At 37.5% G+C, this 69,811-nt stretch overlaps 8 protein-coding genes across 28 annotated transcripts; 4 read left to right on the forward strand and 4 right to left on the reverse strand.

Moving 5' to 3' along the window:
* Positions 1-8,747: 8,747 nt before the first annotated feature.
* LOC112733525 (uncharacterized) lies at positions 8,748-18,135 on the forward strand. 15 transcript variants are annotated; one of them, XM_072212591.1, is made up of 12 exons: positions 8,752-9,298; positions 10,747-10,827; positions 11,179-13,350; positions 13,443-13,506; positions 13,608-14,314; positions 14,658-14,882; positions 14,997-15,385; positions 16,134-16,260; positions 16,401-16,685; positions 16,773-16,880; positions 17,377-17,521; positions 17,626-18,135. In XM_072212591.1, exons 7-9 carry the CDS (start codon positions 15,000-15,002, stop codon positions 16,581-16,583), a joined length of 696 nt encoding a protein of 231 aa, XP_072068692.1. In that variant the 5' UTR covers positions 8,752-9,298; positions 10,747-10,827; positions 11,179-13,350; positions 13,443-13,506; positions 13,608-14,314; positions 14,658-14,882; positions 14,997-14,999; the 3' UTR covers positions 16,584-16,685; positions 16,773-16,880; positions 17,377-17,521; positions 17,626-18,135. The 15 variants fall into 15 exon arrangements, with proteins under 15 accessions (XP_072068691.1, XP_072068693.1, XP_072068696.1 ...); XM_072212588.1 differs by having other exon boundaries at positions 11,179-12,772; positions 12,856-13,350; positions 17,377-18,135; XM_072212586.1 differs by having other exon boundaries at positions 11,179-11,249; positions 12,366-13,350; positions 17,377-18,135.
* Positions 18,136-23,988: 5,853 nt separating this feature from the next.
* On the reverse strand, positions 23,989-24,794 carry LOC112733528 (17.3 kDa class I heat shock protein). Its single transcript, XM_025782510.3, has one exon. It carries the CDS (start codon positions 24,558-24,560, stop codon positions 24,105-24,107), a length of 456 nt encoding a protein of 151 aa, XP_025638295.1. The 5' UTR covers positions 24,561-24,794; the 3' UTR covers positions 23,989-24,104.
* A 777-nt stretch (positions 24,795-25,571) lies between these two features.
* On the forward strand, positions 25,572-26,703 carry LOC112733527 (17.3 kDa class I heat shock protein). The gene has a single exon (XM_025782509.3). It carries the CDS (start codon positions 26,011-26,013, stop codon positions 26,473-26,475), a length of 465 nt encoding a protein of 154 aa, XP_025638294.1. The 5' UTR covers positions 25,572-26,010; the 3' UTR covers positions 26,476-26,703.
* Positions 26,704-26,886: 183 nt separating this feature from the next.
* Positions 26,887-27,294, forward strand: LOC112733529 (18.5 kDa class I heat shock protein-like). Its single transcript, XM_025782511.2, has one exon. The coding sequence runs from the start codon at positions 26,887-26,889 to the stop codon at positions 27,292-27,294; it is 408 nt and encodes a 135-aa protein (XP_025638296.1).
* Positions 27,295-27,997: 703 nt separating this feature from the next.
* On the reverse strand, positions 27,998-30,791 carry LOC112733526 (protein DEHYDRATION-INDUCED 19). 2 transcript variants are annotated; one of them, XM_025782507.2, is made up of 5 exons: positions 30,297-30,791; positions 30,049-30,188; positions 28,914-28,991; positions 28,515-28,804; positions 27,998-28,392 (listed from the first exon to the last, which is right to left on the reverse strand). In XM_025782507.2, the coding sequence occupies exons 1-5, from the start codon at positions 30,373-30,375 to the stop codon at positions 28,284-28,286; spliced, it is 696 nt and encodes a 231-aa protein (XP_025638292.1). In that variant the 5' UTR covers positions 30,376-30,791; the 3' UTR covers positions 27,998-28,283. The 2 variants fall into 2 exon arrangements, with proteins under 2 accessions (XP_025638292.1, XP_025638293.1); XM_025782508.2 differs by lacking the exon at positions 28,914-28,991 and having other exon boundaries at positions 28,515-28,798; positions 30,297-30,735.
* A 28,995-nt stretch (positions 30,792-59,786) lies between these two features.
* LOC112733531 (uncharacterized protein At4g28440) lies at positions 59,787-61,502 on the forward strand. Its single transcript, XM_025782513.3, has 2 exons — positions 59,787-60,282; positions 61,046-61,502. The coding sequence occupies exons 1-2, from the start codon at positions 60,036-60,038 to the stop codon at positions 61,234-61,236; spliced, it is 438 nt and encodes a 145-aa protein (XP_025638298.1). The 5' UTR covers positions 59,787-60,035; the 3' UTR covers positions 61,237-61,502.
* A 442-nt stretch (positions 61,503-61,944) lies between these two features.
* On the reverse strand, positions 61,945-64,645 carry LOC112733532 (protein NUCLEAR FUSION DEFECTIVE 6, mitochondrial). 5 transcript variants are annotated; one of them, XR_003168248.3, is made up of 5 exons: positions 64,404-64,645; positions 64,184-64,308; positions 63,146-63,215; positions 62,391-62,435; positions 61,945-62,247 (listed from the first exon to the last, which is right to left on the reverse strand). XR_003168248.3 is itself a non-coding variant. In XM_025782515.3 (4 exons), exons 1-3 carry the CDS (start codon positions 64,541-64,543, stop codon positions 62,428-62,430), a joined length of 273 nt encoding a protein of 90 aa, XP_025638300.1. In that variant the 5' UTR covers positions 64,544-64,645; the 3' UTR covers positions 61,945-62,247; positions 62,391-62,427. The 5 variants fall into 5 exon arrangements, 3 of the variants coding, with proteins under 3 accessions (XP_025638300.1, XP_025638301.1, XP_025638299.1); XR_003168246.3 differs by lacking the exon at positions 62,391-62,435; XM_025782515.3 differs by lacking the exon at positions 63,146-63,215.
* Positions 64,646-65,570: 925 nt separating this feature from the next.
* On the reverse strand, positions 65,571-68,667 carry LOC112733533 (uncharacterized). 2 transcript variants are annotated; one of them, XM_025782518.3, is made up of 3 exons: positions 67,993-68,667; positions 66,164-66,325; positions 65,571-66,008 (listed from the first exon to the last, which is right to left on the reverse strand). In XM_025782518.3, exons 1-3 carry the CDS (start codon positions 68,014-68,016, stop codon positions 65,742-65,744), a joined length of 453 nt encoding a protein of 150 aa, XP_025638303.1. In that variant the 5' UTR covers positions 68,017-68,667; the 3' UTR covers positions 65,571-65,741. The 2 variants fall into 2 exon arrangements, with proteins under 2 accessions (XP_025638303.1, XP_025638302.1); XM_025782517.3 differs by having other exon boundaries at positions 65,571-66,011; positions 67,993-68,656.
* Positions 68,668-69,811: the final 1,144 nt, after the last annotated feature.

Here is a 69,811-nt window from a genome sequence, read left to right on the forward strand (position 1 = left end):
CCATTGCCGAGTTGCTCCCACCCAACTTCACCCCGATTCTTGGGGTTTTATGAAGATTTACCAGCTTGTTAGTTGAGAGCTGGATTTTCCGATGTCTTTGAGAATCTTTTTCTATCTCTTCCATATGACCAAGCCCTTCAGTGGGCAAAATAATAAGCAACAGTGGATCTCTTTCCGGGCCATTCAAGGTCGTAAAATTTTTTCCATCTTTGATGAATCTTTTCACGATTTTAAGAACTTCTTTTTTAAAGTCCTAGCAGTGAAGGGTCACCATCCCTTCTTTCTTGATGAAAATTCTTCTCCCCACTTTCCTCTATACTGGTTGGAGGCCTCTCCTGTAGAGAAATACGACCTGGATGACTTGGATGAGGTGGAGGAGGCTGTTGTGGGGTTCTTCCGAGAAGTTTGGAGAAGAGCCCCTTATTTGGATACAAGAAGGTTTCTTCAGGGGTTTCCGAGTTTTGTGCAGACCCAATTAGGTAGCTTTATTGTTGCTTTTTAATAAATTCCGACTTGTAATCTTTCGATTAGTTGTTTTCGACTTGTGGTAATCTAACTTTTTGTTTTCTTCTTTCCAGAGATGGTGAAGAAAGGTTCCAGTGCTTCTTACCAGAAGGTTCAGGATGCTAAAAGAAGGTCACGGGCACGGGTTGATGCCGCGAGGGCTGCCGGCACTCTTCCCCCTCCTCCTCCTCCTCCCCCTCGTGATTTGGGGACCTCTTCTCACCCAATTATGGTAACTTCTACTTCTGCTTCTTCTCTTCCTTCTCCTACCCTTCCTGCCCAAGCTTCCCCTGAACCTGAGAGGAAGAAGCGCAAGACTTCGGGGTCAGATGCTTCTTCCAGGGATTTTGATGGTCCCCAATTCGTTCGGAATTACATCTTTTCCCATACTCATATTAATATGGACGATGCTTCCGTTCGAAACCATCTTAATATCCTGGTTCAGGGGAGTGTTCGGGCTGATGGGGTATGCACGAAACTTCTTGATATTTTTTAGAATACTCCCCTTACCTCTTTGGGTTCTACCCAAAAAGTTGAAGAGCTGGAGGGGAGGATTTTCCTTTATCAAGAGGAAGAGAAGAGGCTTTTGGAGGAAGTTGCTGGCTTGAATGAGGAGAGGTCCCGACTTCAGGAAAGGGAGAAGAAGTTGATGGCCCAGTTTGCCATGGAGGAGGGCCCGAAGAAAAAGGAGGAGCAGAATTACATTAGGATCTTTACCGACAGCATTGATCTTCAGCAAGAGATGGAGAAAGGTCGGGAGGCTTATCAGGATCTGGAGGACTCCGTAGCGGAGAGCTCGAAGGAGGCCTGGAGGATCTTTAAGGAACAGATCGGAGTTATTGCACCTGGCTTGGACCTTTCTCCTCTGGATCCTGATAAGATTGTGGTGAATGGTGCTATTGTTTCTCCTCCCCGCCCTGAGACAGATTCTAAGCTGAAGACCCGTGGTTAGAGGATTGTAGAATCTCCTCCTCGTGAGGATCAACAAGAGGGATCTCAGCCGACGTCTTCAGGCGTTCCGACTCCCACCGCTGAAGAGACTGCTCTGTCCTCCCCTGCTGCTGACCCGACCTCCCTACCTTCTGGTGATACCGATCCTTCTTCTACTTGATTTGAGCTATTTGAGGCCTGGCTTTTAGGCCCCTTTGTATAATTTTTATCTTTTTATTGTTTCTGTGGTAATTGCACTTGACTTTTCTTGGCCTTTTATGGCCGTTAACAAAAAATGTTTTAATTCCTGCCCCCCTTTTTGGATAAGGGGTTTATGACTACTTGTCTTGTGCATACTTTCTATGATTATTCCTTTGTTAGGTTTTTTATGAAAAACCCTTTTTATCTTTTTTTGGAAAAAACTTTTTATCTGGGCAGGCTGCGCTTTGTTTGAATTGTCTTTAGGTTTTCCAAAGACTTTGAGCCAGCTTCTGCTTTTGATTTTTGATGAATTTCCTTTTTCCTCTTTTTGTGTTCCTTATGAATTCAAATTTTTCCATCTGAATTGTTCACAACTTAGGTTATTTTTGCGATACATTTCAAGTTTTCTCAGCTTTTTTGACTTGTCAGTCGTAATCCTTCCGAGTTATCATGATCTGCTTTTATAACCTCTTTACGCCAACTTGTACCTCGTCGTTTTATCATGCTGACCACGTAGGTCGGGCATGGGATTTTTACGTTTTGTCGAGCTTAAGTCGGCGCGTTTCGTAGAAAAAATAATAGCAACTTAATGGAATTTACAAAGAGATGTAGAAAAAGATCTTTATTTATTGACGAAGGTACTTTTTGCTACTAAGGGGTTGAAAAATTGTTGCCCCTTAGCCTCCACTTTGATGCCTCGTTAAAATCTCCTTCAGGAACAACCTTCTTTTTGGGAAAAACCATGAAGTCGGGAAAAAGAGTACATCAGGGAGTGGAGTTCACTTTTAACTTTAGTACCTTTTCATATTACAAGCATGCCACGACATAGGTAGTTCGGTACCGCTCAAGTCGGTTACTTTGTAGTATCCCTTTCCTAAGACTTTACTTATCTTATATGGCCCTTTCCAATTAGCAGCAAGCTTTCTTTCCCCCAACTTGTTGACTCTGATGTCATTTCTGATCAAGATCAGGTTGTTTGAGGCAAAGCTTCTTCGAATGACTTTCTTGTTGTATCTGTTTGTCATCCTTTGCTTTAGCGCTGCTTCTCTTATCTGGGCTTGTTCTCGGACTTCGGAGAGTAGCTCGAGTTCTTCTTTGTGCCCCTGTACGTTGCCAACCTCGTCGTAGAAGCTTACTCTTGGACTTTGCTCAATGATTTCAACTGGTATCATGGCTTCTATGCCACAAGCAAGTCGGAAGGGTGTTTCTCCTATAGTAGACTGGTGTAGTCCGATAGGCCCATAGTACTTGAGGGAGTTCCTCAGCCCATGCTCCCTTTGCATCTTGCAACCTTTTTTTCAGCTCTATCAGTATGACTTTATTGTCTGCCTCGACTTGTCCATTTGCTTGTGGGTGCTCTACCGAGGTGAACTGGTGCTTGATCTTCATACTGGCTACCAGGTTCCTGAAGGTAGAGTTGGTGAACTGAGTGCCATTATCGGTGGTGATGGAGTGGGGGACTCTATACCTTGTGATAATGTTCTTGTAGAGGAACTTCCGACTTCTCTGGGCTGTAATGGTGGCTAGTGATTCTGCTTCTATCCACTTCGTGAAGTAGTCTACTCCCACTATTAGGTACTTGGGAAAAGGGTCCCAATAGGTCCAATCCCCATTTTGCAAAAGGCCATGGAGAAGTTATGCTAATGAGCTCCTCGGGGGGAGCGACGTGGAAGTTTGCATGCATTTGGCATGGTTGACACTTCTTTACGAACTCGATGGCGTCTTTTTGTAAGGTCAGCTAGTAGAACCCGGCTCGTATGACTTTCCTAGCCAAAGACCTCACTCCAAGATGATTTCCGGAGATACTATTATGGACCTCTTCTAAGACTTCAGTTGTCCTTGAGGTCCGGACGCACTTTAACAATGGTGTAGATATCTCTCTTTTATAAAGTATATCTTTTACCAAAGTGTAGTTTTGTGCTTCCCCCAGTATTTTCTTGGCCTCTTTTTTCTCTTTGGGTAGGATGTTGAATTTCATATATTCGATTAGTGGGTCCATCCATCCGAGGTCCAATCCGGATACTTCAAGGACGTCTTGCCTGCCCTCTGTTTTTGTAACTGAGGGTTCTTGGAGAGTTTCTTGGATCAGGCTTCTATTATTCCCTCCTGGCTTGGTACTTGCTAGTTTGGAGAGTGCGTCTGCTCTACTGTTGAGATCCCGAGTTATGTGTTTGACCTCGGTCTCTGCAAAACGCCTAAGATACTCCAAGGTTTTGTCTAAGTACCTCCTCATGTTGGGGTCTTTAACCTGATACTCTCCATTTATTTGGGAGGTCACCACCTGAGAGTCGCTGAACACGACTACTTTGGTCGCACCGACTTCTTCTGCCAGCTTTAATCCTGCAATCAAGGCTTCATATTCTGCCTGATTGTTAGAAGCTGGAAATTCAAATTTGAGGGATACTTCTATTTGAGTATCCTCTTGGTTGGCTAGTATTATGCCTGCACCACTCTTGATCTCCTGCATACTCTGCCACGAAGTCGGTAAGGCATTGGGGTTTGATTGCCGTTCGAGTTTCGTACTTGAGGTCAAACTCGGATAGTTCTATAGCCCATTGAACCATTCTACCCGTGATATCCATCTTCTGAAGGATTTGATTCATGGGCTGGTTCATTCGAACTCTTATTGTGTGAGCTTGGAAATAAGGTCGTAACCTTCGAGAGGCTACTATTAAGGCATATGCACACTTCTCGAGTTTTTGATACCTTAACTCAGGGCCTTGTAGAACTTTGCTGGTGAAGTATACAGGATGTTGTCCGACCTCGTCTTCCCGTATTAGAGCTGATGCTACAGCTTTGTCGGCTACGGACAAATACAGGACGAGTTCTTCCCTAACTTCAGGTTGGATTAGGATGGGAGGTTGGCTTAAAAACCTTTTGAATTCTTGGAATGCTTCTTCACACTCAGGAGTCCATTCGAACTGGCATCCTTTTCTTAGTAGAGAGAAGAGTGGTAGAGATTTTAATGCTGATCTTGCGAAGAACCTGGAGAGAGCTGCAAGTCGGCCATTCAACTGTTGGACCTCCCTTAAACAAGTCGGACTTTTCATTTCTAGGACTGCTCTGCATTTGTCGAGGTTGGCTTCAATCCCCCTTTGTGTAAGTATAAATCCTAGAAATTTTCCTGCCTCCACCGCGAAGGTGCATTTTGTGGGATTCAATCTCATCCCATGCTCCTAATGGTGTTGAAGACTTGCGAAAGATCGGTCAAGAGGTCACCCTCATCCTTTATTTTTACCAGCATGTCGTCTACATAGACTTCCATTAAACTCCCAAGGTGAAGGGCAAACACCTTATTCATCAGCCTTTGATATGTGGCTCCTGCATTTTTCAATCTGAAAGGCATGGCCACATAGCAATAGTTTGCTCTTGACGTGATGAAAGATGTCTTTTCTTGATCCGGCTTGTACATCAGAATTTGATTGTATCCCAAGTACGTGTCCATAAACGACAAGTATTGATACCCCAAGCTGGAGTCTACTAAGGTATCAATGTTAGGAAGTGGATATGGGTCTTTAGGACACGCCTTGTTCAGGTCAGTGTAATCGACGCACATCCTCCACTTGCCGTTTTGCTTTTTGACCAGCACCACATTCGCAAGCCATGCTGGATACTTGACTTCTTTGATGAAGTTGGCTTCTAGGAGGGCTTTTACTTGCTCTTCTACTACTTGAGCTCGTTCAGGCCCGAGCTTCCGCCTTCTTTGCTGAATAGGTCGCGATCCAGGGTATACCGATAGTCTATGTGACATGAGTTCGGGATCTATCCGTGGCATGTCGGAGGCTTTCCACACGAAGAGGTCGGAATTCTCTCGTAGGAGCCTTATAAGCTTCTGCTTCAAATCTTCTTTCAGGTTGGCTCCTATGTTGGTGTTTTTCCCTTCCTCTTCTCCAACCTGTACCTCCTCAGTTTTTTCCCCGGGTTGTGGTCCCAATTCTTCTTTAGCTTTGATTCTTCCGAGCTCAATGGTGTGCACCTCCTTACCCTTTCCTCTCGAGTTCAGGCTTTCATTGTAGCATTTCTTGCCAATTTCTGTTCTCCCCTAATGGTTGCAATTCCCTCTGGTGTTGGAAATTTGATACAAAGGTAAGGGGTGAACACCACTGCTCCGAGCCGATTTAGGGTTGTTCTGCCTATTAGGGCATTGTAGGCTGAACCCACATCAACGATTATAAAGTCGATGCTCAGAGTTTTGGACTTTGCCCCTTTTCCAAAAGTTGTGTGTAGGGGTATGAATCCTAGTGGCTTTATTGGCGTATCCCCCAACCCATATAAGGTGTCAGAGTAAGCTCTCAATTCCTTTTCATCCAACCCCAGCTTATCAAACGCTGGTTTGAACAGGATGTCGGCCGAGCTCCCCTGATATACCAGGGTTCTGTATAGATGGGCATTGGCAAGGATCATGGTTATCACCACTGGATCGTCGTGTCCAGGAATGATGCCTTGCCCGTCTTCTTTAGCGAAAGAGATGGTTGGAAGGTCGGGAGCTGCACCTCCAACCTGGTAGACTTTTTTCATGTATCTTTTTCATGATGACTTTGTGAGACCACCTCCAGCAAACCCTCCTGAGATCATGTGTATATGTCTTTCTGGGGTCTGCGGTGGTGGATCTCTTCGGTCCTCTTCGTCTCGCTTCCTCTTGTCATGATGTTCTGACCTTTCCATGAGATATCTGTCCAGCTGACCTTCTCTGGCCAGTTTTTCTATCACATTTTTAAGGTCGTAACAATCATTTGTTGAGTGACCATATAGCTTACGGTACTCACAGTAGTCACCATGACTCCCTCCCTTTTTATTTTTTATGGGCCTAGGGGGAGGTAGTCTTTCAGTATGGCAAATTTCCCTGTATACGTCAACTAGGAAAACTCGTAGAGGAGTATAGGAGTGATATCTCCTAGGCCTTTCAGGGCCGACTTCCTCTTTCTTTTTGGGCTCTTTTTCTCTCTCATTTGATGAGTGAGAGTGCCCAGGTCGCCAGCTTGTCTCTCGAAGTCTGGCATTTTCTTCTATATTGATGTACTTCTCAGCTCTCTCCTGTACATCACTCAGGGATGTTGGGTGCCTTTTCGAGATGGACTGGGAGAAGGGGCCTTCTCGGAGTCCATTTACTAGGCCCATAATTATTGCCTCCGTGGGCAGGTCTTGAATCTCCAAACACGCTTTGTTGAACCTTTTTATGTAGTCCCTTAAAGGTTCTCCGACCTCCTGTTTTACTCCTAGGAGGCTCGGTGCGTGCTTTACCTTATCCTTTTGGATTGAGAATCGTATGAGGAACTTCCGCGAGAGGTCATCAAAACTACTGACTGACCTCGGGGGGAGACTACCGAACCACTTCATCGCTGCTTTAGTCAGGGTTGTCGGGAAAGCCTTGCAACGAGTAGCATCAAAAGCATCGGCTAGGTACATCCAACTTTTAAAATTGCTTAAATGATGCTTTGGATCCGTGGTTCCATCATAAAGGTCCATATCAGGGCTTTTAAAGTTTTTTGGCACTTTTGCCCTCATAATGTCCTCACTGAATGGATCTTCTCCTCCCAAGGGAGAGTTTTCTCGGTCACTGCGAGAGTTTTGACCTTTGAGAGAGGATTCTAGCCTTCGGAGTTTTTCCTCAAGCTCCTTTCGTCGCTCAATCACATTCCTCAAATTTCTCTCATCCTCTCGCTGTCGTTCTAGCTCTTGCTCCAACTGCTCCAGGCACCCCTGGTGGCCATGGAACAATCCCATCAAATCAGTTGAATGGGGTTGTCATTCTTTGCCTGATTCATGTCCCTCAGAGGAGTTCCCTTTCAGGTCCTTTACCCCCGAAGTGCCTTCTTTGTGCTGATTAGTCACCCCTTGGTGAGTGACTATTGCTCTGTCGTTATTATCAGCGTCCTGATTTTCTTGCTCAGAATCGAATGCCGTGTTTCCGTCCTCGTTGAATTCGTCTGCCATCATGGGTTGATCTCCAGGTCCCCAGCAACGGCACCAATGTTACAAGGGTAATATGTAATTAATGGGTTGGGCTTGTAAAACTGGCCCACGCATTGAATGGAGGTAGTCTTCGACTAAACTCGTGTCCGGGAGCAACCGTCCTGCTTGTGTATGTGAAGGAATAGGGGGTGGTACCTGCAAAGACACTTCGATGCCTAAGTTAGCAAAGGGTTTTAGCAGGTTTAGAGAGTATTGGAACTTAGAGATACCTGATGGGTATTAGGGTATTTATAGTGGTGAACCAATAACCACCGTTGGAATAGTTCCACCTTTTTAGGTGGATAACCGTCCCTTTATCTTAGGGAAGTTGAGGAATGGCCCTTGGAAGTGGGTTGAGAGATTTTATGGGCAGTTACTTATTTGAATAAGGGTTATCTGCAAGCTAATCTTCGATCCTAACTTCCTCAGGGCAAGTCTGTGTTGGATCCGACTTCTTGTGAGAAGGTCGGTGTCGCGTGAAGACTAATCTTTGGATTGGGCCCTTTATTTAGACCTGAGCCTTAATGTTGGGCCAAGGTATGAACAAGTACCATAGGTAATAATTCTTAAATTGATGAAAGAAATATAAAAAAATTAAAAAAAATGAAAAATGAAAAATATTAGCTTATATTGTTATATTTTGTGTTCAAAGTAAAAAAAAATTAAAATCTTTAAGATTGTGCTCTAAGTAGTACAACAAATATTGTATTCAATCTTTTTTTTAAAAATTTAAATTAACATATTGTTTTTTTATTACTACTATTTCAATTCTCTTAAATTTAACTTCAGTCCACTTACGTCCAAGTATGCAGCAGCAGAATTAATAATAGAGCGTTTGATTTATTTTAGTAGTGGACTATCATAAACTAATTTTTTGTTTCCCTTTTGGATAGAAAATCACATTCATTATTATCTTCACCGAAATATATATTCATATTTGTTTTTTTTAGAGCAAAAAATGTTAATAAGCCATGGTGAAGATTACAGAGATCATCAAGAAACTTTGGTTCATATATCAACCAAATCACATTTATATGTAGTTCGAATCACCTAAACTCGAACTGTATTTACATATAATTCGAATCATGCTGATTCGAATTATATAATAACTCACATGCACATATAATTCGAACTCACCTCACTACTAGAAAATTAGTTATTACAGACGGATATTTCCGACAGATTTTATCCCATTGAAATACATACAGAATTTCAGAGGGATTTTTTTGTCAGAAAACAAAAAAAAATAGATTAGCATAAATTACAGACGGAAAAGAGAATCCGTCTATAATTCCGTCGGAAAAATTAATTTTTTTTCCGTAGAATAGTTACAGACGGAAAATCCGTCTGTAATTTAAATGAAATCTGTCAGAAATATTGAAAACTCTAGTTGAAGATTAACTCCATTCACTCGCCATTCACACCTAGTTACTCGCCATTCACTCCATTCACTCGCCATTCACTTCGCCCTGCACCCCGCTGCCCACAGCCACCGCAGTCTTTGCCGCCACTGCAGCCACGCAGCCCCGCATCAGCCCTCGCAGCTCCCCGCAACCCCCACAGCCTCGCAGCCCCTCAGCGGCGCAGCCACCGCAGCCCCTACACAGACACAGCCTCCACCGCCACCGTAGAAGATCCGTCGCCGTCGGATTCCGAGCTTCTTTTCATTCCAGATCAGCGCTTTCTTTGTCAGATTCCCTTCGCGCAGCTGGTAGATCGCAAACCCTAACTTTTCTATTCGTTCGTATTTTGTATTTTTCTTCAACTGACGCTTCTTTTGCTTGTTACTCTCTCACGAAATCAGTTGTTTCGTTTTTCTTATATGCATAATCGGACAAATTTGCAACATGACTCTCTTTCAATATTTAATTTGCATGTGACAATCATAGCTGCTAAAAGATATAAAGCATTTAATTAGGCAACACACCCATAGAGGTTGTTATCACCAGCTTAGCTGGTATCTAATAATTAGTCCTGATTTCTTTCCACATTTCCTGTGTCTGAATCAATGAAAATGATCAAATTGAGTTGTAGCTTCTAAGTTGAGTAAATAGTGTTGTGATTGTTATTGATGTGTCAAAGACTTCACTATTTGAAGATGCTTTATTTACTCTCTGAATTAGGATAAAGTTGATTAGTTTACTGCATTGTCAATTGGTTTTTATTTACTTAAAACTTGGTTGGATTTAAGCATTGAGCATATATGATCTGTGATCATGTATGTAGCACTTTTAGGAGGCAAGTGGTGAAGCTGTCCGTAATATTTGCTATTTAGGTGTATATTTGCATTGCTACCTAGTTTGTAACTTACTTTAAAAATGGGGGTTTGCTAAATAAGCAAATAATATGATTTTGGTTGTTGAAGTTGTATTTGTATTTATTTACATGATTACTAATTTGTATTTTTCGTTTTTCAAATCAAGTTAACTCCTTGGGGAATTTCTGTATTGAACATTTTATCTCCTTCAACTTATTCACTTTTAGAAACACTATATTTTTTTTGGATACTTGTTTCTTTTCAGCATTTAGCTACAGCCAATCCTAACATTGTAGCCAAATGAGAAATTAAACAGTGTATGGAGCTAAATGAGTTTAGAAGATTTGTGATTATCTTATGTTCCGAGTCTTTTTGACTTTGTCTTATTGTTTGGATTTAGAATTTTGTCATTACTTAGTTGCCATTTTCTAGTTTTATGATCAATAATGCCTTTTACTTGCTATAAAACAAGTAAAAATGATTTATTTGGTGAATCATGTTCATTCATCCAGCTACCTCTGTTTTCTTAGGTGAAACTCCTTAATTTGTTGTTAAGATGAGCGCACATTTATGTAAAATGATGTCTTTGTTTTTTGTTTGCAACATTGTTCTGTCAATGTCCTTTATGCAATTATTTATTAGCAAAAGGTGATTTGCAACTAACAAAAAAAATGGGGTGTGTAGATAGAGTTTTAAAAGGGCTAAAGTCATAAATAGAACTAAGGATTTTGTGAACCTTGGTCAGCACCCCTGTATGTATGTTTTCCACTTCAGAATTATTAGACTGGTGGTTGGTGCTAATTGCAATGAGACAGATACCAAGTTTTCTTGCCATAATGCCATTGATCTAAATGTCAATTCATTGATCATTTTAAATTTTAATGTTTATTTGTATGAACCAGGAGCTCAAACTGGAAGCCTCCACAGGCAGCTGTCATACCCAATTTGCATCTCCCAATGCGCAGCTTTGAGGTGAAAAATAGGTGTGTTTGACTAATGAATTGTCAATGTGCTGTTCCAAATAGAATCATTCTCTTGTTAAATTCTATACTTAACATTGGGTTTTCACTTGCAGGTTATTTTATTTATGTATTATGTGTACAATTTGTAGATTAAGTAGAAATTTGTTTATTTTGAATCTTGCCTTGGTAGAATTTTAAAAGGCTGCTGGACTTGATATTTTTAATCTAATTGTTTCCACTTTGCCGAAGTTTCATTGCTCTTATGTGCCTTACCGTACAAAGTTGGCAACACATGAATACATACTTACATACATATATATATACATTCATTTATTAATTATAATTGTTCTACTTCATTGAATAATTTTACAGTGCCAAAGAAGAATGTAGATAGAGAAATGGACCAGAGTTGTTGAAAAATTTGTGTTGGGTGCCGAAGATATGTATGATCATACTACTTTTTATTTTCAATGAAGTCCATGCTTAATATTACTATGAACGTGTAAATATTTACATAATATTATATTCTTCATCTTATGAGAGTTCATAAATGTTTTTAGTGGAATATGTCTTGTCCTAGTGCCTGTACTGCTATATAAAAATCACATAAAAGTTATTACGGGCACCACTTATAATAATAATAATAATAATAATAATAATAATAATAATAATAATAATAATTAATCAAATTATAATGATAACAAAAAGTACATTTTCTAATCAAAACCATAAATAGGGAACTAAATGTTAGGTATCAGAGTGAACCTAATGGAATAATACAATTAGAATTTGAGGATGAAAAAAATAAAATTAAAGTGAAAATTGGAAGCAGTGACAGAAGCATTGTTACTTAGGTTTTGCTTTAATACAGGTTATAATTCATTTGGCCTTTTCTTTTCCCTATGAATTTCTAGATGATCCCTATTTTTAGTTGTGTTGTAATTGCCAAGTATTTACTTAGTCCTGTATATTGGCAAGTTTAGTTAGTTTAAATTCGAGTACTAATCATAAAGAAACTTACTAAATTGTGGTTTTTGGGAATTGAAAGCAAAGCAAGCAGCATACTAGCATACTAGCATACCCAATTTAAAACCACTAATGAAAATTCTGGCTTGTTTATTTCTTCATCATGTTGTTTGTATATGGAGATATCAAAGTGTCTACCATGCTTGTGGATTTAAACTTTTAGTTTAGTCTGATTGATAGTTTACAGCTGAAAAATTCCAAAAAGAGGACAGTACTTATGCTAAATTTTGATTATTTAAGTTTTACAGCTAAGATATTTTTTCATATACAAACTTTTCAATCAAATGTCTCAGTTGGCAATGATTAGAAAAAGCAATCTAATTTTTCATGCCAGTTTTTGTGTATAGTTTTCACTTTTCAGTATCTGATTAGTGATTATAGCTGGTCTAGCTCAGATTTTATGCATTTACGTATATTTAGTTCTGTAAATGCAATATTATTAGTACAACTTACAAGTTATATGCAATACTTGTGGAATATTGATAGGATGTTGTATGATAGATGAAATGTTGCTTGTGTTGGATGATTTATAGGTACTAAAAATATCGAATTCGTAAGAAATGTCTTGGCACCATCGAGTGTGGATGTATGATAGGTTGAATCCAACAAGAGGGGGTATTAAACCTGAGTTTTATGACAAGGTTGAGGAGTTTATAGAAACAATTAGTAAGTTAGATGTTGTGAAGTCGGAAGGAAAGTGTAGATGCCCATGCGTTAAGTGTAGATGCACAAATTATAAAGAGCTGAACATTATTAAGATGCATTTGTGGGAAAAGGAGTTTATGCCAAATTATTGAATTTGGACAGAACATGGAGAGATTGACGACATAGGGATTAATCAGACGGGATTCAATAATTGTGGGGAAGATGGTTCAGGAAGTGGTGCAAATGTGAAAGAATGTGATATGTATGACATTAGCTGGGAGGACAACTCCAGAAGGTATCATGAAATAGTTTTCGATTCTGTTGGTCCAGAGGATCCTCATGTAGAGGCTAAAAACTTTTTTGATCTTCTTGAGGCAGCTCAAAAGCCTTTGTGGGAAGGTTGTGTGCACTCTCAACTATCGATAGCTGTTAGAATGCTATGCATTAAGGCCGAGGAAAACCAATCACAGGAGTCATTTAAGCAGTGGGCCACCTTAATTAGGGAAATTGCTCCTGAGGGTAGTGCCATACCTAGGGATTACTATGAGGCTAAGAAGTCAGTGCAAAAGTTTGGATTGAAGGCAATCAAAATAGATTGTTGCTCAAATAATTGCATGTTGTATCGAAAAGACGATGCTGCTCTAACTAGTTGCAAGTTTTGTGAAGCACCTAGATTCAAGCCTATTTCCGATGGTGGGTGTAAGTCCAAGAGAGTTCCTGTAAGACGGATGCACTACCTACCCTTAATCCCTAGACTTCGAAGGCTTTATGCGTCAATGGAAAAGCTAAAGATCATTGGTTAGATGAACGAGACAAGGCCGTAGCTCATTTGCATATTCTACTCAATGAAAGCAAAGTTAGCCATTTCTATATGTAAGTGCCCAAATCTTTTATTAAACAGTTAATTACACTTGTTCTACTAACGAATCCCATAGCTTATAAACTCTAGTCCTACTTTCATCAAGGTTTTGGAAAAAAACTTGTCCTGGAGAAAGCGATGACCGATTTTTCCCTTGGTTTGCATCATATGTAAGTGCATAAATTCGTATCATTTATTGTAAAGGTTTCTAACTAAAGATTTGCATCACATATCACTTCTATTAAATAATTTGTTGCATGTTTCTAACTAGGTTCAAAATCAATGTAATGAAATTTTTGATCCTGGTTTGCAATCACTTTCTTGGGGTCCTTCAAACAAAGCAACAAGTTATCTAATTTATAAAGTAAATGGATATACATTTCATACCCTTGCAAGGTCAAAAGGAAAAAAAAATTGATAACACCGGTGTGTTTGTTAAAGGTGATATAGGCAGTGGGGAAAGTGATTGGTTTGGAGTATTAGAAGATATACTCGAGTTTGAATACACTGGTAGTGACTCTAATCGAGTTGTTTTGTTCAAATGTCAATGGTATGATCCAAGTCGTCCAAATGGAACACGTATTTATAATGACTACAAAATAACTGAAGTCAACCATAGTAAAAGATATCGCCACTATGATCCTTTCATTGTCGTCCAAAAAGCTAAACAAGTTTACTTCTTACCTTATCCTGGAAATTGCAAGTCTATGTGGCATGTTGTTGTAAACACTAAACCAAGAGGTCGAATTGAAATCAATCATGTACATGTAGAGGAGGATGAGGAAGAGAATGATGTAGCTTATCAAGCGGATGAGAGCAATCCTTCTAGGATTTCTGACACCGAGCCTTCTATCAGTCTTAAGTCTCCATTTGGAGAGGACCGCATTGTCGAATTGTCCATCGGCTCTAGTTCTGGGGCTAATAAAAATGAAGATGATGATGTTGCAGACTTTGATGATGATATTGATTTTTAATAGGGTAATCATTTTTAGCTTGTATTGTTTTAGCTTATATATATTGTTCTTTACATATATTCTTCTTAATTTGTATGTCTTAGTTGTCATGTAACTTAATCGTTAACTTAGATATTGTTGTTGAGAAGAAGATCAAGATATTTTAAAGAATGTGATGAAAAAAAAGAAATGGCATACGTAAAAGCATAACTCTGTCCCACACTCATTAAGCTGACATGTCTAAAGCACCATTGGAATTTTTTTCTTGTCCCTTTTCTGAAATTTAGGAAGCTTCATATTCTTTCTTATTGTTTTTAATCTCTTTCTTATAGTTTGGTTTGAAGATTGAATCTCTCTCTTTGTTGCAGTGGCAGTAGTGAAGGAAATTCATTGGGAAGGTAAAGGGTAGCAGTGCACGAATGAGGTGAGCCCCTTCTCTCACTCTCTCACTCTCTCACTCTCTGTGTGCCCCGCGTGCTCTCTGCTGCTTCAACTCCAAATCTGCATCCTTTCTAGTACTACTCCTCCATGCAAACTGACCATTACTCAACTGTTCTGGATTTTCTTCTGTAAAAACAATTTCTTCTGCACTGGTATGAGTTTGTTTTCCTCTCAGAACAGAATTAGATGAAAGTTTATCTTGCTGTCAATTGTATTCTATCAACCTTTTGAGTTTTGTGCATAATAGTCTTTTAATATATATGTAGGTCATGGCTCCTCGGGTCAAGGGTAAAGGTGTCAAGGGTCATAGAAGTTCTCGCACCACTGTCGCAGCCACTATTTCAACCACCTCCACCTCTTCTGGGACTTCGGTTGTGCCAGATTTTCAATCAGGATCACTTAGCCAGCAACCGTATTTGAGGGTACCTAATCCAGGCTACACAGGTCTTCCTCCACCAAGTTGGCCTACTCCAGGATGTATGGATCCCCCTCCTCCACCCCCTCCTCCAATTTCGATTCCTCCTCCGCTTCGCAATTCCAATCTATTAGTTGATTCAGAGACACCTGGAAGCTCTAGTACATCTCCTCCATCAGAGACTGCATCGGTTCCTAATAGTGTCACAAAAGAAAGATTGGTTCCTGATGGAAAAATAAGGTAAAATTTGGATCTCTCCATAATTAAAATAGCAGCTTCTAGTGGATTTTCCATACTGCATTACCTATTTCTCTTATTACTCTTCTACACAATTTTTACATACTGCATTACCTATTCCTCTTATTACTCTTTCAGTAAGCAATACTAATCACTCTTCTTCTTTTACTACTCCTAATACCAATGGTACTTCTAGTGGATTTCCCAAACCTTCAGATCCTAACCTTCAGATCCCAAACGAAAGGAATCACTCTTATTACTCTTCTTCTTTTACTACTCCTAATACTCATTCAGATCCTAACTTTCTTCAAACTGTACCCTCTTTTGCTAAGCAAGCCATTGAACTTCCTCACTAGAAAGCTACAATGCAAGCTGAAATTGATGCCTTGGATAAGAATCACACATGGCAATTGGTTCCTACACCATCTAACTCTCTTGTAATTGGCTTAAAATGGGTGTTTGCTATTAAGCGAAGTATAAATGGTTCTGTCCTCTGATATAAGGCCAGGTTAGTAGCTTTAGGAAACCATCAAATTGAGGGAATAGATTTTACCGAGGTCTTTAGTCCTGTAATTAAACCACCTACAATTCGTCTTATTCTAACCATAGTCTTATCATCTAAATGGCCAATAGTACAATATGACTGCATCTAAATGTGTTTACTACTATATTTTAATTTCAAATTAAAGTCTAATGACTTAAAACTATTTTTTTAGTTTCCTAACTTGTCAATTCTTTATGAAATTATCAGTTGGTTACCTTTCCCTCCTGGTTCTCAGAAGATTACAGATATCATCAAGAAACGATATGATAAACCGTACAAAAAGTTTGGAGATGTCCCTCTTCCGACAAAGAAGCTTTGGTTTAAGGAGTGGAAGGTAAAAGTGTTGGATTATTTATAATGATTGAATAACTTGTTCTTTCTTTTTTAATCATAACTTGTCTTTAATCATAACTTGATTGAATATTGTCCATGTGATTTGAATCTTATAAGTAGCAACTTGATGAGTATGTGTAGAGCCACTTTCTTATTGATGATGATGATGATGAGTTTTTCTGGAGGGCTTTCAAGTATAGGACAAGTAAGCGATTTAGCCAAATGATGTCTGATATCCGTGAGGGTGTGGATACAACCCACGAATGGCTAATTCCTGCTTACAAAAAGGTGTTGGAAAGGTACTGGAAAACAGATGAGAAATGAAAAAATATAAGGAAAAAAGCAAGGGAGAATCGAGCGTCACTCTTAGGTGGTTCTGTCCATTGCGGTGGTTCTATTCCATTGAGCTCAACTATAGAGAGGATGGTAATATAATTTAAGTGAATTTAGATCTTATTTAATAGACATCTATTTATGTAAAATTTTTCTTATTTTGTGTTTTATGTGGAACAGAAGAAGCAGTTGGGCCGTACACCAACCCACGAGGAGGTCTTCAAAGAAACCCACACACTTAAAAGTGACAAGTCTAAATGGGTGGACAAGCGCTCTCAAGACACTCATGTGAGATATAGCATAAATGTTAAATTAATGACTTGCTGCCACTTGAATATTTATATGCCCTTTTGTTTTTCTGGTCATGTTTTCCACGGTTTATACTTCCCTCTCACAATTGCTTAATTTAATTAGGTCACAAAGGAGAAACTAGTTACCTGATTTATACTTACCTGGTTATGTTTTCCTTTCTTTTTATAGTGCCTTTATCTTCTTTCCTTTCTTGTTCCATTTTGCTCTTTCTGTTTATTTAATAATAAGTATGAATTATTAGTCATGTGTATATGGTAAGTACTAACAGTGTACTAGTTAATTAATTAGTAGTATATTGGGTAATAATAATTGCTGCTATGCAGTTTTTGGTTTTTGTTGTCATCATTCAATGTGAGCAAGTAATGTATGCATGATTCATCCATCAGCATATATATATATTTGCTGCACTGTGATATGCATGGCTATTTGTCTTAATAATAATAATATAATTGATATAACTATTGTGCAACAGGAGAAGTTTATAAAAAAGTTAGCAGAAGTTCAGGCCCAACATGCCGAAGCTCAAGCACAAGGAATGAAGCTACAACCAATTGATGAAGATTTGATTTGGGAGGAAGTGTGTGGTGGGCAAAAGAAGAATCGAGTTTACGAAAAAGGTTCATTCTTTTCTAACTCTATCAAGTCTGGAACCACTTTTGTCAATTCTGTATCTGGAAGAGCACCAAGAAATCAAAATTCTATTCCTGATTTGCGAGAACAGATTCATAATCTCAATGAAGAGCTTTTTCAGCGTGTTACTCAACAAACAGATGAGCGTATTAGTAAGTTGTTAGATACACGCTTGGCTCCTTTGGAAAAGACTCAAAAGAAGTTAGAAAAGTTGGAACGGGCAATTGGAAAGGCCAAGAAGGAAAAGCTGAAACAAAATAAATGGAATGAGGCTTATGTTAGCTATTATGAGAAGGTTAGAGCGTCAAATAGTTCTAGTGCAGTTCCACTACCACTGCCACCACCGCCACCCTCAATGTCTTCGAATGAGGACTATGATGATGATGAGGATGAAGATGACACTGAAGACTATAGCTGATAGTTTTAGCATGGTTGAACAATATACTAGGAATTATAGTTGATGATCAATACATTTTGTTTATATTTTGAATTATATTGACTTGCTTGTTTATAGTACTTTTCTTTTAGTTTGATAATACGATGAATTTGTTTATTTTTTGAAATATTATAAATATTCAAATATAAATTAGAAAAAAATTTGTATTAAATTTATATTTATTTTGTATAAAAATAAGTTTATTTTGTAATTAGAAAAAGTAAAAAAATTCTATTTTACCTTACAAACGGATTTACAGACGAATTTTCTGTCTGTAATCATGATTTTCCAAAGTTTAAATTACAGACGGAAAATCTGTCGGAAAATCCGTCTGTAATTACAGACGAAAAATCCGTCTGAAAATCCGTCTGTAATTACAGACGTAAAATCCGTCAGAAAATTCGTCTGAAAATCCGTCTGTAATTACAGACGAAAAATCCGTCTGTAAGTTCGTCGCCTTCAGGAAATGGAGAGAGAATTTACAGAGGAAAAATCCGTCGGTAATTGGTAAAAATCCGTCTGTAATTTTTCGACGGAAAAAAATTCGTCGGTAAATAATTTTCGACGGGGCTTTTACAATGCAAAGGGATAAAATCTGTCGGTAATTTTGTCGGTAACCAAAAATTCGTCTGTAATAAAGACTAAATCTGCCTGTAAATCTGTCTGTATTAATCCATTTGCTAGTTGTGCCTGGTTCGAATTACACACCAACAATAATTCGAACCAGGTTGATTCGATTTACTCAAGAAGATGGCGTTCCATGTAATTCGAAGTAAGTTGGTTCGAATTACATGATGTACAGTTCGAATAATAATAATAATAATAATAATAATAATAATAATAATAATAATAATAATAATAATAATAATAATAATAATAATAATAAGGTTTAAACATACTTTATTATATTAGGTTAGATAGAAATTAAACTATTTAAATAAATAATTCGGTGTTTAGAAGTCAAGTCTTAGTATAATTTTTTAGGAAGTATTTATAATTAATGTAAGTATGTGAAGGATTTATTTTTTAAATTACGTTTTTAAATTAAATGGCTTTCAATATTATTAGATTGTCTTATTTTTAAATTGGTCAATTCATTTTATATTTATATATTGTAATTATTTATTTTGTAACGAGTGCAACTAAAATTTTAATAACAATTATTAAATTAAACATTGTTACTATGAGTACTATAAAAGTTTGTAATGTACTCGTTACTAACCTATCACATAATAAAAATTTTTAATTGAATGTAAATTTTATAACATAAATCTAATCCATGTAATTATTTTAATACACCAACCATTATATCTACATGGAGTCAATGCTAAATCGAATTCAATTAGTTCGATAATACTAGTCTATGAAAAAAATTGCATTTTATAAAGTTTAAAAATTTTTATTATGTGATAGGTTAGTAACGAGTACATTACAAACTTTTATAGTACTCATAGTAACAATGTTTAATTTAATAATTGTTATTAAAATTTTAGTTGTACTCGTTACAAAATAAATAATTACAATATATAAATATAAAATGAATTGACCAATTTAAAAATAAGACAATCTAATAATATTGAAAGTCATTTAATTTAAAAACGTAATTTAAAAAATAAATCCTTCACATACTTACATAATTATGAATTTATAATATGATAAATACTTCTTAAAAAATTATTCTAATACTTGACTTCTAAACACCGAATTATTTATTTAAATAGTTTAATTTTTATCTAACCTAATATAATAAAGTATGTTTAAACCTTATTATTATTATTATTATTATTATTATTATTATTATTATTATTATTATTATTATTATTATTATTATTATTATTATTATTATTCGAACTGTACATCATGTAATTCGAACCAACTTACTTCGAATTACATGGAACGCCGTCTTCTTGAGTAAATCGAATCAACCTGGTTCGAATTATTGTTGGTGTATAATTCGAACCAGGTGAGTTCGAATTATATGTGCATGTGAGTTATTATATAATTCGAATCAGCATGATTCGAATTATATGTAAACGCAGTTCGAGCTTAGGTGATTCGAACTACATATAAATGTGGTTTGGTTGATACATGAACCAGATTTGTCTTTAGCGGATTTGTATAAATAATTGGTCACCATGGCTTATTAACGTTTTTTGCCCTTTTTTATGACTATTAAAAATTATTTTTATTAATGTACAACAACAAAAAGTCTTGTCCTACTAGGTGGGGTCGGCTACATGAATCAAACAACGTCATTTTACTCTGTCATGTATTATGTCTACAGAGAGACCGTTTACATGTAGATCTCGTTTGACCACTTCATGGATGGTCTTTTTAAGTCTTCCTCTGCCTTTCGCTCCTTGTCCATCTTCCATCTCATCCACCCTCTTGACTGGGTGTTCTATCGGTCTTTTTCTCACATGTCCAAACCACCTGAGACGCAATTCAACCATCTTTTTCACGATGGGTGCTACTCTAAATCTCTCCCTTATATCTTCGTTCCTTATTTTATCCAATCGCGTATGACAACTCATCCATCTCAACGTCTTCATCTCTGTCACACTCAACTTATGTTCGTGCTCCCCTTTGGCCGCCCAACACTCCGTAGCATAAAGTATAGCCGGTCTTATAGCGGTGCGATAGAATTTACCTTTAAGTTTTAAAGGCACTTTTTTGTCGCATATAAAACCATATGCATCCGCCATTTTGACCAACCTACTTGGATCCTATGATTTACATCCTGTTCAATCTCTCCATTATCCTGTATGATGCACCCAAGATACTTAAAATTTTTAACTTTCGTAGGACGTTTTCTCCAATCTTCACCTCTATATTAGGGTTTTTCTTTCTCAGACTGAACTTACATTCCATATATTCCGTCTTGCTACGTCTTATGCGCAGACCATACACTCTAGAGCTTGTCTCCATAAATCCAACTTCTTATTTAAGTCTTCCCTTGACTCTCCCATAAGGACGATATCATCGGCAAAAAGCATGCACCATGGCACAGGCTCTTGGATATGCTCTGTGAGTACTTCCAAGACTAATGTGAAAAGGTATGGACTTAAAGATGATCCCTGGTGTAATCCTATACCAATAGGAAATTCCTCTGTCACCCCACCTTGAGTCTTCACACTAGTTGTTGCCCCATTATACATGTCTTTAATTGCACGAATATATGCGATCTTTACTCTCCTCTTTTCTAAAACCTTCCATAAGACCTCCATTTGCACTCTATCATACGCTTTTTCCAAATCAATAAACACCATATGTAGATCCTTTTTATTACTACGATACCTCTCCATCATCCTTCTTAATAGGTATATCGCTTCAATGGTAGATCTGCCTAGCATAAATTCAAATTGGTTCTCTGTTACTTGTGTCTCTTTTCTCAACCTCTATTCTATCACCCTTTCCCATAACTTTATGGTATGACTCATGAGCTTGATCCCTGTATAGTTTTCACAACTTTGTATATCCCCCTTATTCTTGTAGATAGGTACCAAGGTGCTCTTTCTCCACTCATCAGGCATCTTCTTTGACCTTAAAATCTCATTAAAAATCTTGGTTAACCAGTTGATGCCTTTTTCTTCAATGCTCTTTCAAACCTCAATCGGAATATTATCAGGTCATACTGCCCTGCTATTTTTCATCTGCTTTAGAGCCTCTTTTACCTCGAAGTCTCGAATCCTTTGATAGTAGTCAAAGTTTTGATCTTCTTCCTTTGTGCATAACCAACCAAGGCTCGGAAGTCTTCTGTCCCTCATTAAATAACTCGTAGAAGTGACTTTTTCACCTTTCATTAATCTTTTCCTCTTGAGCCAACACCTCTCTATCCTTATCCTTTATGCACTTAACCTAATCTAAATCTCTCGTTCTTCTTTTACGGCTCTTTGCGATTCTATATATACCTTTTTCTCCTTCTTTTGTGTCCAAAGATTGTAGAAACCCTCATATGCTCTTGTTCTTGCTTCACTTACAGCCACTTTTGTCTCTTTCTTAACCGCCTTATATTTCTTCCTGTTATCTGTGTTGCGGCATAAAGACCACTCTTTAAAGCACTCCCTTTTTATCTTTATCTTTTCTTGTATACTCGCATTCCACCACCAGGACTCCTTGTCTCTTGGTCCTATTCCTTTAGATTCACCAAAGCTTTCTTTTGCTGTTCTTCTAACAACTTCTGCCATCTCCCTCCACATCTCTTCCGCGCTTCCATTCTCATTTGACTTTGCCTCTTCTCCTACTCGTCTTAGGAAGCTTCTTTGTTCCTCACCTTTCATCCGCCACCACCTCGTCCTTGAATTTTTCGTATGATGTCTTTTCTTCAACTTTTGTTCAACGCGAAAATCCATGACAAGCACCCTATGTTGTGTTGTCAAACTCTCTCCCAGGATTATTTTACAATTAATGCAAAATTTTCGGTCGACTCTCCTCAACAAGAAGAAGTCAATTTGAGAGCTTGTCATACCACTCTTATAGGTTATAAGATGTTCGTCTCTCTTTTTAAAACATGTATTTGCGATGAGAAGATCAAATGTTGAGGAAAAGTCCAAAATAGTTTTACTCTCAGCATTGATCACCTCGAAACCATGGCCTCCGTGAATACTCTCATACCCAGTCACTTCTCTCCTAACATGACCATTTAAATCTCCTCCTAAAAAAATCTTATCTCCCAAAGGTATGTCTTGAACCAAACTCTCTAGATCCTCCCAAAACCTTATCTTGTGTTGTTCGTCCAAACCCACTTGCGGTGCATAGGCGCTAATCACATGGCAAGCACATTTATCCACCACAAGTTTGATAGAGATGATCTGATCTCTCACCCTCTTAACATCCACTACGTCCTTCTTCAACTGCTTATCCACAATAATTCCAACCCCATTCCTATTCTTCACATTTCCTGTATACCAAAGTTTTAAACCAGAAGTATCCAACTCCCTAACCTTCGCACCAACCCATTTTATTTCTTATTGGCACATAATGTTAATCTTTCTCCTCATCATGGTGTCCACCACCTCCATAGACTTTCCTGTTAGAGTGCCTATGTTCCATGTCCCAAATCTCAACTTTCTGTCGCTCCGACCTTTACCTTTTACTTTGTGAATTAGCTTATTTACCCTCGTTCGTTCATGAAAACACGAGAACTATTGCTCATTTAACACTACATCCGAGCATCGATGCAGCGGCTCTTGCTTATTTGAAACTGTACTCGAGCCATACAACGCGTTGCTTCTAAGCAACGACCTAACTTTAGCGCATTAATGTTTTTGATTCATGTCATGGAGATTCGACTATATTTTTATGTTGGTTGTCGAAGACTTAACACAACCCTTCTCTTTTATCCGAACTTGAAACCAACTCTGTACCGCAAGTATAACATAGACGAAATTATTTTAATTAATATAACATTACATAATTAAATATATATAAAATTATTTTAAATTAAAAATTCATCAAAATTAAATACTTTTAATATTCATGCATTATGATATGTTTTTAAGTGTGGTAATATTTATGCGAGATGACCTAATCTCCTCCTGCTTACCTAAGAATCTTACCTATGGAAACAAAAAAATATCTACCGAAAGATATGTAGCTAAATTTTCAAATGATAAAAAATCAGGTTGTCCGAGGGGCTTTTTATCCCTAAACTTTTGCTTCTTCAGATTTCACTCAGTAGCTGCTAAATTAACCAACAGATCGCATTGTTTCTGGTTCAGTGTGTTGAAATTTGTTCACTTTAAACAGAGACGAATAGAATTAGACCATCCTCAACTTCCAACCAGAGGCTGGAGCACTCCTATACGAGTTCGTGATTGATTATATAGCACCATCAAATGGTGTTTGTTATGCCTCACGGTTGCATTGGGTACCTATCGGCCGTTTGGTTCGATATTCTCGGATTTGTACCTAGAATATAAGTTGTATTGGAAATTACTTATGCTCTTATTAAACTATGTATAAGATAAAAACGTTACAAGACCAATTGCTTCGGTATTTACGAAAACACGCAGAAAATACAATACAAGAACCTCACCGTTCAATTTCCCATTTATTCACATGACACGCAGAAAGCACACTACAACATTCAAGAACAAGAGATTACTAGATCACTGTATACTGCATACTTTTGCTTAACCAGTAATTTGAATGGGCTTAACATCAGGTTTCTTAACTTCCGCCTTGGGAACAGTGACAGTAAGAACACCATTCTCCATGGATGCCTTCACCTGATCCATCTTGGCATTCTCAGGAAGCCTGAACCTCCGCATGAACTTGCCGCTGCTGCGCTCCACACGGTGCCAGGTGTCGTTCTTGTCCTCCTTCTCAACGTTCCTCTCGCCGCTGATCTGAAGGACACTGTTATCTTCGATCTCAACCTTCACTTCCTCCTTCTTCAGACCAGGAAGATCAGCCTTGAACACATGTGCTTCGGGAGTCTCCTTCCAATCCACACGAGTGTTCACGAATGCAGAATTCTCTGAAGAAGCAAGAGAGCTCGGGAATTGGAAGTCCCTGAAGGGGTCCCAAACGTCGAGGGAGAAAGGGTCGCTCCTTCTGCCACCAAAGAAACTTGGAATCAGCGACATCTTCTCTTTGTTTGATGATTAAGTTCTTGCAAGCAGAGAATGTAGGTGTAACTGTCGTTGTAAATGCTTGTGCTCGATGATGTTGAAGGTGAGAGAGGACACGAGGTATTTATAGTGATTAATGGAGGAACGGAATGAAGAGGTAGCTTCTAGAAATATCCTACTTATTTCTTCATCTATTCAATTCGAAGCTGTTCTGGATTCCTCTGGGACTAGTAGAGAAATAGAACATGATACAACGAGAAGGCTCTAGATTTTTTTTTTTTGGTTTACAGAAGGCTCTAGATTGAACATTACAGCCTCTTGCGTGAAGCCCATGACTTAAAGGGCTTAAGGATTGATTAAAATGAAACAATGAGCCCAATAACAAATAAATAATAGAACTCAAGTTCTTACCAGTATGACAAAAAAATAAGTTCTTACCGGTAATATTTCCAAAATAAATAAATAAATAATAAATAAAATTATTGTTAACAGCTTACCGATATAAAAAAAAAAAAAAGGAAAAATTCTTACCAATTTAATATATATGAACTGGATCAAATTCTTCTAAAATGATAAAATAAAAAATTAATTTTTTTTAAATTAAAATAATAGAATTTACATATAAATATATAATAAAAATTACAATTTCAACGGTAATTAATTAATCTCTCATTTTATTAGTTTATCAATATTTTTATTTTAAATGATCTAAATTCTTTTAAACTACGAATAGTTTAAATTAATAGAAACGTGTGCTTCAGCCAAAAAAGTAAAGCCAAATTGAAGGTTTAATGTGCTTATGTTTTGGTCATGTATGAATTTTTAATTTTGACAAATAATGTTTGAGAATATTTACCTAAGAGGAAAATATCTAAATGTGATCAAATTATGTATTGATTTTACACGAGAATATTTTACAAGTAAATGTGAAATGTAAATTACAATGATATGGTTCGTTGTATTAATGAAAATATTGTTAATGTTTGGGGAGCAGATATTCTTACTTTTAATTTCATAATATTATTTTTAATACAATTTTTTTATTATTAAAAAAATAAATAACGAAAATTAAAAATAATTTTTAAAAAATTACATAAAATAAAAATAATAATATCGTATTTGGAAATAACAGCCTCACTTCCTAATGTATAGTATTCACCAAAATATGCATGCTATAATTCTGTAAATGAGTGAAATTTTTTGACATTGGGATGAGTTAGCACTCTGTTGTTTCTATAAGGCTAAAATTGGAGACACAATTGTTATATCCAAATAAAGCCACGGTATAGGCCTTTCTAGAAAATACCGGATGAGTCCTCTATGGCAGTTTAAATACCCGACGTGTCCTCTTTGCTCATCATCAAGAAAGCATACAGAAGCAGTTTCTCAGATAGCAAACAAAGCCACACAACACAACAATCACTATTTTTCGGAGTAGCAAGAATATCATCTAATAGAGGAAAAGATGTCGCTGATTCCAAGTTTCTTCGGTGGCCGAAGGAGCAACGTCTTCGATCCTTTCTCCCTCGACGTTTGGGACCCCTTTAAAGACTTCCAATTCCCGAGCTCTCTTACTTCTTCCGACAATTCTGCGTTCGTCAACACTCGTGTGGACTGGAAGGAGACTCCCGAAGCACATGTGTTCAAGGCTGATCTTCCTGGTCTGAAGAAGGAGGAAGTGAAGGTTGAGATCGAAGATAACAGTGTCCTTCAGATCAGCGGCGAGAGGAACGTTGAGAAGGAGGACAAGAACGACACCTGGCACCGTGTGGAGCGCAGCAGCGGCAAGTTCATGCGGAGGTTCAGGCTCCCCGAGAACGCCAAGATGGATGAGGTGAAGGCAGCCATGGAGAATGGTGTTCTCACTGTCACTGTTCCCAAAGCAGAAGTTAAGAAACCCGATGTTAAGCCTATTCAGATCACTGGTTAGACGTGCGTGAGAATGAAGCAATCCTGCATCCAATAAGCTGTTGAGTCTTGTTTGTTTTCCTCTTGTAGTAATGCGTCTGTAATCTCCGCTTAATTCTGTTATATTTTGCTTGAAAATGGTGTGTCCTGTACATGTGTGATATCTGCAAAAGAAGGACTATCTTGCAATTTAGTTTATATGGTTTGAAATTGAACAAGGTAAATAAAAATCACAGGCCTATTAGTTTTACGTATTTTCCTCGCCATACAAAAGGACCTAAATGAAGAATGGAGACTTGTAATTTAATCCACGAGTTTTGGCGAATAATTCTCCTAACCTTCCCCAACGCTTCCTAAAAGGAAACAAGTTATTTATTCTTGTGTTGATTAATCTTGAACAAGTTAATTACAAGAGAAAATCGCAGATTAAGAAATGTCGATTATCCCAACGACGAACCCCTTGGAGGAAAACTCTTCCCTTGCACTACCACAACTGTCACGGGAGGACCCCTTGTTCGTGAGCAGAGACGTGGATTGGAAGGAGACGGCAGAAGCGCACGTGTTCAGGGCTGATATGACGGGTCTGAACAAAGAGGAGGTGAAGGTTGAAGTTGAAGAAGGCGGTGTGCTTCAGATAATCGCCGAGAGGAGCGTACAAAGGGAAGAAAAGAACGGTGATGCCACGCACCGCGTCGAGTGCGCCACTGGAAGATTCTCCAGGAGCTTCACTCTTCCTGCTAATGCTAGAATGGATCAGCTCAAAGCTTCCATCGACAATGGGGTTCTAACTGTCACTGTTCCCAAAGACGACCTCAACCTATTGCATGCTGTTTCCAATTGACTACACCAAACTCTCGCTCTTCGTTTTTGCTGGATTTGAATTTCAATCTTTGCTTCTTCTTTTTGTTTGTGGAGTAAGAAGAAAGAAATAAATGTGTTTGTGTTAGTTAACGTTATCATCACAAGTATTTTCATTCATTAATTGTATCAAAACAAGATATCTTCGGATAGAATAATGGCATTTTCTTAATTAATTGATCCCACCATGACCATTGTAGTGAAAATTGTTGAAATTTGTTCTTTATTATTGGACTATGCATTGATTTCCCTAAGGGTCTCAAACTTGGTTTTCTCGCTAGCATTACGAAGTTGATTCACTAGCAATTTCTAATCTGCAGTAAGCAATTTTTCAAGAAGAACGAAGCTGATATTCAACGATGTAATCCTAGTGGAAAATTGATCTAATTAATAGCCGGAATGTCAATAATACGATGACCTTGACTTCGAAACCTAACGATTTAAGAACATAGCTACACCAACCGGAGATAAATAATTAGTGTTATTGGATTCCTTAACGTATATAAGCTCACCAATTGCAAATCTTTTTGTGTGTGTGTGTGTGTGTGTGTGAAATTAAGAAAGATGTTACACATTGAATCTTCGTTTTTCGTTTTATGAAGATCATCCAATTCTTTTTCATCAGGATATCCGTTTTCCAATGGAAATGAACTACGAATTATAATAGGTCTTGTGAGTCATGAGGATGATTCAAGATTCATATTGCCAATATATAGCAAAATAATTCAACAGTAGGCTCTTTCTTTTTCTTTTGTTTTTGTTTTTTCCCCAAGAAAGCGATACATATCTATCTACTTGTCTAGTGGAGTTGCTTACAAGGATGGATAAATTGATATCTCATCAAAGTGGGCACCATGTCAAAGGTGCCACTGCCACAATATCCAATCCAAAGGATGGATCTTTGGCCCGGTTTCCTGCATCAAAGGACGACTGTTGATTGATTCTTCTCTTCTAAGCAACTTAAAGCTTCTGTTAGTCGCCTAACAAGGTCGAAAGAAACAAATCCTGCACAAAACCAGATCTCCCAGCTGCTTGTCTCATCCTTTTCTCCCGCTCTTCAGCGCTCAACGACGGATCAAAGCTGCAGACACATACAGAACAAGGAATGTTATGTAACCCCTTTTTTTTTAATATGCATTAAGCATGATGGTCCATGCACGTTCCACTTAGTGATGACTTGAGAGACTCAGAATTTTAAAGCACCTTGATTTCCATATATGTGAAGGTGCTGTATTCTTTGCAGAAGACTCTTCAGCACTTGTTACCACAGATTTAGAAATTTCTTCAGCTTCACAAGCAGGGAAATTTAAAATAAGAGAGGACAAGAACGGATCAGTGGCTGCATTAGATACTGTGGAACTGTTTGATGACCGATATCCGCCACTGCCACCAAGAAGCACCTGTAAATGAGCCTCACGAAGATCACGACCCAAGAGTGACAATGTTTGACTGTTTGGGATGGCAACTCTTCTTAACCTGCGCCTTCTCTGTAAGTAATCAATAGTTAAGGGAATCAATGAAGCGTGTCCATTTAGACTGCCCATCATCTTAGCAAGCACTTTGCAAATAAATAAATAATAATGATAAATGTAGAAAGGATATCTTAAACAAGTGCCCATGTTGCAGTGTTATGTGACTCAACATGTCCCTTGCAACTTTAACTGAGCATATGGGACAAATCTGTATCATAGAAAAAACAAACAATGAACCTATTATAACCAGGTTTAAAGATTAATTCAATCTTTGAGGCAGGGATATAAGGTAACAAGAGCACACAAGACAAATACAAACAATCAATCTTCAGCAGCTTTGATTTTTCCATTCAAAACTCGGCACAAACACAAATCACATATATTCTAGTTTCCACTACATGATCAGATGAGTTTAATTTAATGATCTTTTCATCCTTAACATCTAGGGTTCAGGATTTGTAAGATTGTAACAAGCTACCTATCTGCATAAGAAGTTGCTGAGAACAAATGTCCTCAATGATGTTGAATATAATGTATAAATGAATTACACACAAGCATACAATACATACGGCAATTATCAAGAAACGGAGAAGATAACACAATTCTCGTTGAAGCTATATGCTCAATATCTAGGAGAAAATAAAAGGTTCAGCCTCAAGACCCCAAAACCTATACTATCCTTTAGCTCTGTATGAATTGTTCTTCAAGCATACTCATTGGAAATTATCACAAAATTTAAAACTAAACCATATAACTCCTCTTCGACACACACTTTCCTCGTCTACAAAGGTTTACATTAATCAGTAAGAAATCTATCTAGATAACTTATCCCATATCTGATTATTCTAAATCCTGAAAAAGTATCACATCAAAGACATGCCAATCCTGAGAAAGTATCTCATGTAGCCACACTTTTGGCTCCGGATTTTATATGTAAACCACCTCATACAATACCTCTAAGCTAGAAACATAGAGAAAAGTCCATTTCTGCTAAGCCATAAGGTTCAGCTTCCAATCAATTGAGTAAGCTATAATCTAATAAGCTACCAGCACCTTTGCTATCTATGCTAACCAATTTCTCTCCACAAATATTTAAGCACAAATAGGATCTAGTTTTAGATTGATTTATTTGTTCCTTTTGCGTGCGCGTGTGTGTGTGTGACAAAACAAATATAATCACATGAAAAAGAACAGAACAACCATAAGATCTAAACAGCAACGTAAGGCAAGGAAATGATATCAAAAGAAGAAGAATCATCATCTACCGTGACCCTGGATTCACATGAATGTTCATCTTCAAGATGCGAACACAAGGAGGCGATGTCGAAGTCCTCGTAACAATAGGGGCACGGAAAATCTGGTCGCACCTCTTCCTCCAAATCAAAATCATCCATTCCCAACCGATCTGAAAACACACCCCCAAATATATATAAAAAAAAAAAAAATCAGATTTTGACTTGACCCAGAAATTTTTTCTCAACCATAAAAAAAGATAGCAGTGAAGAAAAGGTACCTAGGTGTGGGTGATGATGCTGAAGCGCGTACTGTCTTTTTGCAGCGGCAAGGCGTGAGGTCCAGAACTCAGAATCCATCGAAGGATCAAAGATACAACTTTGATTGGAAAGGGGGGGAAAAAGGTGCTATGAAATCAAAATTCAATAAAATACTAACAAAATAAATGGTTTTTAAAATTTGTTGCCCCGGATAAATTAAAATAATTTGTAATTGAAGTTGGTCTCTATGCTACAGGTCTAAAGCAAGAGATAGGTAGAGGATGAAGATTATTTTGTTGTCTGTAATATTATTTTGTTCAGAAATGAAGATTAGAAATATTTAGAATTGACTTATTCTAAGAGCTTGGTTGAGAGAATGCGGATTGAGATAGCCGACTGAAATGGGAAAGAGAGAGTTACTTTGTGGTTGCCGAAAAGATTTTTCATATGGGTTTAAACCTTTTTTTTTTAAATTTTATCATTGTTGTTAATTTGTTATATCCATAAAAATATCCAACTTATTTTTACAGTACGACTAAGTTTTATTATTGCTTCTTTTTTTTTTTTTTTCTTCTTCTTAAAAGCAAAGGAAAAAATTCCAAATACTAAAGTTGAAAATTAAAATAAAATTAACAACTCTGTTCATATTAAATTTTAGTATCAAATGGTTTATATAATAATTCAAAACTTATGTTTTATAACTTTGAATATTACACTAAGATAAGTGTTTATAAATATATCATAAATATTAAAACATCTAATAATTATATCTTAATCATCATATTAATTTATATCATTGAATTTTAACCGAATAGACCATAAAATTAGCCTCCAAGTTGCGAGCAATTGGGAGGAAATGTCGGACTTGTCTTGGTTGTTGGGTGATGTCTCCTTTTTGCTTTCTATTTATTGTTATGTGGCTACGAGACAATTTTATGGCCTCTTTTGTGATTCTTATCTACGATATTAGTTTTTGCATAATTTAAGAGACAATAAAGAATTAATAGGGTCATTGGATAATATTAAAAGGTTTATCCGTTGTCAGAACCGAATCGGTGATCGAATCGGTTAAGTTACTGGTTCATTAGTTTATTAGTTTAATCGATAAATTACTGGTTGGACTGATAAAATGGATCTCACGTAAATATAAAATATAAAATAGTTAAAAATTTAAAATTAAAATTTAAAATACATATCTTCACTAACATTTTACGAAGAATCAAGTTTTAACTTCTAAAAATAACTAATATAAAAAAATCATAAAATTTATCAGTAATACTATAATAGTATCTTAATTTGACACAATAAAAAAATAATTAATTCACAAAACCTATCATCTAACTATAATATCAGTAGATTTTAACACTAATATCAAAACAAATAACTTTAATCACAATACTAGCATTGAAATAGATCAAGTAAATTAATAAATTTTTAGTAAAATTTATATTTATATTAATAATGGTATATAATTAAAATATAATTAATTTGAAAAATAAAAAAAAGTAAAAATTAAATTAGATATTTATGTATACTATATAATTAATATTTGCCACATATAATAATATTCGTCGGTTTGATCCGACTCACATCAGTTTTCTTCTTTAAACAGTCCAAGTAGTAAATCGAACCGGATTAAGGTTCGATTCACCAGTTTTCTGATCGAACTGGCCGATTCAGTTCGGTTTTTATAACTATGGATTTATCTATTATAGGATACATCATACCGCTTTTTATTTTTCATATCAAAAAAACAATAGCGTTTTCCATTGTTATTGAAGTTTTGTGTGTTATCTAGGGAATTAAATCTAAAGTAGTTTCTGAGATTCACAAAATGTATCGATTTAGTCTTTGATTTTTTAATTTTATTATTTATGTCTTTGAGATTGAAAAAAATGCACCTAGTTGGTCCCTTTCTATTTTTCCGCCCAAACTGTTTTTCGACGGCAGTGACCTAGCAAATGATTGCCATGATGAAGTGTCTAACGGTTACATGACGTGGTAATTGAAAGTGTTTAACCCAATGCGGTCCCTGAACCCCTTTTTTAACCCTAACTGCAAAAGTAGCGCACCACTTCTTCTTTTTCTTTCTCCCTATTCGTTTCTTTTGCCGTTGCTTTGCTGATTGGAATGATGGTTGGACGTGCAAATGAAGGAGACGGGAGTTCTATTCGATCAATGACAAGAACGCCAAGTCACAGCAGAGTCTCGCGAGTGCCAGAGCATTGTGGGTTTGGGAAACGCCCTGTGCTATGATGGTCTAGAACGGATACCCATCCAAACAAACCCTTCTTCGGATGCCCGAATTACAACGTGAGTTTGTCTTTAAGAATTGTTGTTGAGTTTTTTTATGCTAACTCTTAAATCCTTAAATTTACTGCTCACAGAGTAGTGAAAAAAGATGATGTGAATTTTTTCGATGGCCAAACATTGTAGAAGATGATAATGAAAATTTTGAAGACACCGCAGCATATAATAATGAAGAAGTGAGCGTGAGTCTTGCTTTGAGGATTGGCAATTAGGAAGCTGAATTAAGGACCCAAAAATATATAATACAAATGTTAGGATTGCTGATTTTTTTTCTTGTTAATTGTTGTACTAGTTGTGATGGTAAAAATGTAACAATTGTGTATGAAAATATTTGTTTACGAATGTATGGGTACTCTTTGGATTATTGGTGTGGTCTGTGTAAATAGATTACAAAAATAATAAACAAACTAAATGAATAGAACAAAACAAGTAAACTGATAATAGCATATTTTGATTATAATTAACACATTATCAATATAACACACTGTCAATGGACCACATAATGATAAATACCATAATTCAGCCATCAAAAAGAAACATAAGAAAATCTCCAAGTTTAAAGATTTTTAACTACCAAAAATAAAAATAAACCATACAGTCTGGTTATGTGCTATTCTTGATTGAAAATAACAAAAAAAATAACTAATGCCCAAATTTTATATGTAATCAATCAAATATCAGCAGCTAGTACATTCAATTATTTAGTGTTTTTCTTTCTTGGTGCTTTGAACCCTGGAATTGGAACAAATTTCAGAAAGCTTGCCAACCTAAAAGATGTTGATGCACTTGCTCCTTGCATGAAATCAACAGAAACAATTACTGGTGGTGAGTTCCTCCTTTTGGTTGGTAATTTATGTGGCCTTCTTGTTGTTGGTGGTGGTGGTGCCTGAGTAAAGTTAGGAAACTAGTGTGAACAAGGAGCAATGACAAAAAAGTAAAAAAATAAATGATAGGAAATTTTTTTTATCTCATCTTGTGTTCCACCATAGTTTGGTTGGGATAAATCAATCTCGGTAGCTTGGGGTGTAACCACTGGTGGTGGAAGGTTATCTGTAACAACCACATGAGGGGGATTTTGAATACCTACACCAGGAGGAGCTTCAACTATTTATGGTAAGGGTGTTCAAATCCAAACCGATCCAAATTAAACCGCTCATCTAATCCAATTCAAACCAAAAATCGATTAAAACCGCACTAATTCGGATTTGATTGGATTATATTTTTTGCAAACCGCTGGATCGGATCGGATTTCGGATCTAATTTTCATAACCGATCCAATCCAATCCAAACCGCATAATGTGCTATAATATTATTATTTTATTATTATATTTAAAATTATACTTATAACATGTTCAATTTTTTATATATTTTTATATTATTCATATATTATTATTATTTAATAAATATTTTATGTTCAAAATATTATTTATTTATTTATTTTAACTAACCTATAATTTTATTTCTATTGTTATGTTATTGTTAGTATTTTAAGATATTGTTGAGACTTGTTATGTCATTGTTGATTATTTAAAATTTTATGTTAAGACTTGTTATATGTATTTAATTTTTTTAATTTATAAAACCGCAAATCTAATCCAATCCAAACCGCACCGCAAGTAAAATTAGTGTTTGGATCGGATGAATTTTTTACTCAAAATCGATCCAAACCGCACTGCGAACACCCCTAATTTTTGGTGCCTCATTGGCAGTGTTGCTTGCTTCAGCTGCAGGTATACTCCTAGTTGGAGTAGTTTTGGACTTGGCAGCCGCCACAGCAGCCGCTGCAGCTGCAAGCGCAGCAGCAACCTCATCAACTCTCTTTTTTTTTTTATATCCCTTCTTGGTGTGGCCCTTTACTCCACAATATGTACATGTAAACGGTTTCAGCTGTCTCTTTAGAGTAATGGTTGGCTTAGCTTTCTTGTTTCTATGAGTTAGTGATGTCAACGGGGCAGGGCGGAGGCGGGGGCGGGGGATGCCTCCCTGCTCCCCATCCCCGCCCTCAGATTTGCTCTCCATCCCCATTCCCATTCCCCGGCGTGGGGGAATATTGCTCCCATCCCCATTCCCCGCGGGGACCCCATTTTCCATCTACATAATAGTTCTAACTAATTATTAATTTCCATATGAATAGAGCTGCAAGTATCTATCTTATACAAAAACTGCAAGATTTTATACAAAAAGTCCAAATGATACGATGGTGACTTCTTTCGAAATGACGCAATGGGGAGACGTAATGATGAGCCAAAGGACAAAGCAATGGACGAGGTGGGAGACGCGGAAACAGAGAGGAGAATGGACACGATGGCAGAGTTACGAAAAGGAACGCCGCAAATAGAAATTACGACGCAGTAAGGGTGATCGCACGATGAGGTGTGACGATGTGGTGAGAAGGGTAGCGAGGGGGTGGCTGCAGAGAGGTTGGATGGAGTATGGACATCGATCGTTAGGAATCTTTAAATTAAAGAAGGGTTATGCAAATAAAGATTAGGAGTTTTGGGTTTCTATATATATGTGTGTGTGAGAAATGACTAAAAAACATATATGAAAAATAAACTATTAAAGATAATTCAGGAAATTCATCAATTTCGGGGAATAGCGAGGACGGGACAGGGATCCCCGCTCGGGTCCCCGCGCCTGCTTCGGGGGAATTTTGTCCCCCATCCCCATTCCTACGGAAAAATTTTCTCACAATCGGATCCCCATTCGGGGTCCCCGCAAGGATCCCCGCGTCTCAGGGAGTTTTGCCATCCCTACTATGAGTACCCTCATTAGCATCCTTTCTTCTTTTGATTGTTAGTTTTTCTAATTTTTGTTTAATGTTAGGAGCTTGTGGCTGATTGTAGACTGATTTTTTTCACAAGGATTAGCTTGGGAGAGGATTGATGTGATGTTCATAGGTCTTCTTGTATGACTCCATGGTGACGAAGGGATGACAAAAATCCTTGGATCTCTTGTTCACCAGTGCAAGAGCAGAACAGACATGAACACAGAAAATGTTTATAGTAAATTAATCAACTCCAGTTCAACTCCACACCAACTCACATAATAATTGAAGTAAAGCCATTTATAATGAAAATAAAAATAAAGTTGGTGTAAAAGTTAATAATATCACCTGTTAACATCTAGAATTGGCAGTGCAAAGTCTTTTGCCTATATCAACAATCATGTTTATTGGAGACACCTCAAATTTTTCATAGTCTTCATCTCCAGTCCATATAGAGACCCATTTCTTTGATTCTTTTCTAACCTTTTCTAACCGGATTTGAATAATAGGAGGAAGTTTCTCGACATGGTTGTTCAATTTTACCTTATTCTTTGGAAGTGAACTTGGACTTGGGCTTTAGTTGAGTTTTGTTGGGATTCAGAATGTGGTTAGGTTTTGGAGTTGGCTTCTAATTATGCTTGACAATGGGAGCTGGGTTGAGCTTCCTACTAGGTTTTGAGTTGGGTCTATGATTAGGTTTAGGGTTCTCAGGATCACCCATGAAGTTGGGGTCATCATTGGTAGGATTTGTGGTAGGGGGATCAGCAACAAGTTTATTTGCGATGAAATTTGGAGTAGCAGGAATTGGATTTGTAGTTGATTTGTTTAAAATTGGTTTTGTAGTTGATTTGTCATCTGGAGTTTGATTTGAGATATCCTCATGTGTGTTCTTGTTAGTCTTTAAGTCACTGTCACAAACCTCTCGTGCTTCATAATCAAGTACATCACAACTCTTTTCCCATCCAACAGTTCAGGTGTGGAAACTTCATTTTTAAAATAAATATCAACTACTCCATCATTCTTCTGTGCATGGAAGCACATCTCCCTTAGTTCATCATCACTGGTCAGAGCCCTCAGTCCAACCTCCAAGCTCCTGCCCAAAACCAGCCACTAGCACTCAACTACCTTGTCATATCCTAGCTCCTTGAAATAGTTTTTCACAAAAAAAATATCAAGTGTATCCTCATCTAAATCTCCTAAGCAGCTTCTATTGTCAGGTGAGTAAATCAATATTCCATCAACATTCTTCTTAAACGTTCCACCATGGTGAAACATGATATCCAACAATTTTTTTATCTACACAAAAAAAAGTATAATAATTTACCTAATGTATACTATTAATAATACAATCAGCAAATCACAGTAGAACATAATCCAATATTATTTATAGGCATCTACTTCATTAACATTGCCAATATAGAAACACCTTTATCCCCTATGTGAAAACATAACATTCTGAAAACCCATACCCACACCACCCGGTGCAAAAAACTCTAGCTAATAATATAGCATCAATGATTTTTCATCAACCAACACGAAATTTTCAAGTCAAATTCACAACGATGGATACCTCAACACTATTAAAAATAAATAAAAAATATTTTATTCACTGCATTCCTACTTCTGTGTCAGGGGGCTTTGCGAGGAAGCTTTACTCCTTCCTTCACCGATTTTGAGCCAACAATGAGCAGGTTTCGATGGACTCGAATTTGCTTCACCACAAAAACCCTCACCAGGACTAGCGAATGCCAGGATATGGAGCTTTCAGTTCGAAGAAGATGAAGAAGATGAAGTGGCGAAGTAATCTCTTTAAATATGGGGGTTTTAATTTTTGGTAACTCCTTCCTACTTGAAACGGCATCGTTTTCTTATTTTAGCACCAAAACCTAATACGACAATATTTTCTATTGTCCAGGTAACAATCATTTGCTAGGTCACTGCCGCCGGGAAGCAGTTTGGACGGAAAAATGGGAAGGAACAAACTAGGTGTATTTTTTTCAATCTCGATGACATAAATAGTGCAATTGAAAAGTCAGGGGACCAAATCGGTGCATTTTGTGAATCTCAGAGACTACTTTGTAGTTTAACTCGTTATTTAGGAGTGTAGAAGATAATTATAAACAAATTAAAAGGTCTTATTTAGCTTGTCATAATTGGAAGATCAGTATTGATTCAAATCAAAGAGTTAGATTTGAGTCTATCCAACAGTCAAGTTTAAATTCACCAGGATCGAACAGACGCTAATGGCTCCACAAAATCGAGCTTCAGATTTCGTTCACAATACTAAAGATCTGATATGTTCATAATCTGATTTTAAATTCACCAAACCCCAAATCAGACCTTAAGTTTTCTCTCCCACAGTTCTGAGTTTTCAATTTTGAATTGTAATTTTAAAAAAATATCTCTATATCTATAAAAAATACACCAACAATCTATAACAAATTAGTAATGCATAACACGTAATGAGAATACATTACCAAAAAAATTAGTATACATCATACAAAATAATATTAAAAATTATAAAATACTTATTAAAAATAAAAAAATTTATATATTTATTTTATATTTATTAAAAAAATTAAATTTTTTTACTAATAATAAATTTATTATATGTTCTAAGAATATATATTAACTAAAATCTAATATTAAATATAATAAATATATAATTATAAATATATGTATAAAGTTGTAGATACTAGATTAAATAATACAATTTTAAATTATATTTAATTTTATTAGCTAATCAATTAGAGTATTACTCAACTTGAGTAACATTTTAAAATTATTAAGAAATAAATTTTAAATTTTTAAAATAGAATTTTAAACTTGTATTCGCTTTTAAAAATAGAATTTTAAACTTGTATTCACTTCGTCAATGTGAAACCCCATCTCATTCCCTCTCATCGTGTCGTTAGTACCTTGTCTTTAATCCTTCGGTTGCGCTGCTGTTGTACCTTCCGCCGCAATTTCTCTGTGCGTCACGTGGGATCGGGCCGACTTGCATCAAAATATCCCAAGTTTAAAAAAAATAAACATCTAAAATTTAACAAAAGAAGCATCCTAATTTAACAGTAGAAACATTCTAAATTTTACAATAGAAACATATCACAAAAGAAACATCCTACGGGTAGTTTAATAAAAGAAAATATTCTAAATTTTACAGAAGAAATATCCTAAGTATAACAAAAAAATATTCGAATCTCCGCAAAAAGAAACATCTAAATCCTACAAAAAGAAACATCTGCAAAAATTGGTAATATATTAAAAGAAACATCTGTTTATTATAAAAAAAAACATCCGATCATCAATTACATCTTCCAATTGAAAAAATTTAAAACAATGAAAAAAAAAAGTAACAGACACAAGTGGCATTACTTTGCAATCGGCGATTATAGCGCCACTCGTTCTATGCATAAGGTTGTGCAGCACAGTAATGCTACCAAGGAGCTTTCATCCTGTGTGTTATAGATGTCAATTTCAATGCTAGGCGCGACGACTTTTTTGTGCGACGGAAAATTGATTTGCACAGTTGGATGCGGCGGTAACATCTCCCGAGAATGGAGCTAATAGAAAAAAATGTAGTACGGCGCAGTTGGGGTGAGAGAAAAAGTAGAGGTGCGATTTTTTTATTTTTATTTTTAGTGATGGTGAGAAATTATATTAAGATTAGGTTTGAGTAATGTTATGAGGGATTTTTTTTTGTTATTGGGTCTTTTTATTGCGGCTCACATTGTAGTTGGTAGAGTTAACTAGTATCTTAGTTGGTTTCCTAGATTTTTTCTATTATATTTTTTTAATATTACTTTAATTTTCAAGACTATTTTTTTTTTCATTTTGCGTTTAATTAACGTATAAATGAACATTCCACTAGATTCAATTTGCTAATCTTTGAGTTTGGATAGGACTAATTTGACCCATTTAGATTTGACCCGTTTAAATACGCCGGTTAAACGGACCGACCTACTCAAATCCGTTTTATTTATGAGTCAAAAATTTTCAACTTGGACCCTTTATGACCAGCTCGATGAATTAAACCGGTTTGTCTGTTTATTCTATTATTTTATTTTTTGAAAAATATTCTAGCAAAAAATTTTACTTTTAAGTCAAAAGCCTTAAACAAATATTTTTTTTAATTGATAGGTCGCGATTTTGGATTGGATCAGGAGAAATATTAGCCAAAATTATTATTTTTTTATGAAAAAATAAACAGGCTACTGTTTAAGACTTTTTTTTTTTGGACTACTCGGGGCTCAGCCCGACTAACCTGAAATTTTAATGAGTTTAATTTTAGAGATAAATTTTGCCTGTTTAAATGAGTAAATAAGTTGACTCGATGAGTTTAGTCCATTTTAATAGTCCTAAATTTGTATTAAATTGATTTTCTAAATTTGATTTTGATAAAAAGTAAGTTAGTGTTAATATGATTTACATTTAGTAATTTTATATTAAAATGAATTATAGTAAAATAAATGTTATTTAAATTATACTACTAAAAATTACTTTTAAATAAAAAATGATTGAAAAATATAAATTGAAACAACTTTTAAAAACGTTAGTTTTGTATTTTTCAATACTCTTTTTAAATCATATTTTTCTTTTAATACTCTTGATACTTTTTTATTTAGTATTATTTTAGACTACAATTTTGTATTATTTATAACTCTCTTATCACTTTATTGTTAATTTTTTATTTAGTTTATCCTTTTTAACAGAATCAATAATTTTTAAAAGAGACTGTTTCTTGTGTCTTTTGTCAATATATATATATATATATATATATATATATATATATATATATATATATATATATATATATATATATATATATATATATATATAATAAGGTTGGTAAAAATAAATTCTTAACTAATAGTCCAACGATAATAAGTAAATGCAATAGCTAAAAGCCTAAAACTTTTAACTTTACCAAATCACATGTTTTTAGAGAAAAAATAAGTAACCAAATAAAAATTGAAGTATTCAAAAGACTTGAACCTATTTTTCATGATTCAAGTGCCAAATCAAATACATCATATGTCTTTAAATCTTATTTTAGGAGGGTTTAGAGTAACGAGAATAGATCCTTTTTTTAAATTATTTTGTTAAATATAATTTTTTATTATTTAATATTTTTTACATATTTTTTTGTTTCACTTAAAAAATATATAATAAGAGATTATATTTAACAAAATAATTTTAAAAAATTAAAGAGAATCCATTCGAACCCACCATTTTATAATTGTCACAAAACTAATTAAATGCTTTTATAAGAAAAGAAAATAAAAAATTTTTTATATATTATTTAATCATTAAATTATCATTATTTTAAAGATAAATTACATATATAAAATAAATTAGTTAAAATATTACAAAATATCTTAAATGAGATTTAGTTACGTTTTCTTTAATTTATGTAAATCGACGAATTAGAACTTTCAACTAAATTATTGTTACGGCCCAGGATTCCCGCGGGTCAACCCGACCCGAGCTCCACCCGACCCGGCTACGCGCCTCTCAACCGACCCGGACACGCGTCTCGTACGGCTCTCCCGCAGCTATGGGACAGCGTCTTTGAGAATATGGGCCTGCCCTCCAGAGGGGCCCACTACTGACATGTATATAAGGGGAAGACTGGCTCTTCCCCTAAGGTACGTCACATTTTCTACATCACCCCTTTTCCGCCTGCACATTGTCTGACAAGAGCGTCGGAGTGTCTTTGCAGGTGGCACCCCCCTCTCTTCCACGCGAAGTACCCGGGACCTCGCACCTCCTGGACCGGAAGACCGTGACCAGACGAGCCCCTTCCATCATTTCGAATCCTGACCCGAACCGTCCGGTAACCGATCTACCGAACATTGGTGCCGTCTGTGGGCGTCCATGGACTTCGTGCTAGTCCAAACTGGGATAGGCTGCGAGGCCGCGCCCCCCGTACCCGGAGGAGGCGCCGTTTCGACGGAAACTCGACAACAACAGAGGTCGCCTCCAAGGGACACAACGCAAACTCACGAAAGACGCCCCTTCGGAGGGACTGGCGACAACCACGCCAGGATAATGCAAGAGCTACGCCACAGGATGCAAGACTTGGAACGCAGACTAGCAGACAGGGAACACGACCAACGCACTCTGGAGCAAAGCCCCACCAGTTCCCGCTCGAGGAGCCGCTCAAGGCGCACACCCAGCCCCCAGTATGAGTCAGAAAGCACAGGGGGACGGGGACGCGCCAGAAGAAGGAGTCGAGACCCCATCATCTACGCCAGACGCGAGAGGCGATGCGCATCGAACAAGGGCGACGAGGACGCGCGTCGGGAGAACGTCGAGCTGAGAAGAACTACCCAGGGACCCGTGATAATAGGAGCGACCCCTTTCCACCGTTCCGTACTCGAGGTCCGGCTGCCAAAACACTTTGACAAGCCAACAGACATGAAGTATGATGGAACACAAGATCCCCTGGAACACTTAACAGCCTTTGACCAGGATGAACTTGGAAGGAGTAGGTGACGAGGTAAGATGTCGCGCCTTCCCGGTCACCTTGGCCGGCCCAACAATATGGTGGTTCAATAACCTCCCGGAGGGCTCGGTGACCCAATTCTCCGACATCAGCCATGCTTTCCTAGCTCAGTTCACAACCAGGATCGTCAAAGCTAAGCACCCGATCAATTTGCTGGGGGTGACCCAGAGAGCCGAGGAGCCGACCAGGAAATACTTGGATCGCTTCAACGACGAGTGCCTCGAAATTGACGGCTTGACGGACTCGGTGGCAAGTTTGTGTCTTACGAATGGCCTCTCGAATGAGGACTTTAGGAAACATCTTACCACAAAGCCCGTCTGGACAATGCAAGAGATCCAGTGCGTGGCCAAAGAGTACATCAACGATGAGGAAGTTAGCCGGGTCGTGGCTGCCAATAAATGGCAACCCGCGTACAACCAAACCCGGCACTACGAAAGCAGAGAGAGGCCAAAGGAACACGCCAGGGACGGCGGTCCAGGCAAAACGCCCAAACCTGTCCCCAGAGTCGGGAAGTTCACTAACTATACCCCCCTTACGGCGACGATCACCGAAGTTTACCAACAGATTGCAGAAAAGGGGATACTATCGAGGCCCCGACCTCTGAAGGACAGAACGGGGAGAAACAAGAACCTCTACTGCGACTATCACAAGGGTTACGGGCACAAGACCCAAGACTACTTCGACCTAAAGGACGCCCTGGAACAAGCAATCAGGGATGGAAAACTAGCCGACTTCTCACACCTTATAAGGGAGCCAAGGAGACGTAATCGGGACCACGATGGCGAGGACAGGTCCCGGTCAACAAGGCGACACCAAGAACCAGAGGGCGACGACCACGGCCTCACGGTGGTAAACGTAGTAACGGCCAGGAATACCGCCCCAAGGTCAAAATCGGCACAAAAAAAGGACGCCAAGGTCCTAACGGTCTCCTCCTCGTCTGCTAGACGTTCCCGGGGTCTCCCATCCATCTCCTTCGGCCCAGAAGACCAATGGTTCGACGAGGCGCCAGAAAGCCCACCCATGGTCATTACGGCCAGGATCGGAACAAGCCTCGTCAAGCGAATCCTGGTAGATACGGGTGTAGAACCTATGCACAATTACTCAAGAGGGGGGGGTGAATTGAGTATTGCAACAACAATGAATCTTTTTGCGAAAGTTAAAGACAATATACAAAAGTGTTATTGTACTAGTATTTTTCCAAGAGCTTAACTCAATTGCTAAGCATTTATAAGGAGCTTTTACTTTCCAATAGACACCAACTCAAATAAATTGATCAAGCTTTTCACCAATCGGACTTAAGCTATTTCTTAAGTACTTACGAAGCTACTTTTCGATCACAATTTATTTGCTCAAAGGTAAAAGACAATAATATAGAAGAGATGAGTTTAGAGAGATGCAAACGCTATTTAGAGTGGTTCGGCACAATCCTTGTCCTACGTCCACTTTCTTTCTCAATCGCTATTGAGAAGTTCCACTATTGCCAAGCTTCAAGGTGCTCGCGCAAAACCTTTTACAATCCGAGTCCTTAGTTTCTAACACCTCACGGTATATGATCACCACTCGTATACTAACCCACTCCACTTAGAGATACCTTCTCTAAGATTTGCCTTGAGTACTTAGTATACTTCTTTGGTATCCTCACCGACTATAGTGTTTATAACTCTTGACTCAACCTTGGAGATCACACTCCAATTTACAAAGTGTTACAAGAAAACAATTCTCAAAGAATTGTTGAGATGAAATGAGTACTCTCTAGAAGAGTGTATGATTATAAGTTTAGCACTATTGAACCAATTGATATTGCTCTCTCAAATTGTGTATTATAACACCTTAAAAATGTGTAGAATGAAAGAATATGAACAAGATAGTTTGCAAATACTCACTTATATGAAATAAGGCTTTAATCCATCTATTTATAGACTCCCCAAACCTTAGAAACGTTGGGGAGTTAATGGGATGGAGCCGTTTTGTTAAAACTAGCCGTTTTTTATGTTTTTGAATCATTTGCATCGATGCATAACACTTTGCATCGATGCAAATGTGTCTTTGAAGCTGAAATTTGAATTTTCAGCTAGGTTGCATCGATGCAAAGATCTTTGCATCGATGCAAACCTTAAAGAATGGCTTAAAATCACTTCAAAATACTTAGGATTGATCTCAAACTTGTTGGAGTCAATTCCTATGCTTTTGTACCTTTGAAAACAAGTTTTTAAACCATTTGGCTAGCATCGAATTGCAAGATGTGCATCAAAACATTTTGTGAGTGTGTGTTGAGAGATTTAGCAATTGGTTCTTAACAAGAAGTTACCTAAGTCCTAAGACACTATACTTGTCTTAAAATGTTGTGGATTTGAGTTTCTTGTTGTTGTTGTGTTGCTTTCAACTCTTCATTCCTCAACGTTGAATGTTGGTTGATCTTTCAACATGCTTGTTCATTCAAGTTGTTTGTTGGTTTGTCTTTTGTTGGTTTGTCATTCATCAAAACCTACGAATACAAACTTCGCATACAAGCAACATGATTTACAATTTCCCCCTTTTTGATAATGACAAACCAATTTTGAGGATATGCATTTATAAAAGATTTTGAAAGCAACAATAATGCACTTTGTTTTATAGAAAGCTTTGGAGAAGACTTCACAAAAAATTTTGCAGGAGTTCCCCATAAATATGTGCATTTGTTCCCTTAAAGGGCGTTTATCAAAGAAAACAATTTAGATATCAAAAGTTTTTGCTTAGCGGAAGTCTTTTTGAAATCATTGTTTCGCAAACTTATTTCTTCTTTTCAAATCCTTAAACTTCTTTTTTTTTAAAAGTTCAAAAATTCAAATATCCTCAAACTTCTCTTCCCCCTTTTGACATTATCAAAAAGAAAGGAGTTTGAAATGTGTCATAGAAGCATGCATAAAACAATGAATTTTTTTAAGTTCAATTTCTCTATTAATTTCAAGGATGAGATATTCCCCCTTTCAAAAAGAATTTGATTTCCTCTTTTTATATATATAACAAGCATGCATAATTCCCCCTAAAGAAGTGAAATATATTAAAGCATGCACATTAATTTAAAATAGGGGTACCAAGCCTATTTTGAGTTATTCACCAAATAAGCATACAAGCATTAATCATTAAACAAAATTATGAAGAACATATCAAAGTATTTAAACCATAAAAGAAATCCTTAGCTTACTATGAGTTAGTTTAACAATTCATATAATCAAATAAACATAAAGCAATAAAAAATGACTTGATGTTAAAAAAAATCTTCAATTTGTTGATCCTCCATTGTTTATAATCTTCAAATACTTCAATCTACCTCAAGATTAATCACTCATTCATCAACTCATAAACCTACAAAACAATGGCTAATTGGATATCTCCAATGCTTAAGTTAGTAAGAGATACAAAAATAGCAATATAAATACAATGAATTCAAACAAATCATATTAGATTAGAATCCAAGATACCAAGTTCATTTCGGATGTTAAAAAAACTTTCTTTACATAAAGGTTTAGTGAAGATGTCCGCTAGTTGTTTACTAGTTTCGACAAATTCAATAACCACATCACCCTTTTCAACATGGTCTCTTATGAAGTGATGTCTAATCTCAATATGCTTGGTTCTTGAATGTTGAACCGGATTCTTGGTTAAATTTATTGCACTAGTATTATCACATTTGATAGGAATGTGATCAAGCATGAGTCCATAGTCCACAAGTTGTTGTTTCATCCATAAAATTTGGGCGCAACAACTACCGGCGGCTACATACTCGGCTTCGGCGGTAGATAAGGCTACACTTACTTGTTTCTTACTATGCCATGAAACAAGAGAGTTTCCTAGCAAGTGACAAGTGCCGCTAGTGCTTTTTCTATCCAATTTGCAACCGGCAAAATCAGAATCGGAATAACCAATCAAATCACAAGTGGATCCTTTCGGATACCACAAACCAACATTTAATGTTCCTATGAGATACTTCATAATCCTTTTCACCGCACTTAAGTGAGATTCCTTAGGATTAGCTTGGTATCTCGCACACATGCATACACTAAACATGATATCTGGCCTACTTGCCGTTAGATAAAGCAATGATCCTATCATGCCTCTATACTTCTTTACATCTATGTTTTTACCTTGTTCATCTTTGTCAAGGTAGCAAGTAGTGCTCATTGGTGTGTCCATTGCCTTAGCATTGTCCATTCCAAATCTTTTGAGCAATTCCTTGCAATATTTGGTTTGGCCAACGAAAGTTCCTTCTTTTCCTTGTTTGATTTGAAGACCAAGGAAGAAGTTGAGTTCGCCCATCATGGACATTTCAAATTCACTTTGCATGAGGTTTGAGAAAAACTTGCAAAGTGATTCGTTAGTTGAACCAAATATTATGTCATCGACGTAAACTTGTACCAAAAGGATATTTTTGTTTTCAATCATGATAAATAAAGTTGTATCAACCTTCCCTCTTCTAAAACCCTTTTCTATTAAAAACTTGCTCAAACGTTCATACCAAGCTCTTGGAGCTTGTTTAAGACCATAAAGAGCTTTCTTGAGTTTAAAAACATGATTAGGATTTTCATAATCCTCAAAACCGGGAGGTTGTTCAACATATACTTCTTCTTGAATGAAACCATTAAGAAAGGCACTCTTAACATCCATTTGATAAAGTTTGAAGTTATAAGAGGATGCAAAAGCAAGTAACATCCTAATAGCTTCTAATCTAGCTACGGGAGCATAAGTTTCGTCATAATCAATGCCTTCCTCTTGATTATAACCTTTAGCTACCAATCTAGCTTTGTTTCTAACAATTGTACCATTTTCATCGAGTTTATTTCTAAAAACCCATTTTGTTCCTACAATTGTTTGATTACTTGGTTTAGGCACCAATTCCCAAACGTCATTTCGTTTGAATTGGTTAAGCTCCTCTTGCATTGCCATAGCCCAATGTTCATCATCAATTGCGGACTCAATGGTAGATGGTTCAATTTGAGAAACAAAAGCACTATATGCAAATAAATTTCTAAAAGTGGATCGAGTTGTTACCCCTTTCGAAACATTACCAATGACGTTGTCTAGAGGATGATCCTTTGAAGTACGCCAGTCCTTTGGAAGTGCATTTATTTGTGCGTGTGATGGTTCAATTTCTTCAACTTGAACACTATCCTTTGTTGAGCTTGTAGAGGCTTCATTTAAATCTTTTTCTTTGTCTTCACCATTCAAATTTAGTGAATCAAAGTTTTCTACATTTTCATCAAAATCTTTTTTTTTTTTAACGCCGATTACTTTGCCGGTGTTGTTGTCTCCATAGATCACGTTTCCTCCATTTGTAGGCTCTATTGCGGTGAACTTTGATTCATCGCCGGTCATGTGTTTGGAGCATCCACTATCAACATACCAATTTGTATCCTTAGCTCCAACACGTACCTACAAAACAATTAAAATTGGGATTTAGGTACCCAAGTGAATTTGGGTCCTTGATGGTTAGTATGAGCATAATGCCCATAAGGTGCCAATCTCGTATCTAGACTACGAAAGTTTATATGTTTAATTCTAGTAAAGCATACGGGTGCTATATGACCTACTTTATTACAATAATGACATATGACATTTGGATTATGCATCCTATGCATGTTTCTAAATGGTTGCCTAGGTTGTTTCCTAAATGCAACATCTTTTGATCTATATGCATTGTGATTATAATTTCTAAATGAAGCATGTTGAGGAGGATGTTTAAAGGCTTCATTCCTTTTAGGCATGCTTGCCTTTTGGGCTTGCGGTTGCCTAATAGGAGTTTTAGTATTTTTAAATTTTCCTTTTTCAAAACCTAAACCTTCCTTATTATGAACATGCTTTTGGTTTTTCAACATTTTATCTAAGTTCTTTGAAGATTCATTGAACTTAGCTAAAGTGTTCTTAAGATTTGTAATTTCATTTTCATGCATTTTACAAGATTTGTATGGATCACTACTTGTGCTACACTTATCTTTTCCAAGATTGATATTCTCGTTTTTCAACATCTCATTTTGTTTTAAAAGATCCATATTCTTTTTCTTTAGGAGAGAATAATCTTGGGTAAGTTTTGTGTACACCTCAAGTAAGGCATCATATTCATCTTGTAAATTAAAAGAAGTGGAGTTGTCATTACTAACCTTTTCTTCGCTTGCCATTAAGCAAAGATTTGCAACCTCGTCGTCATCGGAGTCGGATTCATCCTCGTTCTCCCATGATATGTATGCTTTCTCCTTCTTCTTAAATTTCTTGTTTTTGTCCTCCTTTTGAAGTTTTGGACAATTGGGTTTAATGTGTCCAACTTCTCCACACTCATAGCATTTTGGTACCTTTGTTTTGCTCTTGAAGTTTTTCTTCATTGCAAACTTATTGAATCTTTTTAATAAGAGTGCAAATTCTTCATCTCCTTCTTCTTCATTATCATCACTCTCTTCTTGTAGTGATGTTGTTTTAAGGGCGAGACTTTTCTTCTTGCTTTCTTCGCCTTTTTGTCTATTTAGCATAGTCATTTCATAGGTGAGAAGATTTCCTCGTAGTTGATCAAATGTAAGTTGATCATAGAGCCTTCCTTCCACAATGGCGTTCACTTTGGAGTTCCATTTTGGTGTAAGGCTTGTAAGCACCTTGGTCACAATTTGTTTATCATTGTATTTTGTGCCAAGCATGCTTAGGTTGTTGAAGATCTTGGAGAGTCTTTCAAGAGCTTCTTCAATGCTCTCTTCATCTTTCATTTTAAAATTTTCCCATTCATGAACCAACATAAATACCTTTGATTCTTTAACGTGGTCGGTTCCTTCGTAAGTGATTTGGAGTTTATCCCAAATCTCTTTAGCGGTTTCACATGTAGAGATCTTCATATAATCATGCTCGTTAAGTGCACAATGAATGAAGTTGATGGCTTTATCATTCATTGCCACTTTCTTCCAATCATCGTCACTATATTCATCTTCTCTTTTCGGTACTTGCTTTAAGACGGAGACTTCTCCTTCTTTAGCGCTTGTTGTCTTTGTTGGAATGTCATTTCCATTCTCAATCACTTTCCAAATTCTCACATCTTGAGAACGGATCCAAATTCTCATCTTATTTTTCCAATAAGAGTAATTTGTTCCGCTAAAAAGAGGAGGTCTAGCGGTTGAGTTACCTTCACTAGTGTTGTTGTTGTTAAAGCTTGTGCTTGCCATGATCTTTTCCCTTAAACGGTTAAGTCTTTCAAAGGGTTAAGCTCTGATACCAATTGTAGAACCTATGCACAATTACTCAAGAGGGGGGGTGAATTGAATATTGCAACAACAATGAATCTTTTTGCGAAAGTTAAAGACAATATACAAAAGTGTTATTGTACTAGTATTTTTCCAAGAGCTTAACTCAATTGCTAAGCATTTATAAGGAGCTTTTACTTTCCAATAGATACCAACTCAAATAAATTGATCAAGCTTTTCACCAATCGGACTTAAGCTATTTCTTAAGTACTTACGAAGCTACTTTTCGATCACAATTTATTTGCTCAAAGGTAAAAGACAATAATATAGAAGAGATGAGTTTAGAGAGATGCAAACGCTATTTAGAGTGGTTCGGCACAATCCTTGTCCTACGTCCACTTTCTTTCTCAATCGCTATTGAGAAGTTCCACTATTGCCAAGCTTCAAGGTGCTCGCGCAAAACCTTTTACAATCCGAGTCCTTAGTTTCTAACACCTCACGGTATATGATCACCACTCGTATACTAACCCACTCCACTTAGAGATACCTTCTCTAAGATTTGCCTTGAGTACTTAGTATACTTCTTTGGTATCCTCACCGACTATAGTGTTTATAACTCTTGACTCAACCTTGGAGATCACACTCCAATTTACAAAGTGTTACAAGAAAACAATTCTCAAAGAATTGTTGAGATGAAATGAGTACTCTCTAGAAGAGTGTATGATTACAAGTTTAGCACTATTGAACCAATTGATATTGCTCTCTCAAATTGTGTATTATAACACCTTAAAAATGTGTAGAATGAAAGAATATGAACAAGATAGTTTGCAAATACTCACTTATATGAAATAAGGCTTTAATCCATCTATTTATAGACTCCCCAAACCTTAGAAACGTTGGGGAGTTAATGGGATGGAGCCATTTTGTTAAAACTAGCCGTTTTTTATGTTTTTGAATCATTTGCATCGATGCATAACACTTTGCATCGATGCAAATGTGTCTTTGAAGCTGAAATTTGAATTTTCAGCTAGGTTGCATCGATGCAAAGATCTTTGCATCGATGCAACAAGTCGTTGCATGCTTTGCATCGATGCAAGATGAGTGTGCATCGATGCAAACCTTAAAGAATGGCTTAAAATCACTTCAAAATACTTAGGATTGATCTCAAACTTGTTGGAGTCAATTCCTATGCTTTTGTACCTTTGAAAACAAGTTTTTAAACCATTTGGCTAGCATCGAATTGCAAGATGTGCATCAAAACATTTTGTGAGTGTGTGTTGAGAGATTTAGCAATTGGTTCTTAACAAGAAGTTACCTAAGTCCTAAGACACTATACTTGTCTTAAAATGTTGTGGACTTGAGTTTCTTGTTGTTGTTGTGTTGCTTTCAACTCTTCATTCCTCAACGTTGAATGTTGGTTGATCTTTCAACATGCTTGTTCATTCAAGTTGTTTGTTGGTTTGTCTTTTGTTGGTTTGTCATTCATCAAAACCTACGAATACAAACTTCGCATACAAGCAACATGATTTACAACGGGGGCAGACTCAAACATCATGTTTAGAAACGTTTTCGATGCCCTGGGATTGAGAGACGCCGACCTAGCGACCCACCAGCACGGTGTGGTAGGACTGGGAGACCACTTCATCAAGCCGGATGGAATCATCTCGCTCCCGACCTCCGTGGGTCAAGGGCAGAGACGAAGAACAGTCATGGCAGATTTCGTAATCTTACCGGATTCCACAGCTTATAACGTTATCTTGGGGAGGAAAACCATCAACGACCTGGGGGCTGCCATTAGTACGAAGCTGCTCGTGATGAAGTTTGTTGCTGATGACGGATCCGTAGGATCTATCAGAGGAGACTTGGAAACAGCGGTTGCCTGCGACCACGCCAGCCTCTCTCTGAGGAAAAAGTCCAAAGAAGCTTCAGGAGTTTTCCTCGCCGACCTAGACGCCAGGATAGAAGATAAGCCCAGACCTGAACCAGAAGGGGATTTGGAAAAATTTAGGGTTGGTGATGGGGACGAGAAATTCACGTTCGTAAACAGAAACCTTCCCATGAATTAAAGGAGCCTCTGATGGAGATGATCAGAGCCAATGCCGACCTCTTCGCTTGGACGCCAGCCGACATGCCAGGGATAGATCCCCAGCTCATGTCACACCATCTGGCCGTCAAACCAGAAGCCAAGCCAGTGGCCCAGAGGAAGAGAAAGATGTCACAAGAACGGGCAGAGGAGGTGGCCAGGCAGGCGGCCAGCCTCCTTGAAACGGGGTTCATTAGGGAACTGGACTACTCGACCTGGCTGTCGAACGTAGTTTTGGTGAAGAAACACAATGGGAGGTGGAGAATGTGTGTAGACTACTCTGACCTCAATAAGGCATGTCCTAAGGACTGCTACCCCCTTCCCAACATTGACGCGCTCGTCGACGCAGCGGCGAGATACCGATATCTGAGCTTCATGGACGCCTATTCTGGGTATAACCAGATACCGATGCACCGACCCGACGAGGAAAAAACGGCGTTCATAACGCCAGGAGGAACTATTGCTACAAAGTAATGCCATTTGGTCTGAAAAACGCTGGCCCCACATACCAGAGACTGATGAACAAAATATTCAGTGAGCTTATAGGCAAGACAGTGGAAGTCTACGTGGATGACATCCTCGCAAAAACCACACGGCCAGACAATCTCCTGAGTGACCTGGGAGGCGTATTTGCGTCCCTCCGGCAACACGGCATGAGGCTCAACCTGCTCAAATGCGCCTTTGCCATGGAGGCAGGAAAGTTCCTGGGATTCATGATCACCCAAAGAGGAGTGGAAGCCAACCCCGAGAAATGCCAAGCGATTCTCCAGATGAAGAGCCCGGGTTGTATCAAAGATGTCCAACGATTGGCGGGGAGACTGACGGCATTATCCCGTTTCCTCGGTGCATCGGCAGCAAAAGCCCTGCCCTTCTTCAATCTGATGAAAAAGGGAATAGCATTCGAATGGACCCCGGCGTGCGAGGAGGCATTCAACCACTTCAAGGAGATCCTGGCAGCGCCCCCGGTGCTCGGGAAGCCCAGAATCACTGTACCTCTACCTGGCAGTAACAGAGGAAGCGCTTGCGGCGGTGCTCGTAAGAGAAGAAGGGAAAGCTCAGCAGCCGGTCTACTTCGTGAGTAGGGCTCTACAAGGAGCCGAGCTGAGGTACAGCAAACTAGAAAAGCTGGCTTTGACACTCCTAACTTCCTCCCGAAGGTTAAGGCAATACTTCCAAGGTCACCGTATAGTCGTGAGAACGGACCAGGCGATTCGTCAAGTACTACAAAAACCCGATTTGGCTGGTAGGATGATAACTTGGGTCATCGAACTCTCTCAATACGACTTGCAGTATGATCCCCGGCACGCAATCAAAGCCCAAGCAATGACTGACTTCTTGGTTGAGGTAACGGGTGACCCCTCCAAGGAAAAGGGCACACGGTGGAGGCTCCACGTGGACGGGGCCTCCAACCAAACGTCCGGGGGAGCGGGGGTCATCTTAGAAATCCCGGCAGGAGTCATCTACGAACAATCGACCAAGTTCGAGTTCCCTGTGTCAAACAATCAAGCGGAATATGAAGCTCTCTTAAGCGGACTGATACTAGCCCGTGAAGTCGGGGCAACGAAGGTCGAAGTATGCAGCGACTCACAGGTCGTCACCTCCCAAGTAAACGGAAGCTACCAAGCCCGGGACCCCCTCATGCAAAAATACCTGGAAAAGGTCAAAGAAATAACAAGTCAGTTCCAAGAGGTCACGATCCAACACGTCCCAAGAGAAAGGAACACACGGGCGGACCTCTTGTCCAAACTAGCGAGCACGAAACCGGGAGCGGGTAACCGGTCTCTCATCCAGGACATGGTGAAGGAGCCAACGGTCGCTCTCCACCTGACGGAGTCAAGCCCCTCGTGGTTGGACCCCATCATAAACTTTCTGGAACTCGGCAAGTTACCTAACGACGAGAAAGCAGCCAAAACTTTGAGAAGAGAGGCGGCCAGATATGCGATCATACAAGGACAACTGTTCAAAAAGGGACTCAGCCAACTCCTACTGAAATTTTTACACCCCGACCAGACGGACTATGTACTTAGAGAAGTCCACGAGGGGTGTTGCGGGCACCACATCGGGGGCAAAGCCCTAGCGAGGAAGCTCATCCGAGCCGGGTACTATTGGCCGACAATGATGAAAGACTCAAAGGAATTTGTTAAAAGGTGCATAAAGTGTCAACAAAATGCTAACTTCCACAAGGCGCCGGCCTCCGAGCTGAGTTCACTGACGACCACTCGACCTTTTGGTCAATGGGGAGTTGACCTCCTGGGACCTTTCCCAGTCGGCCCAGGACAAGTTAAATACCTCATTGTCGCCATTGATTACTACACCAAATGGGTAGAGGCTGAACCACTGGCCACAATATCGTCCTCCAACTGCCGGAAGTTCATGTGGAGGCAGGTGATAACCCGTTTCGGTATCCCAGAGGTTGTCATCTCGGATAATGGGACACAGTTCACGGACAAGAAGTTCACGGAATTCCTCACCGGCTTGGGGATAAAACAGAGGTTCTCCTCGGTAGAGCATCCCCAGACGAATGGGCAAGTAGAAGCCGCAAACAAAGTCATCCTACTTGGCCTAAAGAAGCGCCTAGACAACAAGAAAGGAGCATGGGCCGACGAGCTCGCTTCTGTCCTGTGGTCTTACCGAACAACCGAGCAAAGCGCCACGGGGGAAACCCCTTTTCGCCTAACATACGGGGTCGACGCGATGATACCCGTCGAAATCGGCGAGCCAAGCCCCCGGCTACTGCTCGCAGGTGTGAACGAAGCGGTGGAAAAGGACCTGGTGGAGGAGACACGGGAGATGGCTCACTTATCAGAAATGGCGTTAAAACAAAGAATAGCCATGCGTTACAACACTAAAGTCCTCAGAAGAGATTTCGAGGAAAGAGACCTCGTCCTACGATGCAACGACGTCGGTGTGCCGACCCCGGGAGAAGGGAAGCTGGCAGCAAATTGGGAAGGTCCCTACAGGATTAAAGAGGTGCTCGGAAAGGTGCCTACAAGCTCGAAAGACTTGACGGCAAGGAAGTACCTAGAACATGGAATGCGGGTAACCTAAAAAGGTTCTACTCATGACCAGACAACTCATCGACCTGAGAACCTAAACAGATAGTAAATACTTGCTCTGTTCGCATGGTAATTTACCTTCATATTTTATAAAATACTCGCCGTATTAATTAATTTTCCTAGCTAACGATTAACTCCTACTTATCAAAAATTTTCGTACTTGTCTACCACTTCCTTACGTGTGCCACACACGAGCGCACCTTAAAACGGCAGACCGGGACTGATCACCCCGGAGGCCATCTTCCCTACGACCAAAGCCAACGACGGCGACAACACGACCACGGCGATCCAAGCCATAACAAACATAAAACGGAAAAACGGGCGTGAGCCCACCCCCGAGAGAAATAGCGACAACAAATATAGTAAACGGCAACCCGGCCAAACGACTGAATAAGCATAATTCATAAAGAGTCAAAACAAAAAATGAGCAATAAGTTGTTCAGTAAATGCGTAACAAAATATCCCAAGTTACAAGATCTCACTTCCTCGGCATGTCAACAATCTTTCCGTCTTGGATAGTCTTGAAAACGCCAATCGCCGACGTGTCGAAGTCAGGAGCTGCGATCTTTAGCTGAGCCTTCAGGGCCTCTTCGGTCATGGAGATCGCGTTCTTCCCTTGCTCCCTGGTCACTTTGAGCTTCTTCTTAAGCTCTGCGGCTTCAGCTTTAGCGGTCTTTGCCTCTGAGACGGCCTGTTCCCGCTCTTTCTCCAAAGCGGCGACCCGACCCTGAGCGGCATTCAGCTGACCCTCCAGGGTCATCTCACGCTCGACCAACCGAGCCACGGTCTCATCGGACGCTTTCAACTTCTCCGCAACGGACGACGCTTTCTCCTCAGAAGCACTGAGCCTTCCCCCCATCTCGGACAGCTGGCCCTGGAGCAGTTCAACTTGGACCTTGAAGTCATTGTTCGCTCTGACAGAGGACTCGAGCTTCCTCCGGAGCGCCTCCATTCCCGACAACTCGAATTCAGCCTTTCGAGCTATCACGGCTCCATGAAGCAAGGTCCCGTACATCCACCTCGCCTGCCCGGACAGCTCAGTCCCATGAAAATGCTCCTCGGTCCCGGGTATCAGCTGCGAGTCAATAAATTTGGTAGCATCAAAGTTCCTTTCCATTATAGTGAGGGCCCCTTCCGGGCTGGAAGACATCCTCTACCTCTTGGGAGTATGGATGAGCTCCACGTCACTGTCCGGCTGGGGGGTAAAGGACGTATGCCCTTCAACGGGCACCTCCTCACGAATAGGAGAAACCTGGGCCCCTGCAGTCTGTTTGGTCGACACGCCGGTATCCTGGGGAGACGGCACAGCCTGATTATCCTTCTCCCCAGAAGGATCCTCCGACTTCCCGACATCCTTTTCTTCGGCATTCTCGTCGTCACTCGCTTCAAAGAAGGTCTTCATCAAATTCTCAAGTCCAGTCACGGTGGCAGACATTTCCACTACAGCAAACAACAGACGCATTAGTCGTTAAATCGGATAAAGAAAACAACAATAAACGCAAAGGCAAGCAAATAAGACAACTCACGGATATAGCTCCTGGCGACCTCCCGTTCACCCATAAGAAGATGAGGGTTCAGGGGGTTCTTTTCAAAAATGGCAAAAAGTACGTCAGCTATTTGCTTATCTACAGGCGACAACCTCTTGTACGTCACCTTGATGAAGGGATTCGACCCCGCCCCAAAACTCCAGTAAGTCGGGATAAGGCGCTCCCCCTCTAACGACAACCAAAAGGGGTGACGACCTTTGACGGGACGGACTTTGAAATACTTGTCTTTGAAACCATGGTAGGAGTCCTCAAAGAGGCCAAAAATTCTCCTACCCTGGCCAGAACGGAAAGAGAGAAATCCTTTCCTCGCCTTCCCCTGCTTGGAAGGGTTGGTAAGGTTGAAGTAAAAGAGGAAGACGTCCACTGACACCGGCAGCTCTAGGTACTCGCAAACCATTTCGAAACAGCGGATCGAGGCCCAACTGTTCGGATGGAGCTGAGAGGGGGAGACGGATATCCGGTTTAAGAGCGCCATTTGAAAATCGGAGAACGGTATCCGAACGCCAACTTGTGTGAACATGGACTTGTAAAACCAAATCCAATCGGGGACACGAGGAGAATGGAAGTTGAGCTCATAAATACGCTCGTTGGGGGTAGGAACAATGGTCTCATAGTTGGCCTCCTCGTCCGTCCCCCCACACAAGTGGCCGGCTCGCCGGAACTCGGTCAACTCCTCCAAATCCATTTGGTTGGGCGACTCCTTTATATCGTCAGTCACCCAAGCATACGGGTCGTAGGCCGCGCCAGATGCAGAAGCCCGGGAGACAATGCGAGGCATACCTACAGCGGGGTACCACTCCGTCAGTCTACGAGGTCGGGAGCCCATAAAAACCCAGAAACTACACCTTTTCAAACTCAAATCATGGCCAAATACGGTTAAAAGCTACGCCTATCACGCAAATCACCTAAAACCTACCCAGGAATGGTACCCCTCCCTTAATTCATCTACCCCACCATTGGAAAGTCATTCAGCAAAAGTAAACCAAGCATGCAACAATCGCAAACAACAACTACGCAGCAGTAAAACATAGCGTAAACACAAGGGAATAGGAAGCAAGAGTTACCTGAATTGGTTGCAGGAACTTGAGAAAAAAAGGAGGCACGAGAGGGCTCGAACAAGAAATTTTGGATATCAGGGAGAGAGGAAGGTGAAAATAGCAAGGGTAGGAGGAAAAGAGAAAGAAACTGTTTAAAAACCACCACAAGGAGCGCGAAAAGAGACAGGGGCAAAATGGTCTTTGCGCACGGGGTTTTTTAACTCATTATGAGTATTTAATGCTCAGCGCGAAGAATGAAGCAACGAACGAACGCCTCAGCAGACCAAGAGACACGCGCACAAGAGACGCGCCTCTCCCACGGTCAGCCGACTCGGCGACAACGCACGAACAAGGACATCACGCGCCACCGATCGCCTCACGACCATCACTGGTGCGTCGGGGGCACTGTTACAGCCCAGGATTCCCGCGGGTCAACCCGACCCGAGCTCCACCCGGCCCGGCTACGCGCCTCTCAACCGACCCGGACACGCGTCCCGTACGGCTCTCCCGCAGCTATGGGACAGCGTCTTTGAGAATATGGGCCTGCCCTCCAGAGGGGCCCACTACTGACATGTATATAAGGGGAAGACTGGCTCTTCCCCCAAGGTACGTCACATTTTCTACATCACCCCTTTTCCGCCTGCACATTATCTGACAAGAGCGTCGGAGTGTCTTTGCAGGTGGCACCCCCCTCTCTTCCACGCGAAGTATCCGGGACCTCGCACCTCCTGGACCGGAAGACCGTGACCAGACGAGCCCCTTCCATCATTTCGAATCCTGACCCGAACCGTCCGATAACCGACCTACCGAACAATTATATACTATGATTTAGTTTGGAACAAAAGAATATACAAATTGTAAAAAGACACCACGATTTAACTTGAAGGGTTAATTAATGCCTTCGAATTATTCAAACGCTGATAAAAATGCACTCGAATTTTATTATTGACAAAAATACTTTTAAATAATTTAAAAACGCGACAAAAATATCTAACAGTAAATATATATTTGCAAAAAATGCCTTAAAAATTGAATTTTGATGTGATTTTTTGCAAACAAAATTACAAAAAATGAGATATTATTATTCTTAAAATTTGGTGATTTTTTTCTAAGTATATATATATTTTTTGTGATTTTTTAAAAATATTATTAGTTGTTAACAAAAAAATTACAAAAAAAAATATACACTTAACGAAAAATTACCAAATTTTAAGGATAATAATATCTTATTTTTTTTAATACTTGCAAAAAATTGTATCAAAATTCAATCTCTAATTTATTTTTTAAGAAATACATATTTAATGTTAGTTTTTTTGTAAGATTATCTAATATTAAATATGTATTTATCAAAAAATACATTAGAGATTGAATTTTGATGCGATTTTTTGCAAGCATGATTAGAAAAATGAGATATTATTATTCTTAAAATTTGGTAATTTTTTGTTAAGTATATATTGTTTTGTGATTTTTTAAAAGTATTATTGGTTGTTAATAAAAAAATTATAAAAAATATATATACTCAACAAAAAATTACCAAATTTTCAGTATAATAATATCTTATTTTTATAATCATGTTTGTGAAAAATTATATCAAAATTCAATCTCTAAAATATTTTTTAAAAAAATATATTTATTGTTAGATATTTTTGTTATATTTTTAAATTAATTGAAGACATTATTATCGATAGTAAAATTTGAATACATTTTTGTCAACGTTTAAATAATTTAGAGACATTTTTAGTGGTTAGTCCTAAAAAATAGAAAAGTGTATAAATTGTGAGAAATCACCACAATTTAGCATCTATTGTATTATTTTTATATACTTCATTTTATGGTTGGTAATAGTAGCGAAACAATCACATATTTAATACTACAAGTTTCATGTTTTAAAATATACAATATTTGGTGTAAAAAATTTGATTATATTATTATATAAAAAATTTCACCATCTTTTAGTTGATTATTTTATGAAAAAAATACAAAATAATATGTATAAATATATAAAATAAATAATAACTCATTTTTCATTCATAAAATACTCTTATATACTATAATATGTCCGTTAAGAAAAAAAATAATAACCTATTACATTAAGAAAAAAATTAATAACCATTTACTATTTTACTATTTAAGATGTTTTTATAATGTTCTTAATAATGGATAAAATAAATAAACAAATAAAGTATTATTGATAAATATACGAAAAGTCTTTATTAAAAAATGTAAAATTTTCAATATTTTTGTGACATATTTAAAAAATTTTAAAAAAAGCTATTTAAAAAAAATTATATACATTATATTTTGTATACGTATATATATTTTGTATTTTCACTCTTTAATAATAAAAATAATAAAGAAAAAACATATCTTATTAAATAAAAAAATACTATAAAACGTCTTTTCTCAATTAACAAAACCCTACTGATACAATTACACGAAGCTGTAACAAGACACTTTTTATTTTTATTATTGAAATTTTGGTGGTGTTTTTAAATAACGTGGAGAAGTGGTGTGTGTTTTTTATGTATGGATAATCACAAAACTGAGGCACAATTTTGTGTATTTAATTTTTTTTTTGTTATACCACAAATCTGAGAGTCAGATTTGTGGTTTATAATTTTTTTCCACAAAACTGACCCACCGATTTGTTTATCCTTTAAAAAAATTTTAGCTTACACAAATCTAAGGCTCAAATTTCTCTATTACCCCAAATCTAACCCTAAGTTTTGTTTCCAAAAACAAAACTGAACCTCTGAATTTCAATTTAAAAAAAAATTATCTCCATATCTATGAAAAACACACTATTTTTCTATAATTGAGCATAACACATTTTAAACTTCCATAACTAAAAAAATTAGCCTTTAACAAGAAGAACTAGGTCTATTATAGAACTATTAAAATAGATTTATCAAAATTCAAAAGTCATATGTTTAAAATTATTAATTATTACAGCTTTTATTAATAATAATCTTAATATATATTTTTAGAAAACACTTGTGAATTGAAACTACTTTCACATATAGTTAGATGTCACGTGACGTTTAGCGATTCGATGTAAAACTCAAACGACGTGTCGCATCATTTCCAACAGAAACATTTATGAGCAAAAATAAGCAACTGATGTAGAAAGGGTAAGCCTTTCATTTCAATTATACACTCCGTCTCGTGTTGCAGTATCTGAGAGAAACCCATCAATCGATTTCATCAGAAAGTAAAAATCAAAATAAAAAAGTGGAAGCTTGTTACTGTCGTTGATCAATGGCGTCGAATCAGCAGCAGGGAAGTGCGGAGAAACCGGCGAAGAGGAAGCCAGTGTTCACCAAAGTGGATCAGCTGAAACCGGGAACCAACGGTCACACCTTGGTGGCGAAGGTGTTGTCTTCAAACACCGTCTTGAACAAAGGGAGACCCTCCTCTTCCCAAAACCTTCGCCCCACTCTCATCGCAGAGTGCCTCATCGGCGACGAAACCGGCACCATCCTCTTCACCGCTCGCAACGATCAAGGTAGATTCCCTTTTTTGCTTATATTCTCCTTTTTGCAATTGTAAAAATGTAAACTTTCCATGTGGGCACGTGCCTTGTTTGGAATCTAGTAATGCACTTGGGAATGGAGATCCCGAATGTTGTCTTGTTTTGTTGGGTTGGGTTGCGTGGAATCTAAAATCCTACTTAATTGGAGTCTCTTTCGCGTTTGGATGTGCTGAGCTGGCTTCATCTGCTTTAAGATTTGATTAAAGCTGTAGTACAGACACAGTGGATTCCTTAACTGTTTTTGTTGTGTATTTATGTTGCTTAGTATACTTGTTGGGTTTGGGAATGGTGATGATCAATAGTGAATTATCTTGCAACTGTAAGGGTGTTAGATGGATCCAATCCATGGTTCAGTTATGTAAAACAAAAAATGAAAAATAACATTGATTTGGAGGTGATCATTTTTCAAGTACAACCAGCTATTAGTCTTTCTGCCTTTGAGTTCTTATTAGCTCATATGCTTGTTTTACTGCCATTGCCCATTTGGTTACCGGGATCTTGGTTTTTTTGTGCCTTTTCATTTATCTCATCTATAGTCCTTTATCGTATTGGAAGATCTTGTATTTCATATATTGATCTTATTGACAATGATGTGTGGGTAGTTTTAACTCTCAAAAGATTTCATTTTATGCACGTTACCACTGATTAGCTTTTGTTGATGCATGATATACCTGTAGAACAAGCTTTTGTTCATGCCATGCAAGAAGTAACTTCTTTCCCTTACCTCTTATTGCAGTTGAATTGATGAAGCCAGATACTACGGTGATTCTCCGAAACGCAAAGATAGACATGTTTAAGGGATCAATGAGGCTGGCTGTCGACAAATGGGGCCGCATTGAGGTAACTGAACCAGCAAAATTTGCAGTTAAAGAGGATAACAACCTATCTCTGGTCGAATATGAATTGGTGAACGTGGTTGAGGAATGATTCTGCTGAAGAGTGCAAACATGGCTTTATGATTTGTTTATTGCACAATGGATACTGGGAAGGTGAAACATAACTGGTGATGGATTGGACTGGTATACGTTCTTACTTGTATTTAGGCGGTATTTCCCTTTAACATGTTTGACATTTCTTAGGGCTAAGCTTAAGTCACTTGGATAGTATTGTCTCAACACTAAGATTTGCTATTATCTGCTGTATCCAATGGAGAAAAGTATGATATTTTGTTTATATGAATATGTTATTCCCCATATTCGTTTCCATGTGTTTTTATTTTTATTATTTGGGTGTACTTGCAAGCCAGTGACTATTCCGTTATTGACATTCAATTCTCGGTTACCTAAAACATTCAGCTGCTCTGAGTCTCGGCCTCTCAGGTACTCGCAGAATCTCAGTATTGAGAGTTGTTTGCATAAAGTAATATTTTTGTTGGAAAACAAGCATAAGTAGGATTTTTTTTTTAAAAAAAATTGCGTCAAAACCGAATCTAGAGATACTAATATCCAATATATTTAAGGAACTTAATTTAAATGAGCATATTTTTAACTCAAAATGCCAATGGCAAAAAATGCTATCACTCATCTGCATCCTAATTTTGTTATAATACCTGTCACCCATGCTTCAACTCGTCATATCAGATCTACACAATATGTACCATCTGATTATCAATTTAACACTGACTCAACCAAAACATGGTACAATCATTTCCCTTTTATTAAAAGATTAATTGATTATGCTGGTTCCGGTAGTTACCATAATAGACTCGTTAATAATAGTAATGAAATCATCTGTAAGAATAGGGTGACATAAAATATTGTAAATAAACTAAAATAAGTTTAATAATAAAATTGCAGTCGTTTCTAGCACGGTACCCTGCTGTGGACGCTAGCACATTTGCACAAAAAGGTGTTGGAATTATCACACGGGGCCAAGCAGAAAACAACTGAAATCCATGGAATGTAGCGTGCACCTCATTCACAAACAACAATCATCCATCTACAATGCATCAAGAGGATAAGCATGAAGAAATCTATACTCTTAACACCCTATATACTGATCATATTACTTAGGTATATAACTCGTCAAATAATAAAAGCTATTTAAGGAAAACAAAGCAAGTGGAAATAACGAAACATTACACGGCAAGTCCCAAGCATAAAGCCAAAGAGCAAATGATCACGACCCTATACAAGGAAACAACCAGGGTCAAGACGGAATATAGCACCAGCAGAAACAATGTAGAAAAACATCAAGTTGCAGCAAACAAAAACAAACCTTTAAACACATTTTTCACTTTACGATATATGATGAAGTCAAAAAGTTTTATGTCTTACTATGTACTTCATCAAGGGACACCAGGATTGCAGCTGCGCAATGAAAATCTACCTCTATCTTGTTAAAAAACTAGCGCCCAAGTACAAGAGACACATAGAAACAACACGCAGAGAACATTCATTGAGGTTAGTCTCAAGATTACATTGCAACAAACAGATGCTGCATCATTTTGGTATCTGAAAATGATGGTAAGCTTGACAATGCTACGAACATTGATGCTTTTACTTAAAATTGGACAGATCATGGAATCTAAAATCCAGAAGGACTAATTGAATTATGAATCTTGTTAAAAATTCATTCATTGGCTGCAGTTAGGCACGAAAAATTACTGGTAACATATTCCAAAAAGACATCAGTGCAACTCTAACAAGATGTGTACTCCTGATGGCTGTAATATATTGTGTTTGCCTCTAAAAATGTGTCAGCACAAGTGCTATGTGCACGACAAGCAATAGTATCCAGAATTATATAAAGTTTTCTTCTTTCCAAAGATTTATGGTCATCTAAATTACCAACAGTAAATGAAAAGAAAGAAGAAAAAGAATTTTTACTTAACCACCTTATTTAGAGCTCATCTATATAGACTTTTCTCGAACCCTCTGTCATTCATCATAGATCATCATTGCAATCTGAATGAATACAATCAATCAGTATGGTCTCCATATTGTTATCTCTAAAAATTCATTCAGTGTGGTCCAGTTCAAATCAAATGTCGTGAATCCATAAATATGATTACTCAGTATCTCTCGCTAAAACAATTACTCAATATATCCAGAGGTCATATACGTACAAAATAATCAAAAGCTTGACATGCCAGCAGCTAGAAAATTCTTAAAAGCTATCCTACTTTCCAAAATAAACAACCTATATCACTGCAAATTGATTTCAAAACATTATTAATGAACTAGACTAGGGTGACAATTTTCATCTGAAATCCATAGTAACTCTGCTAAGGGCAAAGGTTCTCTCTATAGTTCACCAAAAAATGTTCTCTCTATAAGATGTTGCAAGACCAATTTATATGACCAGGGCAGTGGATCCATTTTGTGAGAATGTGATCATCACTTTAATTTACATTCAATTTAAAAATCCTGCTCTCTAATCTAATATAAAAAAGAGACATTTCTCAATACTTGAAAACAAAAAATTTGAAACAAATCCAAGTGACAGCATCAGTGATGCATGCTCGATCTTCATCTAGTCTTCTGTTGCCCTACAGAGGGGAAAGAATATGCATGGTTTCATTGTGAGAGCATGGAAGTGCCCAGTTGAAAAATATGCCTAAATACTACAAGGAAAAAATGTAGAAGTTTTCAATATGCACCAAAAAAGTAAAGTCACAGAACCCTTTCCTTTTGATCCAAAATGGTTAAGAGCAACACAATCAAGTCAGTACTTAGTAAATGACATAAAATCAAACACTTGGTGATCATCACAATTAGGTCCTAGTACATAAGACCAACATAAAGCCACAATAGATCATCACACCATAGCTTGCAACACAAAAGTTGAATATCATCAAAAGATTTGCAGTCATGAACAACAAGAATTGGCATGGTTTCAAATAATGCAGGCAAAGCAATGAATGAAGGAATACCTTCATGAGTCCAACCATAAGAGCGGGGGCAAGCGGAGAGCATCGAAGTCAGCAATGCGGAAGCCGTGGCCATGTGATACGGCTGCATCGATTCAACGCAGCAACTCATTGCCGGCGGCGGCGACCTTTGCCGCAAATTTCGGGGGGGAAAATACAAATGTTAGTGTTGTCTAACTTGTCTTACATTTAGTAGACTTGAGAGTTAGTTAGGGAGTGTTACCTGAAAATGCGGTTAGAGAGTGAACTTTGCGTCGGCACCCGAAACGGAGACCGGGTGGGTCTTGACTTGCCACCGGCGGCAAAGCTCACCGTTCGTGATGCGGCAGAACGCAGGAAACAGCGGGAGGCGACGGCTGACATCTTTACTTACGGAGACGGCGAGATTCACCAAATCAGCTGCTCTTTTGCTTCCTTGTTCCTATTCTTTTTTATTTTATTTCTCTTTGGGCTTTACGCTTTGGGTTTCATAGTACTATTGACAAGTATATAGTAAGTTCACCGTAAAAAAAAAGCACTAGTAGCTGTTTGGGTTGCTTAAGTGTCAAGTTTTGGATTATAAAAAAATTAAAATTTTATTTCTCCAATAACATATACTTAAAAATAACTAATATGGGTTTTCGAGTGATGAATTCACTCGTCTGCTATGATGCACGGACACTGACACGGACACGGGACACGACACGAGATATGCCGACACGCGAATTTTAAAATCTTATATGACACGAGGACACGCATACATATAAAATATAAAGTATTTTTTAGATAAATCGTAATGATATTTTGATATTTTATTAATATTAAAATATAAATTAAAATTTTTAATTATTTTTAATGTCTTATTTTAATTATATCAAGTATTTAAAATATTTTTTATTTTAGTAAATAATAATATATATTATATCTAAATTTATTTTAAAAATATATGTTAAGAATAAGACTGGACACGCTGACACGTGATGGTATTTAGATGTGTCCAGACGTATCTGGAGAAGAATTTTTTATTTTTTATTAAGACACGATTAGACACAATAGACACGCATATCGGACGAGTGTCGGTAAATGTCGTGTCCAAAATGTGTCCGATACGCGGACACGGCAACTCAACGAAGTCTCCATGCTTCATAGCTCGTCTACTTAACCAAATGCTAAGGAATAAGGGTTCAAATTTTGTGCATGCAGCAACCATAAATAAATGTATATATATACTTAAAAATAACCATAAAACCAAATAAATAACTTAAATTTTTTATTTATTTATTATGTCACATCCTGACAGATATTGTCTTGCAATAAACTCCCATGTTTTTAGTTGAAGGATCACAAACAATAATCCAAAGCACCTTATTTTTCATGCTTATAAAAAGAAGAAATAAAATCAATGTGGAAATACACTCAACCCCAATTCTTTTATTATTATGTATAATCCCCATAATCTGAAATATAACTAAGTTACAATAGAGTTGTGAAAGATCAAATGGACCATTCAAGAAAAATGGGATGAAAATCACTAGTTAAATTCTTTAGTGTGACGGCATCATAGTCATATGGTAGGTAGTAGCTAGTTCCTTGAAGTTCTCTTAGTTTTGGTGCTGATTCTGAGCAGGACATCAAGTAATGTGGGTATGCAAATGCCTCCAGACACATCCACTTCTTGTACCTTTGAGTTAGATGAATCAGAACAAGAAGCATCTCCTAATGTTTTCTTCTCAGTAGTGTCTTCAAACCTCAGCGTGTTTGGCAAGTACAATCGTCCTCTCTCCCCTCCTCTTATTCCTATAAGACGCCCAAGGGATACACTCTTGTCTTGGAAGAAAGATGCTGTTGACTGCTGGTTTCCAATGCAAGAAAAAGCAGTTATAAACACCAATTCTTTTGCTTAATTCTCGATACATTCTTATATTGGTGTCTTTGGAGACTAATTAACTTGGTGTATATATTTCAATACAAAAAGGGGACAAAAGTAGATTTGGTTCATTTTACCTCAGTATCAAGGTTAGAGGATGAGAATGAGGAGAAGCTGGTGGATGGCATCTGCGTCGATGAGAAAGGCTCCACCGGTGCAGCTGCGGGTGCCTCTGTAACTCTAAGCTTTATATTCAAAAACCCAAGACCCAGTGGCCATCCATTGGGCATCTCATCATTCTGAAAGTATGTGGCAATGAAAACAATATCAACATTATTACAAATTACTTCAACTTTAAAATAAGTCTTAATCAAAGGTTAGCAAGCAAAACATACATGTATTATATTGCATTTAGAAAAGGGTAAAAGCATACATCAGCAGATTAGTCACAAGAATTCCCAAAAGAATTTGGCATCTCCAACACTATATAGTCAACTTCTATTCATGGAATTTTCTCCCCAAAGATGTACATTGATTTTGAATTCCCAATTCTACTACTGTCCACCTTATGGTGCTAGCTAGTTCCTTGCTATGTGCAGAAAAAGAACCTTCAACAGAGATGAGGTTAGCAGGATACTGTGCCATCGGATTCTAAAATTCAGATAACTTTTTCTGGCCACTTTTTTTTTTTTTTTTCAATTGTCACTTATTAATCCATGTTACTAAACTCATCTTAAGGACCCTCACACCAACCCTACCATGATACATCTGCTAGATTTCAAGTCTACAGGGCTGGTTGTTTGATACAACAAATTAAAATATGCTCCATTTCTTGTTAGATATGATATCCTATTTCTACCAGCATTAATTATTTAAGGGAATAAGACTGATAGAAACTAATGGAGATTACACTGTCGGATTCATATTCAATTTTGGAGGCAAATAGAGTTGTAGAAAAAACATATCTATATGTGCTTACGATTCGGTGGTTCTTATGAGCTCATATATATCTAGATATTTATTTTCCAGATCTATTTTTCACTCTTATGATTGCTATTGCATCTCAAAACTTTATTTGTATTTTATATTGTTCCTTCCTGTTTCGAATTTGGCCCACATCATGTGCCATTGTTAGACTTCCATCACTTATTAGATATCATTATGTAAGAGGAGAATGGTTTTACAGATAATAGTTCCAGTGAGAGAGACATTTTAGTGAAAATGTTTCTACATCATCTAAATTTGACATGCTGTGCTAGAAATGTATCAAATGGATCTGCAGTTTTAGTGCAACTTCTTATTAGGTTAGACGTGATTAATGATTATGAGAAATTATGAAGAAATAGAAATGCACAACACCTCTGATACAACTTCAATTGGATCCACTTCTCATATGTTACACTATGAGGAGTAATCTACATCAGTAACCACATTGTTACAATAAAGTTCAGACAAAAAACATTGAAGGGTTTTAATGAAATGTTAATTTCAGAGGCCACCGATTGAACAACCACTCGTCATTATGGTCCTAATTGAGACACAAATGGGTCTATCCTTTAATGTCAGTCCATCTGGAAAGTACAAATTAAATTTCACAGTATACTCATTTATTCATGCCAGTCCATCTGGAAAATGCAAAATTTCACTTGCAGATAGAAAGATAACAATAAGAGCATAGGTAGGTATTCATTAAAGAGACTACTTAACAAGAGGTACACATATAACACAGAACTTCAATTGCAATTCCAGTATAAACACCTCATACAGTCCAAAACATATTTGACATATATATTCATCAGTAGCACCACAGAAAATAAATGTCATTATCTTCTTTCACCGACACATCTATACAATAATGATATACATGATCTAATAAACTTGCTGGAAAAAAATGGATGGCAAAAGAAGGCATATATATAGGGTGAGAGAGAGAGAATGAGTATAATTTGTGAATTATTGTTGTTACCTCTGATTCTGAAACTGAAAGCATGCTGACTCTGGGCTCAAGCCGTCCAGTTGGGAGAATTAGTTGATAGAAAAATGATGATCACAGAAACAAAAAAAAATAATTGAAAGAATTTTGTGTATACTGACAAAAACCAATGGAGCATTTACGTGTCTCCTAACTAGTAAGTAGTAACTAGTATTCTTCTCCTTAAACATTAATACCATGGGTCCCACCTCACCTGCTAGATCTATGCTCTCTCTCTTGGTCTATCTTAGTTTCCAAATATAAAGAAGAAGAAGAAGAACAAGAACAAGATGACATCCAATAATAATATATAATAATTCTAAGGAAAGCAAAAAAAATTATGTAATGTAGGGTACATATAATCAAATGTTAAATAATGTTGTGGCCTTGCCGTTAAAAGAGGATTGTGATGATTGATAAATATCTTTGAAATAAAATAGAAACTTATAATAATGTCTCGTTGTGAAGTTTAGTTGCATTATACTGTTATTTCGCTGAATTCATTGTACCTTTGCTGTTTCTAGAAGTATCTCTAAAAGCATTTGGATATAATTTATCCTAATTGTCGGTTAATTAATAGCATTTAGAATACTTACCTGATTGTTATATGATTTGCAGGGATAAGAAAGACAATAACAAAAATATTTTCTTTCTATTCTAGCTAGCAAAACGTTAAGATCGAGTCTTATATATAATTTAATTCTTTTGTCATTATTGTGTGTCTATTGCTTGTTGGGTGTGTGGTTAGTGTTATACACACATACATAAATCCCTTTTATTTTTTTCATTAGTCAACAAGCATTAAAAATTTATTACGTTGAAAGGGATCGGAATCATAGAAACAGACATATATATAAGTCTAATTTGATATCCCTGGCTATAAATTTTAATTGGTTTGCAAGAATGTAAACTTTTCAGCAACTTTGATATTTTCAAGAGTCCAAAATAACCTCCTGTATGTTTCATCTTCCAATCAATACCTTTGTAAGTATGTGAATGTAAGTACTAAGTAGTGCATGTGTGAATGTGAGTGAGAGCCGCAACTTGGTTCATGCGTTTTAATCTTGATGGGTACTTGCTTGGTGGCTGAGGGAGGAGAAGCCAATTGCATTCTAGATATTTGTTTTCCCTGCCATATGACTATGTATAGTTTATGTTATATCAAAATAATTGCATATTTTAAAATTTTATTAATGTCTATTTTCAAAATATTCATCATCATTCATTTTGAATAACAAATAATAAGCTTTTTTATATAAATAAATATTTAAAAAATATTAATTCCAAAAATATGCATCGCATAAATTTATTCCACAAATACGCAGGGCCAACTCAAAGTTGGCGCATGCGAAATGGAGTTCCAAGTAAGACAGGTGTAGTGCCCGCGAAATGGGCCTGACAGCACTAAGTTCACCTCTGGAGCAGCGCTCACGAAATGGTAGCGTAGCCATTTAGTGGCTGGCGTCCGCGAAATGCCTCATTCCAAGCCTGGCGCGCACGAAGTGGAGCACCTCAAGTGGGTTGGCACCAACATAACCATTGAGACCAATATAAGGAATCACATAAGATGCAATTAAATAGTTTAAGTCATTAGCATAGGGATCAAATGGTGGCTTCAGCCTTTTACGGTTTTACCAAATGCATTATTTATTATTTCTTCAAATATTTCTGAGCTTATATTCAACAATGGCCTTGAGAATCCTCTCACCGTGCTCTTTACGGCCCTGCAACCAAACTTAAATTAAGTACTTTCATATTAACTAAGACGTCAAACATATTTTATAATTTGTAATTATCAATTAATTATCATTAA

The sequence above is a fragment of the Arachis hypogaea genome, chromosome 13 (genome assembly GCF_003086295.3).
Source record: "Arachis hypogaea cultivar Tifrunner chromosome 13, arahy.Tifrunner.gnm2.J5K5, whole genome shotgun sequence".
NCBI classification, from domain to species: Eukaryota; Viridiplantae; Streptophyta; class Magnoliopsida; order Fabales; family Fabaceae; genus Arachis; species Arachis hypogaea.

Excerpts from the sequence above, each read along its gene's own strand:
- LOC112733533 (XM_025782517.3), bottom strand. The coding sequence starts at position 68,016 with ATGCTTTCAGTTTCAGAATCAGAG. Across the intron at positions 66,326-67,992 it reads TTTCAGTTTCAGAATCAGAG|AATGATGAGATGCCCAATGG; the intron begins GTAACAACAATA and ends ACATACTTTCAG. Across the intron at positions 66,012-66,163 it reads CCTCTAACCTTGATACTGAG|CAGTCAACAGCATCTTTCTT; the intron begins GTAAAATGAACC and ends ATTGGAAACCAG.
- LOC112733532 (XM_025782514.3), bottom strand. The coding sequence starts at position 64,543 with ATGTCAGCCGTCGCCTCCCGCTGTTTCCTGCGTTCTGCCGCATCACGA. Across the intron at positions 64,309-64,403 it reads CTCTCTAACCGCATTTTCAG|GTCGCCGCCGCCGGCAATGA; the intron begins GTAACACTCCCT and ends TTTGCGGCAAAG. Across the intron at positions 63,800-64,183 it reads TTATGGTTGGACTCATGAAG|GGCAACAGAAGACTAGATGA; the intron begins GTATTCCTTCAT and ends TCCCCTCTGTAG.
- LOC112733526 (XM_025782507.2), bottom strand. The coding sequence starts at position 30,375 with ATGGATTCTGAGTTCTGGACCTCACGCCTTGCCGCTGCAAAAAGACAG. Across the intron at positions 28,992-30,048 it reads CATGTGAATCCAGGGTCACG|ATTTGTCCCATATGCTCAGT; the intron begins GTAGATGATGAT and ends TCTATGATACAG. Across the intron at positions 28,805-28,913 it reads AACATGGGCACTTGTTTAAG|TTACAGAGAAGGCGCAGGTT; the intron begins ATATCCTTTCTA and ends ACTATTGATTAC.
- LOC112733528 (XM_025782510.3), bottom strand. The coding sequence starts at position 24,560 with ATGTCGCTGATTCCAAGTTTCTTTGGTGGCAGAAGGAGCGACCCTTTC.
- LOC112733531 (XM_025782513.3), top strand. The coding sequence starts at position 60,036 with ATGGCGTCGAATCAGCAGCAGGGAAGTGCGGAGAAACCGGCGAAGAGG. Across the intron at positions 60,283-61,045 it reads CACCGCTCGCAACGATCAAG|TTGAATTGATGAAGCCAGAT; the intron begins GTAGATTCCCTT and ends CTCTTATTGCAG.
- LOC112733527 (XM_025782509.3), top strand. The coding sequence starts at position 26,011 with ATGTCGCTGATTCCAAGTTTCTTCGGTGGCCGAAGGAGCAACGTCTTC.
- LOC112733529 (XM_025782511.2), top strand. The coding sequence starts at position 26,887 with ATGTCGATTATCCCAACGACGAACCCCTTGGAGGAAAACTCTTCCCTT.
- LOC112733525 (XM_072212590.1), top strand. The coding sequence starts at position 15,000 with ATGGCTCCTCGGGTCAAGGGTAAAGGTGTCAAGGGTCATAGAAGTTCT. Across the intron at positions 15,386-16,133 it reads GTTCCTGATGGAAAAATAAG|TTGGTTACCTTTCCCTCCTG; the intron begins GTAAAATTTGGA and ends TGAAATTATCAG. Across the intron at positions 16,261-16,400 it reads TTTGGTTTAAGGAGTGGAAG|AGCCACTTTCTTATTGATGA; the intron begins GTAAAAGTGTTG and ends GAGTATGTGTAG.